At 33.1% G+C, this 63,202-nt stretch overlaps 1 pseudogene; it reads right to left on the bottom strand.

The window, feature by feature from the left end:
- Positions 1-42,765: 42,765 nt before the first annotated feature.
- LOC130674973 (caspase-1-like) lies at positions 42,766-51,216 on the bottom strand (annotated as a pseudogene).
- Positions 51,217-63,202: the final 11,986 nt, after the last annotated feature.

Here is a 63,202-nt window from a genome sequence, read left to right on the forward strand (position 1 = left end):
GTAGAATCTATAATTACGATTCAATTCGGTTAAAAATTGGTTTGGAAGTAGAAATCGATTCCCTCTATCAAAATCAGGCGAAGGATAACATAAGAATTTACAACAAAGCCCTATACAGTCGCTAAAAGGGGTAAAAGTGGGATAAAATAATGTATTTGTCCACTTGATTAATCGTAGAATCTATAATTACGATTCGATTCGGTTGAAAATTGGTTTGGAAGTAGAAATTGATCCCCTTTATCGAAATCAAAGAGAGGATAACATAAGAATCAACAACAAAACCGTATACAGGCGCTAAGAGGGGTAAAAGTGGGTTGAAATGATGATTTTCTCCACCTGATTCGTCGTAGAATCTATAATTATAATTTAATTCGGCTGAAAATTAGTTTGGGAGCAGACATTAATTTCCTCTATCGAAATCAGGCAGAGGATAACGTACGAATTAAAAACAAAACCGTATACAGGCGCTAAAAGGGGTAAATGTAGGTTAAAATGATGACTTTGTCGACTTGATTCGTCGTAGAAACTATAATTACAATTCAATTCGGCTAAAAATTGGTTTGGAAGTAGAAATTGTTCCCTTCTATCGAAATCAGGCAGAGGATAACATAAGAATGAACAATAAAGGCGTATACAGGCGCTCGAAGGGGTAAAAGTGGGATAAAATGATGATTTTGTCCATTTGATTCGTCGTAGAATCTATAATTACGATTCGATTCGGTTGAAAATTGGTTTGGAAGTAGAAATTGTTCCCTTCTATCGAAATCAGGCAGAGGATAACATAAGAATGAACAATAAAGGCGTATACAGGCGCTCGAAGGGGTAAAAGTAGGTTGAAATGATGACTTTGTCAAATTGATTCGTCGTAGTATCTATAATTATAATTCAATTCGGCTGAAAATTGGTTTGGAAGTAGGAATTGATCCCCTCTATCGGAATCAGGCAGAGGATAACGTACGAATTAAAAACAAAACCGTATACAGGCGCTAAAAGGGGTAACAATAGGTTAAAATGATGACTTTGTCAACTTGATTCGTCATAGAAACTATAACTTAGATTCGATTCGGCTGGGAATTGGTTTGGAAGTAGACATTAATCCCCTCTATCGAAATCAGGCAAAGGATAACATAAGAATTAACAACAAAGCCGTATACGAGCGCTAAAAGGGGTAAAAATAGGTTAAAATGATGACTTTGTCCACTTGATTCGTCGTAGAAACTATAATTACGATTCGATTCGGCTGAAAGTTGGTTTGGAAGTAGAAATTGATTCCCTCTATCGAAATCAGGCAAAGGATAACATAAAAATTAACAACAAAGCCGTATACAGGCGCTTTAAGGGGTAAAAGTGGGTTGAAATGATGACTTTGTCAAATTGATTCGTCGTAGGATCTATAATTATAATTCAATTCGGCTGAAAATTAGTTTGGAAGTAGACATTAATCCCCTCTATCGAAATCAGGCAAAGGATAACATAAGAATTAACAACAAAGCCGTATACAGGCGCTAAAAGGGGTAAAAGTGCGTTGAAATGATGATTTTCTCCACCTGATTCGTCGTAGAATCTATAATTATAATTTAATTCGGCTGAAAAGTAGTTTGGAAGTAGAAATTAATCCCCTCTCGAAATCAGGCAGAGGATAACATAAAAATTAACAAAAAAGCCGTATACAGGCGCTAAAAGGGGTAAAAATAGGTTAGAATGATGACTTTGTCCACTTGATTCGTCGTAGAAACTATAATTATGATTCGATTCAGCTGAAAATTGGTTTGGAAGTAGAAATTGATTCCCTTTATCGAAATCAGGCAGAGAATGACGTACGAATTAACAACAAAACCGTATACAGGCGCTAAAAGGGGTAAAAGTAGGTTATAATGATGCCTTTGTCCACTTGATTCGTCGTAGAAACTATAATTATGATTCGATTCAGCTGAAAATTGGTTTGGAAGTAGAAATTGATCCCCTCTATCGTAATCAGGCAGAGGATAACATAAGAATTTACAACAAAGCCCTATACAGGCGCTAAAAGGGGTAAAAGTGGGATAGAATGATGTATTTGTCCACTTGATTAATCGTAGATTCTATAATTACAATTCGAATCGGCTAAAATTGGTTTGGAAGTAGAAATTGATCCCCTTTATCGAAATCAGGCAGAGGATAACATAAGAATCAACAACAAAACCGTATACAGGCGCTTTAAGGGGTAATAGTGGGTTGAAATGATGACTTTGTCAACTTGATTCGTCGTAGGATCTATAATTACAATTCAATTCGGCTAAAAATTGGTTTGGAAGTAGAAATTAATCCCTTCTGTCGAAATCATGCACAGGATAACATAAGAATGAACAATGAAGGCGTATACAGGCGCTAGAAGGGGTAAAAGTGGGATAAAATGATGATTTTGTCCACTTGATTCGTCGTAGAATCTATAATTACGATTCAATTCGGTTGAAAATTGGTTTGGAAGTAGAAATCGATTCCCTCTATCGAAATCAGGCAAAGGATAACGTAAAAATTATCAACAAAGCCGTAGACAGGCGCTTTAAGGGGTAAAAGTGGGTTGAAATGATGACTTTGTCAACTTGATTCGTCGTAGGATCTATAATTACAATTCAATTCGGCTAAAAATTGGTTTGGAAGTAGAAATTGATCCCTTCTATCGAAATCAGGCAGAGGATAACATAAGAATAAACAATAAAGGCGTATACAGGCGCTAGAGGGGTAAACGTGGGATAAAATGATGATTTTGTCCACTTGATTCGTCGTAGAATCTATAATTACGATTCAATTCAGTTGAAATTTCGTATGAAAGTAGAAATCGATTCCCTCTATCGGAATCAGGCGATGGATAACGTAAAAATTATCAACAAAGCCGTAGACAGGCGCTTTAAGGGGTAAAAGTAGGTTGAAATGATGACTTTGTCAAATTGATTCGTCGTAGTATCTATAATTATAATTCAATTCGGCTGAAAATTGGTTTGGAAGTAGGAATTGATCCCCTCTATCGGAATCAGGCAGAGGATAACGTACGAATTAAAAACAAAACCGTTTACAGGCGCTAAAAGGGGTAAAAGTAGGTTAAAATGATGCCTTTGTTCACTTGATTCGTCGTAGAAACTTTAATTATAATTCGATTCGGCTAAAAATTAATTTGGAAGTAGAAATTGATCCCCTCTATCGAAATCAGAAAAAGGATAACATGAGAATTAACAACAAAGCCGTATACAGGCGCGAAAAGGGGTAAAAATAGGTTGAAATGATGACTTTGTCTGCCTGATTCGTCGTAGAAACTGTAATTACAATTTGATTCGGCTGAAAATCTGTTTGGAAGTAGAAATTGATTCTCTCTATCAAAATCAGGAAGAGGATAACATAAGAATTAACAACGAATCCGTATACAGGCGCTAAAAGGGGTAACAATAGGTTGAAATGATGACTTTGTCAACTTGATTCGTCATAGAAACTATAACTTAGATTCGATTCGGCTGGGAATTGGTTTGGAAGTAGACATTAATCCCCTCTATCGAAATCAGGCAAAGGATAACATAAGAATTAACAACAAAGCCGTATACGGGCGCTAAAAGGGGTAAAAATAGGTTAAAATGATGACTTTGTCCACTTGATTCGTCGTAGAAACTATAATTACGATTCGATTCGGCTGAAAGTTGGTTTGGAAGTAGAAATTGATTCCCTCTATCGAAATCAGGCAAAGGATAACATAAAAATTAACAACAAAGCCGTATACAGGCGCTTTAAGGGGTAAAAGTGGGTTGAAATGATGACTTTGTCAAATTGATTCGTCGTAGGATCTATAATTATAATTCAATTCGGCTGAAAATTAGTTTGGAAGTAGACATTAATCCCCTCTATCGAAATCAGGCAAAGGATAACATAAGAATTAACAACGAATCCGTATACAGGCGCGAAAAGGAGTAAAAATAAGTTTAAATGATGACTTTGTCGACTTGATTCGTCGTAGAAACTATAATTACGATTTGATTCGGCTGAAAATTGGTTTGGAAGTAGAAAATGATTCCCTCTATCAAAATCAGGCAGAGAATGACGTACGAATTAACAACGAATCCGTATACAGGCGCTAAAAGGGGTAAAAATAGGTTAGAATGATGACTTTGTCCACTTGATTCGTCGTAGAAACTATAATTATGATTCGATTCAGCTGAAAATTGGTTTGGAAGTAGAAATTGATCCCCTCTATCGTAATCAGGCAGAGGATAACATAAGAATTTACAACAAAGCCCTATACAGGCGCTAAAAGGGGTAAAAGTGGGATAGAATGATGTATTTGTCCACTTGATTAATCGTAGATTCTATAATTACAATTCGAATCGGCTAAAATTGGTTTGGAAGTAGAAATTGATCCCCTTTATCGAAATCAGAAAGAGGATAACATAAGAATCAACAACAAAACCGTATACAGGCGCTTTAAGGGGTAATAGTGGGTTGAAATGATGACTTTGTCGACTTGATTCGTCGTAGGATCTATAATTACAATTCAATTCGGCTAAAAATTGGTTTGGAAGTATAAATTAATCCCTTCTATCGAAATCATGCACAGGATAACATAAGAATGAACAATGAAGGCGTATACAGGCGCTAGAAGGGGTAAAAGTGGGATAAAATGATGATTTTGTCCACTTGATTCGTCGTAGAATCTATAATTACGATTCAATTCGGTTGAAAATTGGTTTGGAAGTAGAAATCGAGTCCCTCTATCGAAATCAGGCAAAGGATAACGTAAAAATTATCAATAAAGCCGTATACAGGCGCTAAAAGGGGTAAAAGTGCGTTGAAATGATGATTTTCTCCACCTCATTCGTCGTAGAATCTATAATTATAATTTAATTCGGCTGAAAAGTAGTTTGGAAGTAGAAATTAATCCCCTCTCGAAATCAGGCAGAGGATAACATAAAAATTAACAAAAAAGCCGTATACAGGCGCTAAAAGGGGTAAAAGTGGGATTAAATGATGACTTTGTCCACTTGGTTCGTCGTAGAATCTATAATTATTATTCGATTCGGCTGGAAATTGGTTTGGGAGCAGACATTAATCCCCTCTATCGAAATCAGGCAGAGGATAACATAAGATTAACAACAAAGCCGTATACAGGCGCTAAAAGGGTTAAAAGTGGGTTGAAATGATGATTTTTTCCACCTGATTCGACGTAGAATCTATAATTATAATTTAATTCGGCTGAAAATGAGTTTAGAAGTAGAAATTGATCCCCTCTATTGAAATCAGGCAGAGGATAACATAAGAATTAACAATAAAGGCGTATACAGGCGCTAAAAGGGGTAAAAATAGGTTAGAATGATGACTTTGTCCACTTGATTCGTCGTAGAAACTATAATTATGATTCGATTCAGCTGAAAATTGGTTTGGAAGTAGAAATTGATCCCCTCTATCCTAATCAGGCAGAGGATAACATAAGAATTAACAACAAAGCCGTATACAGGCGCGAAAATGGGTAAAAATAGGTTAAAATGATGACTTTGTCGACTTGATTCGTCGTAGAAACTATAATTACAATTCAATTCGGCTAAAAATTGGTTTGGAAGTAGAAATTGATCCCTTCTATCGAAATCAGGCAGAGGATAACATAAGAATGAACAATAAAGGCGTATACAGGCGCTAGAAGGGGTAAAAGTGGGATAAAATGATGATTTTGTCCACTTGATTTGTCGTAGAATCTATAATTACGATCCAATTCGGTTGAAAATTGGTTTGGAAGTAGAAATCGATTCCCTCTATCGAAATCAGGCGAAGGATAACATAAGAATTTACAACAAAGCCCTATACAGGCGCTAAAAGGGGTAAAAGTGGCATTAAATAATGTATTTGTCCACTTGATTAATCGTAGAATCTATAATTACGATTCGATTCGGTAGAAAATTGGATTGGAAGTAGAAATTGATCCCCTTTATCGAAATCAGTGAGAGGATAACATAAGAATCAACAACAAAACCGTATACAGGCGCTTTAAGGAATAAAAGTGGGTTGAAATGATGACTTTGACAGCTGGATTCGTCGTAGGATCTATAATTACAATTCAATTCGGCTAAAAATCGGTTTGGAAGTAGAAATTGATCCCTTCTACCGAAATCAGGCAGAGGATAACATAAGAATTGACAAGAAAGCCGTATACAGGCGCTAAAAGGGGTAAAAGTGGGTTGAAATGATGAATTTCTCCACCTGATTCGTCGTAGAATCTATAATTATAATTAAATTCGGCTGAAAATTAGTTTAGAAGTAGAAATTAATCCCCTCTATTGAAATCAGGCAGAGGATAACATAAGAATTAACAATAAAGGCGTATACAGGCGCTAAAAGGGGTAAAAATAGGTTAGAATGATGACTTTGTCCACTTGATTCGTCGTAGAAACTATAATTATGATTCGATTCAGCTGAAAATTGGTTTTGAAGTAGAAATTGATTCCCTTTATCGAAATCAGGCAGAAGATAACGTACGAATTAACAACAAAACCGTATACAGGCGCTAAAAGGGGTAAAAGTAGGTTATAATGATGCCTTTGTCCACTTGATTCGTCGTAGAAACTATAATTATGATTCGATTCAGCTGAAAATTGGTTTGGAAGTAGAAATTGATCCCCTCTATCGTAATCAGGCAAAGGATAACATAAGAATTTACAACAAAACCGTATACAGGCGCGAAAATGGGTAAAAATAGGTTAAAATGATGACTTTGTCGACTTGATTCGTCGTAGAAACTATAATTACAATTCAATTCGGCTAAAAATTGGTTTGGAAGTAGAAATTGATCCCTTCAATCGAAATCAGGCAGAGGATAACATAAGAATGAACAATAAAGGCGTATACAGGCGCTAGAAGGGGTAAAAGTGGGATAAAATGATGATTTTGTCCACTTGATTCGTCGTGAATCTATAATTACGATTCAATTCGGTTGAAAATTGGTTTGGAAGTTGAAATCGATTTCCTCTATCGAAATCAGGCGAAGGATAACATAAGAATTTACAACAAAGCCCTATACAGGCGCTAAAAGGGGTAAAAGTGGGATAAAATAATGTATTTGTCCACTTGATTAATCGTAGAATCTATAATTACGATTCGATTCGGTTGAAAATTGGTTTGGAAGTAGAAATTGATCCCCTTTATCGAAATCAGAGAAAGGATAACATAAGAATCAACTACAAAACCGTATACAGGCGCTTTAAGGGGTAAAAGTGGGTTGAAATGATGACTTTGTCAACTGGATTCGTCGTAGGATCTATAATTATAATTCAATTCAGCTGAGAGTTGGTTTGGAAGTAGAAATTGATCCCTTCTATCGAAATCAGGCAGAGGATAACATAAGAATTTACAACAAAGCCCTATACAGGCGCTAAAAGGGGTAAAAGTGGGATAAAATGATGTATTTGTCCACTTGATTCGTCGTAGAATCTATAATTACGATTCGATTCGGCTGAAAGTTGGTTTGGAAGTAGAAATTGATCCCTTCTATCGAAATCAGGCAAAGGATAACATAAGAATGAACAATAAAGGCGTATCCAGGCGCTAAAAGGGGTAAAAGTGGGATAAAATGATGACTTTGTCCACTTGATTCGTCGTAGAAACTATAATTACGATTCGATTCGGCTGAAAGTTGGTTTGGAAGTAGAAATTGATCCCTTCTATCGAAATCAGGCAAAGGATAACATAAGAATGAACAATAAAGGCGTATACAGGCGCTCGAAGGGGTAAAAGTGGCATAAAATGATGTATTTGTCCACTTGATTAATCGTAGAATCTATAATTATAATTCTAATCGGCTAAAAATTGGTTTGGAAGTAGAAATTGATCCCCTTTATCGAAATCAGAGCGAGGATAACATAAGAATCAACAACAAAACCGTATACAGGCGCTTTAAGGGGTAAAAGTGGGTTGAAATGATGACTTTGTCAACTTGATTCGTCGTAGGATCTATAATTACAATTCAATTCGGCTAAAAATTGGTTTGGAAGTAGAAATTGATCCCTTCTATCGAAATCATGCACAGGATAACATAAGAATGAACAATAAAGGCGTATACAGGCGCTAGAAGGGGTAAAAGTGGGATAAAATGATGATTTTGTCCACTTGATTCGTCGTAGAATCTATAATTACGATTCAATTCGGTTGAAAATTGGTTTGAAAGTAGAAATCGATTCCCTCTATCGAAATCAGGCGAAGGATAACGTAAAAATTATCAACAAAGCCGTAGACAGGCGCTTTAAGGGGTAAAAGTGGGTTGAAATGATGACTTTGTCAAATTGATTCGTCGTAGGATCTATAATTATAATTCAATTCGGCTGAAAATTGGTTTGGAAGCAGACATTAATCCCCTCTATCAAAATCAGGCAGAGGATAACATAAGAATTAACAACAAAGCCGTATACAGGCGCTAAAAAGGGTAAAAGTGCGTTGAAATGATGACTTTGTCAACTTGATTCGTCGTAGGATCTATAATTACAATTTAATTCGGCTAAAAATTGGTTTGGAAGTAGAAATTGATCCCTTCTATCGAAATCAGGCAGAGGATAACATAAGAATAAACAGTAAAGGCGTATACAGGCGCTAGGAGGGGTAAAAGTGGGATAATATGATGATTTTGTCCACTTGATTCGTCGTAGAATCTATAATTACGATTCAATTCGGTTGAAAATTGGTTTGGAAGTAGAAATCGATTCCCTCTATCGAAATCAGGCGAAGGATAACGTAAAAATTATCAACAAAGCCGTAGACAGGCGCTTTAAGGGGTAAAAGTGGGTTGAAATGATGACTTTGTCAAATTGATTCGTCGTAGGATCTATAATTATAATTCAATTCGGCTGAAAATTGGTTTGGAAGCAGACATTAATCCCCTCTATCAAAATCAGGCAGAGGATAACATAAGAATTAACAACAAAGCCGTATACAGGCGCTAAAAAGGGTAAAAGTGCGTTGAAATGATGACTTTGTCGACTCGACTCGTCGTAGAAACTATAATTACAATTCAATTCGGCTAATAATTGGTTTGGAAGTAGAAATTGATCCCTTCTATCGAAATCAGGCAGAGGATAACATAAGAATGAACAATAAAGGCGTATACAGGCGCTCGAAGGGGTAAAAGTGGGATAAAATGATGATTTTGTCCACTTGATTCGTCGTAGAATCTATAATTACGATTCAATTCGGTTGAAAATTGGTTTGGAAGTAGAAATCGATTCCCTCTATCAAAATCAGGCGAAGGATAACATAAGAATTTACAACAAAGCCCTATACAGTCGCTAAAAGGGATAAAAGTGGGATAAAATAATGTATTTGTCCACTTGATTAATCGTAGAATCTATAATTACGATTCGATTCGGTTGAAAATTGGTTTGGAAGTAGAAATTGATCCCCTTTATCGAAATCAGAGAGAAGATAACATAAGAATCAACAACAAAACCGTATACAGGCGCTTTAAGGGGTAAAAGTGGGTTGAAATGATGACTTTGTCAACTTGATTCGTCGTAGGATCTATAATTACAATTCAATTCGGCTAAAAATTGGTTTGGAAGTAGAAATTGATCCCTTCTATCGAAATCAGGCAGAGGATAACATAAGAATGAACAATAAAGGCGTATACAGGCGCTAGAAGGGGTAAAAGTGGGATAAAATAATGTATTTGTCCACTTGATTAATCGTAGAATCTATAATTACGATTCGATTCGGCTAAAAATTGGTTTGAAAGTAGAAATTGATCCCCTCTATCGAAATCAGGCAGAGGATAACGAACGAATTGAAAAAAAAACCGTATACAGGCGCTAAAAGGGGTAAAAGTAGGTTAAAATGATGCCTTTGTCCCCTTGATTCGTCGTAGAAACTATAATTATGATTTGATTCAGCTGAAAATAGGTTGGGAAGTAGAAATTGATCCTCTCTATTGAAATCAGGCAGAGGATAACGTAAGAATCAACAAGAAAGCCTTATACAGGCGCTAAAAGGGGTAAAAGTGGGATAAAATGATGACTTTGTCAACTTGATTCGACGTAGGATCTATAAGTATAATTCAATTCGGCTAAAAATTGGTGTGGAAGTAGAAATATATCCCCTTTATCAAAATCAGAAAGTGGATAACATCAGAATCAACAACAAAACGGTATACAGGCGCTTTAAGGGGTAAAAGTGGGATAAAATGATGATTCTGTCCACTTGATTCGTCGTAGAATCTACAATTACGATCCAATTCGGTTGAAAATTGGTTTGGAAGTAGAAATCGATTCCCTCTATCGAAATCAGGCGAAGGATAACATAAGAATTTACAACAAAGCCCTATACAGGCGCTAAAAGGGGTAAAAGTGGGATAAAATAATGTATTTGTCCACTTGATTAATCGTAGAATCTATAATTACGATTCGATTCGGTTGAAAATTGATTTGGAAGTAGAAATTGATCCCTTTTATCGAAATCAGAGAGAGGATAACATAAGAATCAACAACAAAACCGTATACAGGCGCTTTAAGGGGTACAAGTGGGTTAAAATGATGACTTTGTCAACTTGATTCGTCGTAGGATCTATAATTACAATTTAATTCGGCTAAAAATTGGTTTGGAAGTAGAAATTGATCCCTTCTATCGAAATCAGGCAGAGGATAACATAAGAATAAACAGTAAAGGCGTATACAGGCGCTAGGAGGGGTAAAAGTGGGATAATATGATGATTTTGTCCACTTGATTCGTCGTAGAATCTATAATTACGATTCAATTCGGTTGAAAATTGGTTTGGAAGTAGAAATCGATTCCCTCTATCGAAATCAGGCGAAGGATAACGTAAAAATTATCAACAAAGCCGTAGACAGGCGCTTTAAGGGGTAAAAGTAGGTTAAAATGATGCCTTTGTCCACTTGATTCGTCGTAGAAACTATAATTACAATTTAATTCGGCTAAAAATTGGTTTGGAAGTAGAAATTGATCCCTTCTATCGAAATCAGGCAGAGGATAACATAAGAATAAACAGTAAAGGCGTATACAGGCGCTAGGAGGGGTAAAAGTGGGATAATATGATGATTTTGTCCACTTGATTCGTCGTAGAATCTATAATTACGATTCGATTCGGTTGAAAATTGGTTTGGAAGTAGAAATCGATTCCCTCTATCGAAATCAGGCGAAGGATAACATAAGAATTTTCAACAAAGCCCTATACAGGCGCTAAAAGGGGTAAAAGTGGGATAAAATAATGTATTTGTCCACTTGATTCGTCGTAGAAACTATAATTATGATTCGATTCAGCTGAAAATTGGTTTGGAAGTAGAAATTGATTCCCTTTATCGAAATCAGGCAGAAGATAACGTACGAATTGACAACAAAACCGTATACAGGCGCTAAAAGGGGTAAAAGTAGGTTATAATGATGCCTTTGTCCACTTGATTCGTCGTAGAAACTATAATTATGATTCGATTCAGCTGAAAATTGGTTTGGAAGTAGAAATTGATCCCCTCTATCGTAATCAGGCAGAGGATAACATAAGAATTGACAAGAAAGCCGTATACAGGCGCTAAAAGGGGTAAAAGTGGGTTGAAATGATGATTTTGTCCACTTGATTCGTCGTAGAAACTATAATTATGATTCGATTCAGCTGAAAATTGGTTTGGAAGTAGAAATTGATTCCCTTTATCGAAATCAGGCAGAAGATAACGTACGAATTGACAACAAAACCGTATACAGGCGCTAAAAGGGGTAAAAGTAGGTTATAATGATGCCTTTGTCCACTTGATTCGTCGTAGAAACTATAATTATGATTCGATTCAGCTGAAAATTGGTTTGGAAGTAGAAATTGATCCCCTCTATCGTAATCAGGCAGAGGATAACATAAGAATTGACAAGAAAGCCGTATACAGGCGCTAAAAGGGGTAAAAGTGGGTTGAAATGATGATTTTGTCCACTTGATTCGTCGTAGAAACTATAATTATGATTCGATTCAGCTGAAAATTGGTTTGGAAGTAGAAATTGATTCCCTTTATCGAAATCAGGCAGAAGATAACGTACGAATTGACAACAAAACCGTATACAGGCGCTAAAAGGGGTAAAAGTAGGTTATAATGATGCCTTTGTCCACTTGATTCGTCGTAGAAACTATAATTATGATTCGATTCAGCTGAAAATTGGTTTGGAAGTAGAAATTGATCCCCTCTATCGTAATCAGGCAGAGGATAACATAAGAATTTACAAGAAAGCCGTATACAGGCGCTTTAAGGGGTAAAAGTGGGTTGAAATGATGACTTTGACAACTTGATTCGTCGTAGGATCTATAATTACAATTCAATTCGGCTAAAAATTGGTTTGGAAGTAGAAATTGATCCCTTCTATCGAAATCAGGCAGAGGATAACATAAGAATTGACAAGAAAGCCGTATACAGGCGCTAAAAGGGGTAAAAGTGGGTTGAAATGATGATTTTGTCCACTTGATTCGTCGTAGAAACTATAATTATGATTCGATTCAGCTGAAAATTGGTTTGGAAGTAGAAATTGATTCCCTTTATCGAAATCAGGCAGAAGATAACGTACGAATAGACAACAAAACCGTATACAGGCGCTAAAAGGGGTAAAAGTAGGTTATAATGATGCCTTTGTCCACTTGATTCGTCGTAGAAACTATAATTATGATTCGATTCAGCTGAAAATTGGTTTGGAAGTAGAAATTGATCCCCTCTATCGTAATCAGGCAGAGGATGACATAAGAATTTACAACAAAGCCCTATACAGGCGCTAAAATGGGTAAAAATAGGTTAAAATGATGACTTTGTCGACTTGATTCGTCGTAGAAACTATAATTACAATTCAATTCGGCTAAAAATTGGTTTGGAAGTAGAAATTGATCCCTTCTATCGAAATCAGGCAGAGGATAACATAAGAATGAACAATAAAGGCGTATACAGGTGCTAGAAGGGGTAAAAGTGGGATAAAATGATGATTTTGTCCACTTGATTCGTCGTAGAATCTATAATTCCGATTCAATTCGGTTGAAAATTGGTTTGGAAGTAGAAATCGATTCCCTCTATCGAAATCAGGCGAAGGATAACATAAGAATTTACAACAAAGCCCTATACAGGCGCTGAAAGGGGTAAAAGTGGGATAAAATAATGTATTTGTCCGCTTGATTAATCGTAGAATCTATAATTACGATTCGATTCGGTTGAAAATTGGTTTGGAAGTAGAAATTGATCCCCTTTATCGAAATCAGAGAGAGGATAACATAAGAATCAACTACAAAACCGTATACAGGCGCTTTAAGGGGTAAAAGTGGGTTGAAATGATGACTTTGTCAACTGGATTCGTCGTAGGATCTATAATTACAATTCAATTCGGCTAAAAATTGGTTTGGAAGTAGAAATTGATCCATTCTATCGAAATCAGGCAGAGGATAACATAAGAATGAACAATAAAGGCGTATACAGGCGCTAGAAGGGGTAAAAGTGGGATAAAATGATGACTTTGTCAACTTGATCCGTCGTAGGATCTATAATTACAATTCAATTCGGCTAAAAATTGGTTTGGAAGTAGAAATTGATCCCCTCTATCGAAATCAGGCAGAGGATAACGAACGAATTAAAAACAAAACCGTATACAGGCGCTAAAAGGGGTAAAAGTAGGTTAAAATGATGCCTTTGTCCCCTTGATTCGTCGTAGAAACTATAATTATAATTTAATTCGGCTGAAAATTAGTTTGGGAGCAGACATTAATCCCCTCTATCGAAATCAGGTAGAGGATAACGTACGAATTAAAAACAAAACCGTATACAGGCGCTAAAAGGGGTAAAAGTAGGTTAAAATGATGACTTTGTCCACTTGATTAATCGTGGAATCTATAATTATTATTCGATTCGGCTGAAAATTGGTTTGGGAGCAGACATCAATCCCCTCTATCGAAGTCAGGCAGAGGGTAACATAAGAATTTACAACAAAGCCCTATACAGTCGCTAAAAGGGGTAAAAGTGGGATAAAATAATGTATTTGTCCACTTGATTAATCGTAGAATCTATAATTACGATTCGATTCGGTTGAAAATTGGTTTCGAAGTAGAAATTGATCCCCTTTATCGAAATCAGAGAGAGGATAACATAAGAATCAACAACAAAACCGTGTACAGGCGCTTTAAGGGGTAAAAGTGGGTTGAAATGATGACTTTGTCAAATTGATTCGTCGTAGGATCTATAATTATAATTCAATTCGGCTGAAAATTGGTTTGGAAGCAGACATTTATCCCCTCTATCAAAATCAGGCAGAGGATAACATAAGAATTAACAACAAAGCCGTATACAGGCGCTAAAAAGGGTAAAAGTGCGTTGAAATGATGACTTTGTCGACTTGACTCGTCGTAGAAACTATAATTACAATTCAATTCGGCTAATAATTGGTTTGGAAGTAGAAATTGATCCCTTCTATCGAAATCAGGCAGAGGATAACATAAGAATGAACAATAAAGGCGTATACAGGCGCTCGAAGGGGTAAAAGTGGGATAAAATGATGATTTTGTCCACTTGATTCGTCGTAGAATCTATAATTACGATTCAATTCGGTTGAAAATTGGTTTGGAAGTAGAAATCGATTCCCTCTATCAAAATCAGGCGAAGGATAACATAAGAATTTACAACAAAGCCCTATACAGTCGCTAAAAGGGATAAAAGTGGGATAAAATAATGTATTTGTCCACTTGATTAATCGTAGAATCTATAATTACGATTCGATTCGGTTGAAAATTGGTTTGGAAGTAGAAATTGATTCCCTCTATCGAAATCAGGCGAAGGATAACGTAAAAATTATCAACAAAGCCGTAGACAGGCGCTTTAAGGGGTAAAAGTAGGTTAAAATGATGCCTTTGTCCACTTGATTCGTCGTGGAAACTATAATTACAATTCAATACGGCTAAAAATTGGTTTGGAAGTAGAAATTGATCCCTTCTATCGAAATCAGGCAGAGGATAACGTAAGAATGAACAATAAAGGCGTATACAGGCGCTAGAAGGGGTAAAAGTGGGATAAAATGATGACTTTGTCCACTTGATTAATCGTAGAATCTATAATTACGATTCGATTCGGCTGAAAATTGGTTTGGAAGTAGAAATTGATCCCCTTTATCGAAATCAGAGAGAGGATAACATAAGAATCAACAACAAAACCGTATACAGGCGCTTTAAGGGGTAAAAGTGGGTTGAAATGATGACTTTGTCAACTTGATTCGTCGTAGGATCTATAATTACAATTCAATTCGGCTAAAAATTGGTTTGGAAGTAGAAATTGATCCCTTCTATCGAAATCAGGCAGAGGATAACATAAGAATGAACAATAAAGGCGTATACAGGCGCTAGAAGGGGTAAAAGTGGGATAAAATAATGTATTTGTCCACTTGATTAATCGTAGAATCTATAATTACGATTCGATTCGGCTAAAAATTGGTTTGAAAGTAGAAATTGATCCCCTCTATCGAAATCAGGCAGAGGATAACGAACGAATTGAAAAAAAAACCGTATACAGGCGCTAAAAGGGGTAAAAGTAGGTTAAAATGATGCCTTTGTCCCCTTGATTCGTCGTAGAAACTATAATTATGATTTGATTCAGCTGAAAATAGGTTGGGAAGTAGAAATTGATCCCCTCTATTGAAATCAGGCAGAGGATAACGTAAGAATCAACAAGAAAGCCTTATACAGGCGCTAAAAGGGGTAAAAGTGGGATAAAATGATGACTTTGTCAACTTGATTTGACGTAGGATCTATAAGTATAATTCAATTCGGCTAAAAATTGGTGTGGAAGTAGAAATATATCCCCTTTATCAAAATCAGAAAGTGGATAACATCAGAATCAACAACAAAACGGTATACAGGCGCTTTAAGGGGTAAAAGTGGGATAAAATGATGATTCTGTCCACTTGATTCGTCGTAGAATCTATAATTACGATCCAATTCGGTTGAAAATTGGTTTGGAAGTAGAAATCGATTCCCTCTATCGAAATCAGGCGAAGGATAACATAAGAATTTACAACAAAGCCCTATACAGGCGCTAAAAGGGGTAAAAGTGGGATAAAATAATGTATTTGTCCACTTGATTAATCGTAGAATCTATAATTACGATTCGATTCGGTTGAAAATTGATTTGGAAGTAGAAATTGATCCCTTTTATCGAAATCAGAGAGAGGATAACATAAGAATCAACAACAAAACCGTATACAGGCGCTTTAAGGGGTAAAAGTGGGTTGAAATGATGACTTTGTCAACTTGATTCGTCGTAGGATCTATAATTACAATTTAATTCGGCTAAAAATTGGTTTGGAAGTAGAAATTGATCCCTTCTATCGAAATCAGGCAGAGGATAACATAAGAATAAACAGTAAAGGCGTATACAGGCGCTAGGAGGGGTAAAAGTGGGATAATATGATGATTTTGTCCACTTGATTCGTCGTAGAATCTATAATTACGATTCAATTCGGTTGAAAATTGGTTTGGAAGTAGAAATCGATTCCCTCTATCGAAATCAGGCGAAGGATAACGTAAAAATTATCAACAAAGCCGTAGACAGGCGCTTTAAGGGGTAAAAGTAGGTTAAAATGATGCCTTTGTCCACTTGATTCGTCGTAGAAACTATAATTACAATTCAATACGGCTAAAAATTGGTTTGGAAGTAGAAATTGATCCCTTCTATCGAAATCAGGCAGAGGATAACATAAGAATGAACAATAAAGGCGTATACAGGCGCTAGAAGGGGTAAAAGTGGGATAAAATGATGATTTTGTCCACTTGATTCGTCGTAGAATCTATAATTACGATTCGATTCGGTTGAAAATTGGTTTGGAAGTAGAAATCGATTCCCTCTATCGAAATCAGGCGAAGGATAACATAAGAATTTTCAACAAAGCCCTATACAGGCGCTAAAAGGGGTAAAAGTGGGATAAAATAATGTATTTGTCCACTTGATTAATCGTAGAATCTATAATTACGATTCGATTCGGTTGAAAATTGGTTTGGAAGTAGAAATTGATCCCCTTTATCGAAATCAGAGAGAGGATAACATAAGAATTGACAAGAACGCCGTATACAGGCGCTAAAAGGGGTAAAAGTGGGTTGAAATGATGATTTTGTCCACTTGATTCGTCGTAGAAACTATAATTATGATTCGATTCAGCTGAAAATTGGTTTGGAAGTAGAAATTGATTCCCTTTATCGAAATCAGGCAGAAGATAACGTACGAATTGACAACAAAACCGTATACAGGCGCTAAAAGGGGTAAAAGTAGGTTATAATGATGCCTTTGTCCACTTGATTCGTCGTAGAAACTATAATTATGATTCGATTCAGCTGAAAATTGGTTTGGAAGTAGAAATTGATCCCCTCTATCGTAATCAGGCAGAGGATAACATAAGAATTGACAAGAAAGCCGTATACAGGCGCTAAAAGGGGTAAAAGTGGGTTGAAATGATGATTTTGTCCACTTGATTCGTCGTAGAAACTATAATTATGATTCGATTCAGCTGAAAATTGGTTTGGAAGTAGAAATTGATTCCCTTTATCGAAATCAGGCAGAAGATAACGTACGAATTGACAACAAAACCGTATACAGGCGCTAAAAGGGGTAAAAGTAGGTTATAATGATGCCTTTGTCCACTTGATTCGTCGTAGAAACTATAATTATGATTCGATTCAGCTGAAAATTGGTTTGGAAGTAGAAATTGATCCCCTCTATCGTAATCAGGCAGAGGATAACATAAGAATTTACAAGAAAGCCGTATACAGGCGCTTTAAGGGGTAAAAGTGGGTTGAAATGATGACTTTGACAACTTGATTCGTCGTAGGATCTATAATTACAATTCAATTCGGCTAAAAATTGGTTTGGAAGTAGAAATTGATCCCTTCTATCGAAATCAGGCAGAGGATAACATAAGAATTGACAAGAAAGCCGTATACAGGCGCTAAAAGGGGTAAAAGTGGGTTGAAATGATGATTTTGTCCACTTGATTCGTCGTAGAAACTATAATTATGATTCGATTCAGCTGAAAATATGTTTGGAAGTAGAAATTGATTCCCTTTATCGAAATCAGGCAGAAGATAACGTACGAATAGACAACAAAACCGTATACAGGCGCTAAAAGGGGTAAAAGTAGGTTATAATGATGCCTTTGTCCACTTGATTCGTCGTAGAAACTATAATTATGATTCGATTCAGCTGAAAATTGGTTTGGAAGTAGAAATTGATCCCCTCTATCGTAATCAGGCAGAGGATGACATAAGAATTCACAACAAAGCCCTATACAGGCGCTAAAATGGGTAAAAATAGGTTAAAATGATGACTTTGTCGACTTGATTCGTCGTAGAAACTATAATTACAATTCAATTCGGCTAAAAATTGGTTTGGAAGTAGAAATTGATCCCTTCTATCGAAATCAGGCAGAGGATAACATAAGAATGAACAATAAAGGCGTATACAGGTGCTAGAAGGGGTAAAAGTGGGATAAAATGATGATTTTGTCCACTTGATTCGTCGTAGAATCTATAATTCCGATTCAATTCGGTTGAAAATTGGTTTGGAAGTAGAAATCGATTCCCTCTATCGAAATCAGGCGAAGGATAACATAAGAATTTACAACAAAGCCCTATACAGGCGCTGAAAGGGGTAAAAGTGGGATAAAATAATGTATTTGTCCGCTTGATTAATCGTAGAATCTATAATTACGATTCGATTCGGTTGAAAATTGGTTTGGAAGTAGAAATTGATCCCCTTTATCGAAATCAGAGAGAGGATAACATAAGAATCAACTACAAAACCGTATACAGGCGCTTTAAGGGGTAAAAGTGGGTTGAAATGATGACTTTGTCAACTGGATTCGTCGTAGGATCTATAATTACAATTCAATTCGGCTAAAAATTGGTTTGGAAGTAGAAATTGATCCATTCTATCGAAATCAGGCAGAGGATAACATAAGAATGAACAATAAAGGCGTATACAGGCGCTAGAAGGGGTAAAAGTGGGATAAAATGATGACTTTGTCAACTTGATCCGTCGTAGGATCTATAATTACAATTCAATTCGGCTAAAAATTGGTTTGGAAGTAGAAATTGATCCCCTCTATCGAAATCAGGCAGAGGATAACGAACGAATCAAAAACAAAACCGTATACAGGCGCTAAAAGGGGTAAAAGTAGGTTAAAATGATGCCTTTGTCCCCTTGATTCGTCGTAGAAACTATAATTATGATTTGATTCAGCTGAAAATAGGTTGAGAAGTAGAAATTGATCCCTTCTTTCGAAATCAGGCAGAGGATAACGTAAGAATCAACAAGAAAGCCTTATACAGGCGCTAAAAGGGGTAAAAGTGGGTTGAAATGATGATTTTCTCCACCTGATTCGTCGTAGAATCTATAATTATAATTTAATTCGGCTGAAAATTAGTTTGGGAGCAGACATTAATCCCCTCTATCGAAATCAGGTAGAGGATAACGTACGAATTAAAAACAAAACCGTATACAGGCGCTAAAAGGGGTAAAAGTAGGTTAAAATGATGACTTTGTCCACTTGATTAATCGTGGAATCTATAATTATTATTCGATTCGGCTGAAAATTGGTTTGGGAGCAGACATCAATCCCCTCTATCGAAGTCAGGCAGAGGGTAACATAAGAATTTACAACAAAGCCCTATACAGTCGCTAAAAGGGGTAAAAGTGGGATAAAATAATGTATTTGTCCACTTGATTAATCGTAGAATCTATAATTACGATTCGATTCGGTTGAAAATTGGTTTCGAAGTAGAAATTGATCCCCTTTATCGAAATCAGAGAGAGGATAACATAAGAATCAACAACAAAACCGTGTACAGGCGCTTTAAGGGGTAAAAGTGGGTTGAAATGATGACTTTGTCAACTTGATTCGTCGTAGGATCTATAATTACAATTCAATTCGGCTAAAATTTGGTTTCGAAGTAGAAATCGATTCCCTCTATCGAAATCAGGCAGAGGATAACGTAAGAATCAACAAGAAAGCCGTATACAGGCGCTATAAGGGGTAAAAGTGGGATAGAATGATGATTTTGTCCACTTGATTCGTCGTAGAATCTATAATTACGATTCAATTCGGTTGAAAATTGGTTTGGAAGTAGAAATCGATTCCCTCTATCGAAATCAGGCAGAGGATAACGTAAGAATCAACAAGAAAGCCGTATACAGGCGCTATAAGGGGTAAAAGTGGGTTGAAATGATCATTTTCACCACCTGATTCGTCGTAGAATCTATAATTATAATTTAATTCGGCTGAAAATTAGTTTATGAACAGACATTAATTCCCTCTATCGAAATCAGGCAGAGGATAACGTACGAATTAAAAACAGAACCGTATACAGGCGCTAAAAGGGGTAAAAGTAGGTTAAAATGATGACTTTGTCCACTTGATTAATCGTGGAATCTATAATTATTATTCGATTCGGCTGAAAATTGGTTTGGGAGCAGACATCAATCCCCTCTATCGAACTCAGGCAGAGGATAACATAAGAATTAACAACAAAGCCGTATACAAGCGCTAGAAGGGGTAAAAGTGGGTTGAAATGATGATTTTCTCCACCTGATTCGTCGTAGAATCTATAATTATAATTTAATTCGGTTGAAAATTGGTTTGGAAGTAGAAATTAATCCCCTCTATCTAAATCAGGCAGAGGATAACATAAGAATTGACAAGAAAGGCGTAAACAGGCGCTAAAAGGAGTAAAAGTGGGATAAAATGATGACTTTGTCCTCTTGATTCGTCGTAGAATCTATAATTATTATTCGATTCGGCTGGAAATTTATTTGGAAGTAGAAATTGGTCCTCTTTATCGAAATCAGAAAGAGGATAACATAAGAATCAACAACAAAACCGTATACAAGCGCTAGAAGGGGTAAAAGTGGGATAAAATAATGTATTTGTCCACTTGATTAATCGTAGAATCTATAATTACGATTCAATTCAGTTGAAAATTGGTATGGAAGTAGAAATCGATTCCCTCTATCGAAATCAGGCGATGGATAACGTAAAAATTATCAACAAAGCCGTAGACAGGCGCTTTAAGGGGTAAAAGTAGGTTGAAATGATTACTTTGTCAAATTAATTCGTCGTAGGATCTATAATTATAATTCAATTCGGCTGAAAATTGGTTTGGAAGTAGGAATTGATCCCCTCTATCGAAATCAGGCAGAGGATAACGTACGAACTAAAAACAAAACCGTATACAGGCGCTAAAAGGGGTAAAAGTAGGTTGAAATGATTACTTTGTCAAATTGATTCGTCGTAGGATCTATAATTATGATTCGATTCAGCTGAAAATAGGTTGGGAAGTAGAAATTGATCCCCTCTATCGAAATCAGGCAGAGAATAACGTAAGAATCAACAAGAAAGCCGTATACAAGCGCTAAAAGGGGTAAAAGTAGGTTGAAATGATGATTTTCTCCACCTGATTCGTCTTAGAATCCATAACTTAGATTCGGATCGGCTGGAAATTGGTTTGGAAGTAGACATTAATCCCCTCTATCGAAATCAGGCAAAGGATAACATAAGAATTAACAACAAAGCCGTATACGGGCGCTAAAAGGGGTAAAAATAGGTTAAAATGATGACTTCGTCCACTTGATTCGTCGTAGAAACTATAATTACGATTCGATTCGGCTGAAAGTTGGTTTGGAAGTAGAAATTGATTCCCTCTATCGAAATCAGGCAAAGGATAACATAAAAATTAACAACAAAGCCGTATACAGGCGCGAAAAGGAGTAAAAATAAGTTGAAATGATGACTTTGTCGACTTGATTCGTCGTAGAAACTATATTTACGATTTGATTCGGCTGAAAATTGGTTTGGAAGTAGAAATTGATTCCCTCTATCAAAATCAGGCAGAAGATAACATGAGAATTAACAACAAAGCCGTATACAGGCGCTAAAAGGGGTAAAAGTGGGATAAAATGATGACTTTGTCCACTTGGTTCGTCGTAGAATCTATAATTATTATTCGATTCGGCTGGAAATTGGTTTGGGAGCAGACATTAATCCCCTTTATCGAAATCAGGCAGAGGATAACATAAGATTAACAACAAAGCCGTATACAGGCGCTAAAAGGGTTAAAAGTGGGTTGAAATGATGATTTTCTCCACCTGATTCGTCGTAGAATCAATAATTATAATTTAATTCGGCTGAAAATTAGTTTAGAAGTAGAAATTGATCCCCTCTATTGAAATCAGGCAGAGGATAACATAAGAATTAACAATAAAGGCGTATACAGGCGCTAAAAGGGGTAAAACTAGGTTAGAATGATCACTTTGTCCACTTGATTCGTCGTAGAAACTATAATTACAATTCAATTCGGCTAAAAATTGGTTTGGAAGTAGAAATTGATCCCTTCTATCGAAATCAGGCAGAGGATAACATAAGAATGAACAATAAAGGCGTATACAGGCGCTAGAAGGGGTAAAAGTGGGATAAAATGATGATTTTGTCGATTTGATTCGTCGTAGAATCTATAATTACGATTCAATTCGGTTGAAAATTGGTTTGGAAGTAGAAATCGATTTCTTCTATCGAAATCAGGCGAAGAATAACATAAGAATTTACAACAAAGCCCTATACAGGCGCTAAAAGGGGTAAAAGTGGGATAAAATAATGTATTTGTCCACTTGATTAATCGTAGAATCTATAATTACGATTCGATTCGGTTGAAAATTGGTTTGGAAGTAGAAATTGATCCCTTCTATCGAAATCAGGCAGAGGATAACATAAGAATGAACAATAAAGGCGTATACAGGCGCTAGAAGGGGTAAAAGTGGGATAAAATGATGACTTTGTCAACTTGATCCGTCGTAGGATCTATAATTACAATTCAATTCGGCTAAAAATTGGTTTGGAAGTAGAAATTGATCCCCTCTATCGAAATCAGGCAGAGGATAACGAACGAATTAAAAACAAAACCGTATACAGGCGCTAAAAGGGGTAAAAGTGGGTTGAAATGATGATTTTCTCCACCTGATTCGTCGTAGAATCTATAATTATAATTTAATTCGGTTGAAAATTGGTTTGGAAGTAGAAATTAATCCCCTCTATCTAAATCAGGCAGAGGATAACATAAGAATTGACAATACAGGCGTATACAGGCGCTAAAAGGAGTAAAAGTGGGATAAAATGATGACTTTGTCTACTTGATTCGTCGTAGAATCTATAATTATTATTCGATTCGGCTGGAAATTGGTTTGGAAGTAGGAATTGGTCCCCTTTATCGAAATCAGAAAGAGGATAACATAAGAATCAACAACAAAACGGTATACAGGCGCTTTAAGGGGTAAAAGTGGGTTGAAATGATGACTTTGACAACTTGATTCGTCGTAGAATCTATAATTTAATTTAATTCGGTTGAAAATTGGTTTGGAAGTAGAAATTGATCCCCTCTATCGAAATCAGGCAGAGGATAACATAAGAATTAACAATAAAGGCGTATACAGGCGCTAAAAGGGGTAAAAGTGGGATAAAATGAGGACTTTGTCCACTTGATTCGTCGTAGAAACTATAATTACGATCCGATTCGGCTGAAAGTTGGTTTGGAAGTAGAAATTGATTCCCTCTATCGAAATCAGGCAAAGAATAACATAAGAATTAACAACAAAGCCGTATACAGGCGCGAAAATGGGTAAAAATAGGTTAAAATGATGATTTTGTCCATTTGATTCGTCGTAGAATCTATAATTACGATTCAATTCGGTTGAAAATTGGTTTGGAAGTAGAAATCGATTCCCTCTATCGAAATCAGGCGAAGGATAACATAAGAATTTACAGCAAAGCCCTATACAGGCGCTAGAAGGGGTAAAAGTGGGATAAAATGATGATTTTGTCCACTTGATTCGTCGTAGAATCTATAATTACGATTCAATTCGGTTGAAAATTGGTTTGGAAGTAGAAATCGATTCCCTCTATCGAAATCAGGCAGAGGATAACGTAAGAATCAACAAGAAAGCCGTATACAGGCGCTATAAGGGGTAAAAGTGGGTTGAAATGATGATTTTCTCCAACTGATTCGTCGTAGAATCTATAATTATAATTTAATTCGGCTGAAAATTAGTTTGGGAACAGACATTAATTCCCTCTATCAAAATCAGGCAGAGGATAACGTACGAATTAAAAACAGAACCGTATACAGGCGCTAAAAGGGGTAAAAGTAGGTTAAAATGATGACTTTGTCCACTTGATTAATCGTGGAATCTATAATTATTATTCGATTCGGCTGAAAATTGGTTTGGGAGCAGACATCAATCCCCTCTATCGAAATCAGGCAGAGAATAACATAAGAATTTACAACAAAGCCGTATACAGGCGCTAGAAGGGGTAAAAGTTGGTTGAAATGATGATTTTCTCCACCTGATTCGTCGTAGAATCTATAATTATAATTTAATTCGGTTGAAAATTGGTTTGGAAGTAGAAATTAATCCCCTCTATCGAAATCAGGCAGAGGATAACATAAGAATGAACAATAAAGGCGTATACAGGCGCTAGAAGGGGTAAAAGTGGGATAAAATGATGACTTTGTCAACTTGATCCGTCGTAGGATCTATAATTACAATTCAATTCGGCTAAAAATTGGTTTGGAAGTAGAAATTGATCCCCTCTATCGAAATCAGGCAGAGGATAACGAACGAATTAAAAACAAAACCGTATACAGGCGCTAAAAGGGGTGAAAGTAGGTTAAAATGATGACTTTGTCCACTTGATTAATCGTGGAATCTATAATTATTATTCGATTCGGCTGAAAATTGGTTTGGGAGCAGACATTAATCCCCTCTATCGAAATCAGGCAGAGGATAACATAAGAATTAACAACAAAGCCGTATACAGGCGCTAAAAGGGGTAAAAGTGGGTTGAAATGATGATTTTCTCCACCTGATTCGTCGTAGAATCTATAATTATAATTTAATTCGGTTGAAAATTGGTTTGGAAGTAGAAATTAATCCCCTCTATCTAAATCAGGCAGAGGATAACATAAGAATTGACAATAAAGGCGTATACAGGCGCTAAAAGGAGTAAAAGTGGGATAAAATGATGACTTTGTCCACTTGATTCGTCGTAGAATCTATAATTATTATTCGATTCGGCTGGAAATTGGTTTGGAAGTAGGAATTGGTCCCCTTTATCGAAATCAGAAAGAGGATAACATAAGAATCAACAACAAAACGGTATACAGGCGCTTTAAGGGGTAAAAGTGGGTTGAAATGATGACTTTGTCAACTTGATTCGTCGTAGAATCTATAATTATAATTTAATTCGGTTGGAAATTGGCTTGGAAGTAGAAATTGATCCCCTCTATCAAAATCAGGCAGAGGATAACATAAGAATTAACAATAAAGGCGTATACAGGCGCTAAAAGGGGTAAAAGTGGGATAAAATGAGGACTTTGTCCACTTGATTCGTCGTAGAAACTATAATTACGATTCGATTCGGCTGAAAGTTGGTTTGGAAGTAGAAATTGATTCCCTCTATCGAAATCAGGCAAAGAATAACATAAGAATTAACAACAAAGCCGTATACAGGCGCGAAAATGGGTAAAAATAGGTTAAAATGATGACTTTGTCGACTTGATTCGTCGTAGAAACTATAATTACAATTCAATTCGGCTAAAAATTGGTTTGGAAGTAGAAATTGATCCCTTCTATCGAAATCAGGCAGAGGATAACATAAGAATGAACAATAAAGGCGTATACAGGCGCTCGAAGGGGTAAAAGTGGGATTAAATGATGATTTTGTCCATTTGATTCGTCGTAGAATCTATAATTACGATTCAATTCGGTTGAAAATTGGTTTGGAAGTAGAAATCGATTCCCTCTATCGAAATCAGGCGAAGGATAACATAAGAATTTACAGCAAAGCCCTATACAGGCGCTAAAAGGGGTAAAAGTGGGATAAAATAATGTATTTGTCCACTTGATTAATCGTAGAATCTATAATTACGATACGATTCGGTTGAAAATTGGTTTGGAAGTAGAAATTGATCCCCTTTATCGAAATCAGAGAGAGGATAACATAAGAATCAACAACAAAACCGTATACAGGCGCTTTAAGGGGTAAAAGTGGGTTGAAATGATGACTTTGTCAACTTGATTCGTCGTAGGATCTATAATTACAATTCAATTCGGCTAAAAATTGGTTTGGAAGTAGAAATTGATCCCTTCTATCGAAATCAGGCAGAGGATAACATAAGAATAAACAATAAAGGCGTATACAGGCGCTAGAAGGGGTAAAAGTGGGATAAAATGATGATTTTGTCCACTTGATTCGTCGTAGAATCTATAGTTACGATTCAATTCGGCTGAAAATTGGTTTGGAAGTAGAAATTGATCCCCTCTATCGAAATCAGGCAGAGGATAACGTAAGAATTAACAAGAAATCCGTATACAGGCGCTAAAAGCGGTAAAAGTGGGTTGAAATGATGATTTTCTCCACCTGATTCGTCCTAGAATCTATAATTATTATTCGATTCGGCTGGAAATTGGTTTGGAAGTAGGAATTGGTCCCCTTTATCGAAATCAGAAAGAGGATAACATCAGAATCAACAACAAAACGGTATACAGGCGCTTTAAGGGGTAAAAGTGGGTTGAAATGATGACTTTGTCAACTTGATTCGTCGTAGAATCTATAATTATAATTTAATTCGGTTGGAAATTGGCTTGGAAGTAGAAATTGATCCCCTCTATCAAAATCAGGCAGAGGATAACATAAGAATTAACAATAAAGGCGTATACAGGCGCTAAAAGGGGTAAAAGTGGGATAAAATGAGGACTTTGTCCACTTGATTCGTCGTAGAAACTATAATTACGATTCGATTCGGCTGAAAGTTGGTTTGGAAGTAGAAATTGATTCCCTCTATCGAAATCAGGCAAAGAATAACATAAGAATTAACAACAAAGCCGTATACAGGCGCGAAAATGGGTAAAAATAGGTTAAAATGATGACTTTGTCGACTTGATTCGTCGTAGAAACTATAATTACAATTCAATTCGGCTAAAAATTGGTTTGGAAGTAGAAATTGATCCCTTCTATCGAAATCAGGCAGAGGATAACATAAGAATGAACAATAAAGGCGTATACAGGCGCTCGAAGGGGTAAAAGTGGGATTAAATGATGATTTTGTCCATTTGATTCGTCGTAGAATCTATAATTACGATTCAATTCGGTTGAAAATTGGTTTGGAAGTAGAAATCGATTCCCTCTATCGAAATCAGGCGAAGGATAACATAAGAATTTACAGCAAAGCCCTATACAGGCGCTAAAAGGGGTAAAAGTGGGATAAAATAATGTATTTGTCCACTTGATTAATCGTAGAATCTATAATTACGATACGATTCGGTTGAAAATTGGTTTGGAAGTAGAAATTGATCCCCTTTATCGAAATCAGAGAGAGGATAACATAAGAATCAACAACAAAACCGTATACAGGCGCTTTAAGGGGTAAAAGTGGGTTGAAATGATGACTTTGTCAACTTGATTCGTCGTAGGATCTATAATTACAATTCAATTCGGCTAAAAATTGGTTTGGAAGTAGAAATTGATCCCTTCTATCGAAATCAGGCAGAGGATAACATAAGAATAAACAATAAAGGCGTATACAGGCGCTAGAAGGGGTAAAAGTGGGATAAAATGATGATTTTGTCCACTTGATTCGTCGTAGAATCTATAGTTACGATTCAATTCGGCTGAAAATTGGTTTGGAAGTAGAAATTGATCCCCTCTATCGAAATCAGGCAGAGGATAACGTAAGAATTAACAAGAAATCCGTATACAGGCGCTAAAAGCGGTAAAAGTGGGTTGAAATGATGATTTTCTCCACCTGATTCGTCCTAGAATCTATAATTATTATTCGATTCGGCTGGAAATTGGTTTGGAAGTAGGAATTGGTCCCCTTTATCGAAATCAGAAAGAGGATAACATCAGAATCAACAACAAAACGGTATACAGGCGCTTTAAGGGGTAAAAGTGGGTTGAAATGATGACTTTGTCCACTTGATTCGTCGTAGAATCTATAATTATTATTCGATTCGGCTGGAAATTGGTTTGGAAGTAGGAATTGGTCCCCTTTATCGAAATCAGAAAGAGGATAACATCAGAATCAACAACAAAACCGTATACAGGCGCTTTAAGGGGTAAAAGTGGGTAGAAATGATGACTTTGTCAACTTGATTCGACGTAGGATCTATAATTATAATTTAATTCAGCTGAGAGTTGGTTTGGAAGTAGAAATTGATCCCCTCTATCGAAATCGGGCAGAGGATAACATAAGAATTCACAACAAAGCCCTATTCAGGCGCTAAAAGGGGTAAAAGTGGGATAAAATGATGTATTTGTCCACTTGATTGATGGTAGAATCTATAATTATAATTCGAATCGGCTAAAAATTGGTTTGGAAGTAGAAATTGATTCCCTCTATCGAAATCCGGCAGAGGATAACATACGAATAGACAACAAAACCGTATACAGGCGCTAAAACGGGTAAAAGTAGGTTTAAATGATGCCTTTGTCCACTTGATTCGTCGTAGAAACTATAATTATGATTCGATTCAGCTGAAAATTGGTTTGGAAGTAGAAATTGATCCCCTCTATCGAAATCAGGCAGAGGATAACATAAGAATTAACAATAAAGGCGTATACAGGCGCTAAAAGGGGTAAAAGTGGGATAAAATGATGACTTTGTCCACTTGATCCGTCGTAGAATCTATAATTACGATTCGATTTGGTTGAAAATTGGTTTGGAAGTAGAAATTGATCCTTTCTATCGAAATCAGGCAGAGAATAACATAAGAATTTACAACAAAGCCGTATACAGGCGCTAGAAGGGGTAAAAGTTGGTTGAAATGATGATTTTCTCCACCTGATTCGTCGTAGAATCTATAATTGTAATTTAATTCGGTTGAAAATTGGTTTGGAAGTAGAAATTAATCCCCTCTATCGAAATCAGGCAGAGGATAACATAAGAATGAACAATAAAGGCGTATACAGGCGCTAGAAGGGGTAAAAGTGGGATAAAATGATGACTTTGTCAACTTGATCCGTCGTAGGATCTATAATTACAATTCAATTCGGCTAAAAATTGGTTTGGAAGTAGAAATTGATCCCCTCTATCGAAATCAGGCAGAGGATAACGAACGAATTAAAAACAAAACCGTATACAGGCGCTAAAAGGGGTAAAAGTAGGTTAAAATGATGACTTTGTCCACTTGATTAATCGTGGAATCTATAATTATTATTCGATTCGGCTGAAAATTGGTTTGGGAGCAGACATTAATCCCCTCTATCGAAATCAGGCAGAGGATAACATAAGAATTAACAACAAAGCCGTATACAGGCGCTAAAAGGGGTAAAAGTGGGTTGAAATGATGATTTTCTCCACCTGATTCGTCGTAGAATCTATAATTATAATTTAATTCGGTTGAAAATTGGTTTGGAAGTAGAAATTAATCCCCTCTATCTAAATCAGGCAGAGGATAACATAAGAATTGACAATAAAGGCGTATACAGGCGCTAAAAGGAGTAAAAGTGGGATAAAATGATGACTTTGTCCACTTGATTCGTCGTAGAATCTATAATTATTATTCGATTCGGCTGGAAATTGGTTTGGAAGTAGGAATTGGTCCCCTTTATCGAAATCAGAAAGAGGATAACATAAGAATCAACAACAAAACGGTATACAGGCGCTTTAAGGGGTAAAAGTGGGTTGAAATGATGACTTTGTCAACTTGATTCGTCGTAGAATCTATAATTATAATTTAATTCGGTTGGAAATTGGCTTGGAAGTAGAAATTGATCCCCTCTATCAAAATCAGGCAGAGGATAACATAAGAATTAACAATAAAGGCGTATACAGGCGCTAAAAGGGGTAAAAGTGGGATAAAATGAGGACTTTGTCCACTTGATTCGTCGTAGAAACTATAATTACGATTCGATTCGGCTGAAAGTTGGTTTGGAAGTAGAAATTGATTCCCTCTATCGAAATCAGGCAAAGAATAACATAAGAATTAACAACAAAGCCGTATACAGGCGCGAAAATGGGTAAAAATAGGTTAAAATGATGACTTTGTCGACTTGATTCGTCGTAGAAACTATAATTACAATTCAATTCGGCTAAAAATTGGTTTGGAAGTAGAAATTGATCCCTTCTATCGAAATCAGGCAGAGGATAACATAAGAATGAACAATAAAGGCGTATACAGGCGCTCGAAGGGGTAAAAGTGGGATTAAATGATGATTTTGTCCATTTGATTCGTCGTAGAATCTATAATTACGATTCAATTCGGTTGAAAATTGGTTTGGAAGTAGAAATCGATTCCCTCTATCGAAATCAGGCGAAGGATAACATAAGAATTTACAGCAAAGCCCTATACAGGCGCTAAAAGGGGTAAAAGTGGGATAAAATAATGTATTTGTCCACTTGATTAATCGTAGAATCTATAATTACGATACGATTCGGTTGAAAATTGGTTTGGAAGTAGAAATTGATCCCCTTTATCGAAATCAGAGAGAGGATAACATAAGAATCAACAACAAAACCGTATACAGGCGCTTTAAGGGGTAAAAGTGGGTTGAAATGATGACTTTGTCAACTTGATTCGTCGTAGGATCTATAATTACAATTCAATTCGGCTAAAAATTGGTTTGGAAGTAGAAATTGATCCCTTCTATCGAAATCAGGCAGAGGATAACATAAGAATAAACAATAAAGGCGTATACAGGCGCTAGAAGGGGTAAAAGTGGGATAAAATGATGATTTTGTCCACTTGATTCGTCGTAGAATCTATAGTTACGATTCAATTCGGCTGAAAATTGGTTTGGAAGTAGAAATTGATCCCCTCTATCGAAATCAGGCAGAGGATAACGTAAGAATTAACAAGAAATCCGTATACAGGCGCTAAAAGCGGTAAAAGTGGGTTGAAATGATGATTTTCTCCACCTGATTCGTCCTAGAATCTATAATTATTATTCGATTCGGCTGGAAATTGGTTTGGAAGTAGGAATTGGTCCCCTTTATCGAAATCAGAAAGAGGATAACATCAGAATCAACAACAAAACGGTATACAGGCGCTTTAAGGGGTAAAAGTAGGTTGAAATGATGACTTTGTCCACTTGATTCGTCGTAGAATCTATAATTATTATTCGATTCGGCTGGAAATTGGTTTGGAAGTAGGAATTGGTCCCCTTTATCGAAATCAGAAAGAGGATAACATCAGAATCAACAACAAAACCGTATACAGGCGCTTTAAGGGGTAAAAGTGGGTAGAAATGATGACTTTGTCAACTTGATTCGACGTAGGATCTATAATTATAATTTAATTCAGCTGAGAGTTGGTTTGGAAGTAGAAATTGATCCCCTCTATCGAAATCGGGCAGAGGATAACATAAGAATTCACAACAAAGCCCTATTCAGGCGCTAAAAGGGGTAAAAGTGGGATAAAATGATGTATTTGTCCACTTGATTGATGGTAGAATCTATAATTATAATTCGAATCGGCTAAAAATTGGTTTGGAAGTAGAAATTGATTCCCTCTATCGAAATCCGGCAGAGGATAACATACGAATAGACAACAAAACCGTATACAGGCGCTAAAACGGGTAAAAGTAGGTTTAAATGATGCCTTTGTCCACTTGATTCGTCGTAGAAACTATAATTATGATTCGATTCAGCTGAAAATTGGTTTGGAAGTAGAAATTGATCCCCTCTATCGAAATCAGGCAGAGGATAACATAAGAATTAACAATAAAGGCGTATACAGGCGCTAAAAGGGGTAAAAGTGGGATAAAATGATGACTTTGTCCACTTGATCCGTCGTAGAATCTATAATTACGATTCGATTTGGTTGAAAATTGGTTTGGAAGTAGAAATTGATCCTTTCTATCGAAATCAGGCAGAGAATAACGTAAGAATTAACAACAAAGCCGTATACAGGCGCTAAAAGGGGTAAAAGTGGGTTGAAATGATGATTTTCTCCACCTGACTCGTCGGAGAATCTATAATTATAATTTAATTCGGCTGAAAATTAGTTTAGAAGTAGAAATTGATCCCCTCTATTGAAATCAGGCAGAGGATAACATAAGAATTAACAATAAAGGCGTATACAGGCGCTAAAAGGGGTAAAAATAGGTTAAAATGATGACTTTGTCCACTTGATTCGTCGTAGAATCTATAATTACCATTCGATTCGGTCAAAAATTGGTTTGGAAGTAGAAATTGATCCTTTCTATCAAAATCAGGCAGAGAATAACGTAAGAATTAACAACAAAGCCGTATACAGGCGCTAAAAGGGGTAAAAGTGGGTTGAAATGATGATTTTCTCCACCTGACTCGTCGGAGAATCTATAATTATAATTTAATTCGGCTGAAAATTAGTTTAGAAGTAGAAATTGATCCCCTCTATTGAAATCAGGCAGAGGATAACATAAGAATTGACAATAAAGGCGTATACAGGCGCTTGAAGGGGTAAAAGTGGGTTGAAATGATGACTTTGTCAACTTGATTCGACGTAGGATCTATAATTATAATTCAATTCGGCTAAAAATTGGTTTGGAAGTGGAAATTGATCCCCTCTATCGAAATCAGGCAAAGGATTACATAAGAGTTAACATCAAAGCCGTATACAGGCACTAAAAGGGATGAAAATAGGTTAAAATGATGACTTTAGCCACTTGATTCGTCGTAGAAACTATAATTACGATTCGATTCGTCTGAAAATTGGTTTGGAAGTAGAAATCGATTTCCTCTATCTAAATGAGGCAAAGGATAACATAAGAATTAACAACAAAGCCGTATATAGGTGCTTCAAGGGCCGAACGTGAGATAAAATGATGACAATTTCCACTTGATTAATCGTAGAATCTATAATTATAATCCGATTCGGCTCAAAATTGGTTTGAAAGTAGAAATTGATCCTTTCTATCGAAATCAGGCAGAGGATAACGTAAGAATTAACAACAAAGCCGTATACAGGCGCTTTAACGGGTAAAAGTGGGATAAAATGATGTATTCGTCCACTTGATTAATCGTAGAATCTATAATTATAGTTCTAATCGGCTAAAAATTGGTTTGGAAGTAGAAATTGATCCCCTCTGTCAAAATCAGGCTGAGGATAACGTACGAATTAACAACAAAACCGTATACAGGCGCTAAACGGGGTAAAAGTAGGATAAAATGATGACTTTGTCCACTTGATTCGTCGTAGAAACTATAATTATAATCCGATTCGGCTAAAAATTGGTTTGGAAGTAGAAATTGATCCCCTCTATCGAAATCAGAAAAAGGATAACATGAGAATTAACAACAAAGCCGTATACAGGCGCTAAAAGGGGTAAAAGTGGGATAAAATGATGACTTTGTCCACTTGATTCGTCGTAGAATCTATAATTACGATTCGATTCGGTTGAAAATTGGTTTGGAAGTTGGAATTAGTCCCCTCTATCGAAATCAGAGAGGGGATAACATAAGAATCAACAACAAAACCGTATACAGGCGCTTGAAGGGGTAAAAGTGGGTTGAAATGATGACTTTGTCAACTTGATTCGTCGTAGGATCTATAATTATAATCCGATTCCGCTGAAAATTGGTTTGGAAGTAGAAATCGATTCCCTCTATCGAAACCAGGCAGAGGATAACATAAGAATTGACAACAAAGCCGTATACAGGCGCGAAAAGGGGTAAAAGTAGGTTAAAATGATGACTTTGTCCACTTGATTCGTCGTAGAAACTATAATTATGATTCGATTCATCTGAAAATTGGTTGGGAAGTAGAAATTGATCCCCTCTATCGAAATCAGGCAGAGGATAACGGAAGAATTAGCAAGGAAGCCGTATACAGGCGCTAAAAGGGGTAGAAGTAGGTTAAAATGATGACTCTGTCTACTTGATTAATCGTGGAATCAATAATTATTATTCGATTCAGATGAAAATTGGTTTGGAAGCAGTTATTAATTCCTTCTATCGAAATCAGGCAGAGGATAACATAGGAATTAACAACAAAGCCGTATACAGGCGCTAAAAGGGGTAAAAGTAGGTTCAAATGATGCCTTTGTCCACTTGATTCGTCGTAGAAACTATAATTATGATTCGATTCAGCTGAAAATTGGTTTGGAAGTAGAAATTGATCCCCTCTATCGAAATCAGGCAGAGGATAACGTAAGAATCAACAAGAAAGCCGTATACAGGCGCTAAAAGGGGTAAAAGTGGGTTGAAATGATGATTTTCTCCACCTGATTCGTCGTAGAATCTATCATTATAATTTAATTCGGCTGAAAATTAGTTTGGAAGTAGAAATTGATCCTCTCTATCAAAATCAGGCAGAGGATAACGTACGAATTAACAACAAAACCGTATACAGGCGCTAAAAGGGGTAAAAGTAGGTTGAAATGATGATTTTCTCCACCTGATTCGTCGTAGAATCTATAATTATATTTTAATTCGGTTAAAAATTGGTTTGGAAGTAGGAAATGGTCCTCTTTATCGAAATCAGGCAGAGGATAACATAAGAATTAACAACAAAGCCGTATACAGGCACTAAAAGGGATGAAAATAGGTTAAAATGATGACTTTAGCCACTTGATTGGTCGTAGAAACTATAATTACGATTCGATTCGGCTGAAAATTGGTTTGGAAGTAGGAATTGCTTCCCTCTATCGAAATCAGGGAAAGAATTACATAAGAATTCACAACAAAGCCGTATATAGGCGCTTCAAGGGGTGAACGTGAGTTAAAATGATGTTAATGTCCACTTGATTAATCGTAGAATCTATAATTATAATCCGATTCGGCTCAAAATTGTTTTGGAAGTAGAAATTGATCCCTTCTATCGAAATCAGGCAGAGGATAACGTACGAATTAACAACAAAGCCGTATACAGGCGCTTTAAGGGGAAAAAGTGCGATAAAATGATGACTTTGTCCACTTGATTAATCGTAGAATCTATAATTATAATTCGATTCGGCTGAAAATTGGTTCTAAAGTCAACTTGATTGTCATCCAAGTCATCATTTCAACTTACTTTTACCCCTTTTAGCGCTTGTATATGGCTTTGTTGTGAATTCTTATAACATCCTCTGCCTGATTTCGATAGAGGGGATCAATTTCTACTTCCACACAAATTATCAGCCGAATCGAATTTTATTATCGTTTCTACGACGAATCAAGTGGGCAAAGTCATCATTTCAACCCACTTTTACCCCTTTTAGCGCCTGTATACGGCTTTGTTGTTAATTCTAATCTTATCCTCTGCCTGATTTTGATAGAGGGGATCAATTTCTGCTTCCAAACCAATTTTCAGCCGAATCGAATCATAATTATTAATTATACGACGAATCAATTGGACAAAGTCATCATTTTAACCTACTTTTACCCCTTTTAGCGCCTGCATATGGCTTTGTTGTGAATTCTTATAACATCCTCTGCGTGATTTCGATAGAGGGGATCAATTTCGACTTCCAAACAAATTTTCAGCCGAATCGAATTTTATTATTGATTATACGACGAATTAAGTGGACAAAGTCATCATTCTAACCTACTTTTACCCCTTTTAGCGCCTTCATATGGCTTCGTTGTGAATTCCTATAAGTATATAGATTATTGTATTAATTTGTTACATATAATTCTATATATGGAATCATGCATAACTCTTAATGTTCTCGGTCACATGTCTTTTGTTATCCTTTTTCGCTTTTCTATAAACATTCACACATTCACAGTAACTTATTCCGAATGCTCATTTAGTTCCTTATAATTCAAATTCTCGAAAAATTTTATGGGGACTGTTTGTATTTTCTCACAACTACTTTATTTTTTTACAATTATTTTATTGAGATTTTTCTTGAATATCTCTACTAGGAAAATCAATCCACGGGCAAAAGAGCTTTTTTTGTGGATATTCCTGGTCTACAAAAGGAAGAATGTAATCTCGGCTTTTCCGATCAACTACCGAAAAAGACCAAGTGGATTTCATCGATCACCATGTCTTTCATGAAGCATTTGAGAAAAGAACTACCGATCGACCCGAAACGGCATGAACTTGATGCAGTTTTGCCGAATGAAAAGGTGGAGTTCCTTGTGGCGTGTATCAGGCGCCGCTACAATAAACAAAATGTCTTCTCAACGATTGACTATCTCCATCAGTTCACCAGTTTGCGGTCGACCCCACATATACCAGGTAGCTCAAGAAAACTGATTTCTCCAGTTCCACCAAGAAGACATCAGCCAGCTCAATCCGCACCTTCAGCGAGCTTTCTTTAAGTTCCAGCTCCTAATGTTGATGCTGCTCCAGGACCGTCAAATGCAGTTTCAAATGATTCTTTAGCCGAGTTGAGAGACTTCATGGTCACTCAATTTGCCCAACTTAATGTTAAAATCGACCAAAACACTGCTGAGATACAAAAGTTAAGAATTTACTTAAAGCAGCATTGTAGGGAGCAGCGCCAACCGATGGCTCTTACGCCACCTAGGGCATTACCTCCACGTGAAGATTCACCAGCCCGTCCAGCTCCAGTCATACAGCCTGAAGACAATCGGCGATCAGAATCAGCTCGAGGCTCAGCTAGCACGGATCAGTCGTTCAATTCACCTCGAACTTCATCACAGGATGATGATGATATTCCTGATGTGACATTTTCTTCGTCTTCAGTCTCACCACAAATTGATAATCGTGATTCTGATGACTCGTCTAGTTCCGATCCAGCTGTACCAGTGCCAAGTGACTCGTCGGAATCCCCCGACAATCCTCAGCAACGTAAATACTGCCTCCGATCACGCGAAGACGTAAGGGATAGTATCATCTATCACTTTCCTAAATGCGCCAAATGGGGACGAAAACCCAATAAATTACCGTCAAGTGATGAAGACGACAACGTCGCAACAAGACCAAGACATATGCTCAGTGATTTGATGTTAGATGATCCCCAACGAGCAAGGATACGCATCAACTCAAATTTATCCTTTGCTGTCAGCGACCCAGTTATGTATGCGAATACTGATTTCTCGCAGTACATCAATTGGGTCGGCACTCCGAAAGTACCGTATGAGTGCCTACATTGCCATCATCAGTTCGCGAGAACGGCGATACCTGCTCATGTCTGGTCGACAGTATTAAATGGATTTTTTAAATGCGATGTAGAAGGGTGCAACACCGTGTGTAAAGGCGTCATTGCAATGAGAAAACACAAAAAAGAACATGATAGGTTAGTTACTACATGAATATAACACATTTAATATATAATTTTATTCTTTCATATGATATAAAAATTAATTACACTTTAAAAAAAAAAAAAAGAAAAAATATTTCCAAGATCGTACAATTCTCATATTTTTCTAACCGACTATATGAATATATTCATATTCACACAGAGAAAAAAATTTTCTCCTGACAACTGAATTAAACATTAATATCATAATGTAATACAGGATACCTCTACATTACTATCAAAAATATTCAGCGGATAACCCATCCCATGAATGCTTCAAGCTAGCGAATATAAAAACTCTGAAATAAGTATCTTACCAGGGACACCACAAATGGTGGGCGCGATCTAGTGGCGAGCACCGAACTACTCCCGCTACTGTTGCCTAACACCGTAACTTTAGAATCAATAATCATTAGGTTCAAATATATATTTATTAACCTCGAACAAATATATATATTTATTCTAAATGAATATATTTTTTTGTGTCTAAGTAATATTTATTAGAGTTAATATAATAATATTTTGCTTTAATATTTGGCTTTGTTGGCACTACAAAATAGTTTAGTTGTCCATTAAATAAATATTTTCTTAACTGTTTCAAACGATTTTATTATATCTTAGAAAGAGAAATATTAATGTCAACCAAATAGAGTCTATTAAATCATTTGTTAAAAATAACAAAATAGATTATAGTGACGTAATAAAATTTAGTTGTCCCAAATAAATTTTATTTTAACAGGATTTAACAAAACCAATTTAATTGTCCAAAGAGAAATTTTCTCTTAGTGCATGTACACTTATCCAAAAAATTAAAGGAACAAAAAAATTTTATAAATTTTTTAGTGATTTTTGGAAGGCTGTATTTTCGTGAAAAATAATCGTATCGAAAAAATTAAAAAAGCAAATTGAAGCTTGAAATCTCTAGTTCAAAGATCTTCCAGGAAAATATTTTTTTGAGACACGGTTTTTGCGGAATCATAAGAAAAAGGTTGAGACAAAATTTTTCTAAATTTTTTGGTTTTGTTTTTTAGGTCTACGGGGCCGGGAAAAATTTTTTCAAAAAAACGAATTTATGGCTCGTTTAGGAAATTTATTCAGCTACAATTTGCTTTTTTTGTTTCTCTGTACGACAATTTTCTGCTAAGAAAATTTTTTTCCGAAAAACGAAAAAAAAAACAATCCCCCGAATAAAGCGTAAAAAAATTCTTGTTTGGTCTCGTTTTTTGGAAAATTTTTTTTTTTCCTCTTTACCTTACATTTACTGGATAACTAACGCAAAAATGGAAGGAAATAAAAAAAAAATTAATTTTTTCATTTTGATAATGGTTACACAAATTAAGGAACAAAACTTGTTCCTTTAATTGTTTTGTAAAACTTTGAGCAATCGGCCCGAACAAACGATTCAATGGATCAATCTGAAAATTTCCAGGGTTTTTTGGGGTACATTAAGCTGTAAAATCGCCTGGCAACATTATTTTTTTTATCAATATTTGCAGAGTAGCGATGAGTTGACTAAAAAACCCGAAAATGGCCATTTTTTGTGGGTTTTTCAAAAATTTTTTTTTTTTGAAAAAATCGAAAATGGAGCTTGTAGTGAATTTATTCAAGTTTATTAAACTGCCCTTTAAATTACTGTGTGACCATTACTTGCTGAGATATCAATAATCAAAGACAAAAAGATTCTTTTTCATTTGAAGGCTGATATCTCAGCAGCAAATTGTCGTACGGAGAAACAAAAAAAAGTAAATTGTAGCTGAATAAATTTCCTAAACGAACCATGAATTTGTTTTTTTTGGAAAAATTTTTCCTGGCCCCGTAGACCTAACAAACAAAACCAAAAAATTTAGAAAAATTTTGTCTCGACCTTTTTCTTATGATTCCGCAAAAACCGTGCCTCAAAGAAATATTTTGCTGAAAGATCTTCAAACCAGAGATTTCAAGCTTCAATTTGCTTTTTTAATTTTTTTGATGCGATCATTTTTCACAAAAATACAGCCTTCCAAAAATCACAAAAAAATTTATAAAATTTTCTTGTTCCTTTAATTTCTTTGATAAGTGTATTAAAGAAACTTTTAAGATACGTTTAATCGAAGTAAAAAAATAAAAATTTATTTTGACACAGTCTAATATATATATATATATATATATATATATATATATATATATATATACATATTATAATTTTCATTCATAGAAGAAAACGAGTACGAACGAAAATCTAGTCGTCATCGATATGCCGGGTCTCGAAAGACCAGAAGTGGAGACGTCCCGACCAAGTGGCTCTCCATCGGCTGCTGCGAATAAATAAGACAGTATCGGGATTTGAACAGTTAGTAAATCGACCGTGGCGACTGACGCCATTAAACCCACTGTGGAGAGTGATCGGTGAAGCGCGACCGAAAAATTCAATCAATTTTTTGCTAGCGCGCGTAAACCTTACGAAGACGGTAACATCAGGTCAACATTCGACTTCCTCTGGGGTTTCTCAGAGAGAAGAGTAAGCCACAGTGGAGTTGGGTCACCAAGGACTACATCGCCCGAAGGCTCAAGAACGTCAAACACCGCATCGGGTAACTGTTTAACAGTGCCTGGTGTGGCTGTAAGTCCAGCTGTTGAAGATGAATCAGCACAAGTAAACAGACTCCGAGAAGAGTTAAATGAGGCTCGCAGGGAAAACTACCGTTTAAGAAGACGGGAAGTTACCCTTAAAAACTACATCGCTGAAGTAGAAAAAGAAAGGGATGCTCTACGTGATTGGAAAAACAATCACCGCACTGAATATACTTGCTGGGCTCATCAGTAAAGTTGATGCAAGTATATTCTACTTTAGGCCGTATAAATGATTTTAAATTTGAAAAATAAAATTGAAAATTAAAAAAAAAAAGGAAAAATTTGGAAAAAAAAGGAATGAAATTGAAAAAAAATTATGATGAATTTTTCATATGATGATGTTCGAGCAAAGATTCCAATTTTGCTATCACATTTTAGAAAAATTTTACATGATTTATAGCCTTATGAATTGTATATAATTGAATAATATTTATTATAATTGTACATATATTGTTTATATTATATTATATTTTTAATTTTTTTTTTTATGATTACACTGAGAAACAAATTTCCTCCTGACAACTAAATTTTAGTTATATACATCATTATCAAAAATATTCAGAGGATAACCCATCTCATGAATGCTTCAAGCTGGCGAATATAACAACTCTGAAATAAGTATCTAACCAGGGACACCCCAAATGGTGGGCGCGATCTAGTGGCGAGCACCGAACTACTCTCGCTACTGCTGCCTAACACTATAACTTTTAAATCAATCATCATTAGGTTCAAATATATATTTATCAACCTCGAACAAATATATATATTTATTCTAAATGAATATATTTTTTTGTGCCCAAGTAATATTTATTAGAGTTAATATAATAATATTTTGCTTTAAATATTTGGATTTGTTGGCACTACAGAATAGTTTAGTTGTCCATAAAATAAATATTTTCTTAACTGTATCAAACGACTTTATTATATCTTAGAGAGAGAAATATTAATGTCAACCAAATAGAGTCTATTAAATAATTTGTTAAAAATGACAATATAGATTATATCGACGTAATAAAATTTAGTTGTCCCAAATACATTTTAGTTTAACAGGATTTAACAAAACCAATTTAATTGTCCAAAGAGAAATTTTTTCTCAGTGTATAAATGATGTTGAATTTGAAAAATAAAATTGAATATTAAAAAAACAAGGAAAAAATTTGGAAAAAAATGGAATGAAATTGAAAAAAAATTATGATGAATTTTTCATATGATGATATGTTCGAGCGAAGATTCCAAATTTGCTATCATATTTTAGAAAAATTCTACATGATTTATAGCCTCATATTATTTTATTTCATGTGATTTTCCTGAAACGACCAGTGTTTTTATTTTTTGTTAAAGGAATCAAGGCTTTCCTGGTCTTGGTTATTGACTTTATAGATTTATTCATCGTATTAATAAATACATGTGGACTAATATTGTCATATAATCTATGATATAAAAACTTTTTAAAAAAATTACTGTATACGTTACGTAAAAAAAAAAAAAATAAAAAAAGTTATCACGTTTATTGGCATACTGGTAAAGTACTCGGCATTATTCATAACTTGCACTTACATTTTTATATGACACTAAAATTAGCTGACGTCTAATAAATTTTGGATTTTTTTAAAAACGATAAATTATGAAAAAAAATTTCCATGTTCATATCTTTAATTATTTTATTTTGCAGTTGATGTTGTAAAAAAAAAACCGAAAATTATTAATTGTCTACTAACTTCAGTCATATTTTTATCGCAATCATCAGTGAAAGACATCATTTTTTTTTAAATTAATTTATGTTAAAAATTTTGGATAAATTTTTCATAAAATTTTTTTTTTATTCTGAAACAAAAGTTAAAATTAAAATATTTAATAATCAAATTTATGTCATATTTTTAACAATAATAATAATAAATAAAAAAAAATTAAACAGAGGAAAATAAAATAATTAATAATAATGAGGTAATTAAAAATTATCAATAGAACAAATTACACAGTGATAAATTTTTATTAAACTTGTAAAAGATACAAATAATTGATCATTACACATCATTACTATTATTTATAATAATAAGCTAGATGAAAAATACCTGACACATATTTTTAAAAATTAACTACACATTAATTCTAAACATTTTGATATAAATTTCCATATAACTTATAATTCATATCATTTATTTGAACTTTCAAAAAGATATCTGTGCAAGTATAAATAATTATTTTTATCTTATTATCTATGATATAAAAACTTTTTAAAAAATTACTGTATACTTTACGTTAAAAAAAAAAAAAAAAATAAAAAAAGTTATCACGTTTATTGGCATACTGGTAAAGTACTCGGCATTATTCATAACTTGCACATACATTTTTATATGACACTAAAGTTAGCTGACGTCTAATAAATTTTGGATTTTTTTAATAACGATAAATTATGAAAAAAAATTTCCACGTTCATATTTTTAATTATTTTTTTTTGCAGTTGATTTGTTGAAAAAAAATCCGAAAATTGTTAATTGTCTACTAACTTCAGTCATATTTTTATCACATCTGTGAAAGACATCATTTTTTTTAAGGCTTTAAACATTTCGCTTCTCCCTCATTTGAGCAAAAAAAAAAAATAATAATTAATTAATAAACCAATAAAAAAAATTAATTCTTAAATTAATTAAAGTAAAAAAGTACAAAAATTTTAAATTGCATTAAAAAAAAATAATAAAGTTCGTATTTTGATCATTAATTAGCTTCTATTAATTATCGAAGCCTCAAATTATAAATTTCCATTGAAAAATTATAAATTTAATTATAAAAATTAAAGTAATTGCGTTAATGTCAACTTACAATTTATGACATTCTTATCTATTACGTACTAAAGACAATTAATTAATATTATAATTATTAATATTAATTAATCATAGACTAGGACTAAATTATTACTGATCACGATAACTAATAACTGAGCAAGCTGATGAAATTAAAAAAAAAAACTAGATGTCAATTAAATATTTGAATTTAAATTTGAATTTCCAGGTCCTAGTTATGATTAATTAATTAATGAGTAATCACTTAAATAAATGCAGTATTAAATGCAGCAGTTTCGTATATTAGGCACCGGTTGTTCGTATTAATTGTCATTGTCATAATTATTTTAATTAAACGGACTGAGATTATGAGCTACCAGTGGGATTTGAATCTGCGTTTTTCGCGGGAGTAAATTTTAGGAGACGCGTCAACATTGAAGTGATGCAAGGAATTTGTTTTTGCTGATGCATTGTCATGTTGTCTGGAGTGTTTGACTCAAAGTCCAGGGCAACGCGCTGAGATACGAAAGTCAGCAGAGTTAGAATGTCATATCGGGTTCCATTTTCGCGCAATTCGATACAGAGAGCTTGCATGAACCACGAGCCGCGTGTTGTGTTGCGCTATGAATAGAAACCTGGAAAAGAACATGAGTATCAAGTAACTGATATTGATAAATAGGGACGTGATTTTTGCCTTAATTTTTAAATGAATTATTCAAATGTTTGATATTGCCGCGAAAATATTTGTGTTACCATAAAAGTTTTCAAACAAAAGTTGTAGGAAATTGAATTTTCTAAGATAAATCTCTCGTATGCTTTTTTTAAACGACCAATATTTTCACCGTAATTTCAAAATTAAGTTTTATAATGAGAGATTTAAATTTTTGATTATTACGAAAATCTTAATTTTGAAATTACGGCTTTTTTTTTAGTCCTCAGAAAAAATTAGAAGAGAAATTTTTTTTATAAAATTAAATTTCCTACAACTTTTGTTCGAAAAATTTTTTTATACGACCAATATTTTCACCGTAATTCCAAAATTAAGTTTTATAATGAGTAATTAAAATTTTTGATAATTGGGAAAATCTTAATTTTGAAATTACGGCTTTTTTATCAGTCCTAAGAAAAAATTATAAGAGAAATTTTTTTTTATAAAATTAAATTTCCTACAACTTTTGTTCGAAAAATTTTTTTATACGACCAATATTTTCACCGTAATTTCAAAATTAAGTTTTATAATGAGTGATTCAAATTTTAGATAATTACGAAAATCTTTATTTTGAAATTACGGCTTTTTTATCAGTCCTAAGAAAAAATTATAAGAGAAATTTTTTTTTATAAAATTAAATTTCCTACAACTTTTGTTCGAAAAATTTTTTTATACGACCAATATTTTCACCGTAATTTCAAAATTAAGTTTTATAATGAGTGATTCAAATTTTAGATAATTACGAAAATCTTTATTTTGAAATTACGGCTTTTTTATCAGTCCTGAGAAAAAATTATAAGAGAAATTTTTCTTATAAAATTTAATTTCCTACAACTTTTATTCAAAAAATTTTTTTAAACGACCAATATTTTCACCGTAATTTCAAAATTAAGTTTTATAATAAGTGATTAAAATTTTTGATAATTACGAAAATCTTTATTTCGAAATTACGGCTTTTTTATTAGTCCTAAGAAAAAATAATAGGAAACTTTTTTTTTATAAAATTAAATTTCCTACAACTTTTGTTCAAAAAATTTTTTTATACGACCAATATTTTCACCGTAATTCCAAAATTAAGTTTTATAATGAGTGATTCAAATTTTTGATAATTACGAAAATCTTAATTTTGAAATTACGGCTTTTTTCTTAGTCCTAAGAAAAAATTATAAGAGACATTTTTTTTATAAAATTAAATTTCCTACAACTTTTGTTGAAAAAATTTTTTTATACGACCAATATTTTTGCGATAATATCAAAAATTTCACACCATTAATTATTGATTATTATTTTTAAAATAAATTAAAGCAAAAATCCTGGCCCTAGTGATAAATTATAAATAAATATAGAGAATTACCTGGTATAGTTGAGTAAGCGATCAGGAAATCAGCATGAGTGGGAATACGAAAAGTAGCAGTGGGCTGACCGTCAGTTTCAGTTCTCTCTTTAACAGCAACTCCGCCGTCGAGTTTGTCACCCTGGCAGGCTTGGATGAAAAATAGTTTTGGTTTCCCTGACAAAGTTGGACACTTGTCGGATGTGAAGTACGACTCTTTCGATTGCCGCTTTAACCACCCAAATCGATTCATTAGTAAAAAAGTTATAGACCGGTCACACACACACACACCCACACACACACACACACACACACACACACACACACACATATACATACATACATACATACATACATACATACATACATACATACATACATACATACATACATACATACATACATACATACATACATACATACATACATACATACATATATACATACATACATACATACATACATACATACATACATACATATATACATACATACATACATACATACATACATACATACATACATACATACATACATACATACATACATACATACATACATACATACATACATACATACATATATACATACATACATACATACATACATACATACATACATACATACATACATACATACATACATACATACATACATACATACATACATACATACATACATACATACATACATACATACATACATACATACATACATACATATATACATATATACATACATACATACATACATACATACATACATACATACATACATACATACATACATACATACATACATACATACACGGAAAGAATTTTCGTATGAATATTGCCATGTTATTTATTCTAAAAATTACTCTAAATCGAGTAATCTTGGGCCATTACGACTTTTTACTTTCGAATTACGAAATTTTACTCTTTCAGTGAGTAAAAATCAATCAGATTAATTTTTACTCACAATTGCGAGTAAAAATTACCCCTAGCGGATGTCTAAATAAATTCTCTATAATTCAATTTTTACTAGTAGGTTATGATAAAAAGTTGATTATTCAATTTATAAAATTTATATTGAATTACAATAAAAATTACAATTAATAGGCTGAAATTTCTATAAAAAATCTAAAAACCATCTAATTGCCTTAGAATATGACTTAAAATAAATATTTTGAAAAAGAATAAAAAAAAAATATTACTCTTATTGTGTTGAAAAAGAAAAAATACAAATTTTTTTTTTTTTTTAAATAAATATTAAGTTATAGAGAGATACAGAGATCGTCTTTTTTCCAGCCCTACGTTTGTGTGCGTATGTAAGTTGTCGCGAGCAAAATAAAAGACATTTAATTGAAGCCGATATTAACCGAAGATTAACGGAGACTACTGAAATATTACTCTGCAGTTTAGAGTAAAAATTACTCCCATAGATAAGAAAATTTATTCGAGTTATAAGCAGTTTTTTATCAAACAGTTAATGGGTTGAAAGAATGGAACATTGGGGAGTAAAAATTAATCGCATGGAGTAAAAATTAATAGATTAAGATGAGATATTCACAATAATCGATTACATATAAGACTTTTAAAAAATTATTCAGTAATAGAGTAAAACATAGTCTAGCAACGTTAATATTTAAACAAAAAATATTAAATTTAAAACAAAAAATACCAATTTTTTGCAACGGCCCAGGATTACTCGAAATTACAGAGTAATTTTTATCGAAAAATTCTTTCCGTGTACATACATACATACATACATACATACATACATACATACATACATACATACATATATACATACATACATACATACATACATACATACATACATACATACATACATACATATATACATACATACATACATACATACATACATACATACATATATACATACATACATATATACATACATACATACATACATACATACATACATACATACATACATACATACATACATATATACATACATACATACATACATACATACATACATACATACATACATACATACATACATACATACATACATACATACATACAGACAATCGGACATCATTCTGAAAATATTCAGAATATAGCTTTCTAGGACCTCAAAACGTCGACATCTAGTGAAATTTCGATTTTCGCAAATTGGGGTGAAAACAATAACTTCCCAATGTTTCGAAAATCGTCGATTTTCTTAGCGGGAAGTTAAAAATAATTAAAAATAAGAACATGTGGAAATTTTTTTTCATAATTTATCGTTTCTAAAAAAATCCAAAAATTATTAGACGTCAGCTAACTTTAGTGTCATATAAAAATGTATGTGCGAGTTATGAATATTTCCGAGTACTTTACCAGTATGCCAATAAACGTGATAACTTTTTTTATGTTTTTTTTTTTTTTTTTACGTAAAGTATACAGTAATTTTTTAAAAAGTTTTTATATCATAGATAATAAGATAAAAATAATTATTTATACTTGCACAGATATCTTTTTAAAAGTTCAAATAAATGATATGAATTATAAGTTATATGGAAATTTATATCAAAATGTTTGAAAGTAATGTGTAGTTAATTTTTAAAAATATGTGTCAGGTATTTTTCATCTAGCTTATTATTATAAATAATTATAATGATATGTAATGATCCATTATTTGTATCTTTTACAAGTTTAATAAAAATTTATAACTGTGTAATTGACTCTATTAATGATTTTTATTTTTTTTATTATTATTTCACTCTAATACCAACTGTGTTACAAGTGTATTATTTTAACACATATTAAATGTGTTCTATGTTTAAGGCCATAAGTGAAACTATATTTTTTTGTAGTCATTTAAAACACGTTTCACGGTGTATTAAATATCTATATATTGCTTATGGCGTTTCAATGTTATTTGGGAAGTGTGTTAATTTTGACTACACACTTGGTTTTAGAGTGTTATTATTGTATTTTACTCTGTTTAATTTTTTTTTATTTATTATTATTATTATTAAAAATATAACATAAATTGAATTATTAAATATTTTAATTTTAATTTTTGTTTAAAAATAGAAAAAAAATTTTCGAAAAAAATCGCAAAAATGATATTGCAGATGAATTATTCTCTCGTAGATTCGTTAATTCATTACTCGAGGCAACATCTTTCGAGGTAATTTTATTTAAATTAAATAATTACTACAATTAATCAATTAATTGTTTTATTACTTTCAGAAAAATTTCAATTTGTTGACATCAAGTCTAACAGTCGAATTAACGACGACAGATTTAATAAAATTAAAAAATTTTGCCATCGGGAAATCTACCATACGTGAAATAGATTCAATTATTGGTCATTTTTATATAAAACTAGAAAAAATTTATGCACAAGATACTTATTTATTGATTAAAGAATTTACATATTTTTCGATAATACACGTAAGTATTTTATATGATCCTGAAGTAAAACAGTAAAGTCATGATTCTGAAATTAGCATGAGTGTGAATGTAGCAGACATCAGACAAATTAAAAATAATAAATGAATAGAGTAATGAATTAATGAAATTGAATTTTTAAAAAATGCGCACTTAAAAAATTTTGAAGTTGATAAGTGCATTTTTTATAAATATTATTATTTTTATTATGAACTCTATTTATTGATAATTTCAAATTTGTCTGATGTATGCTACATTCACAAAAGATCCTGAAGTTAGCAGTTAAGTTGATAAACCGATATCAGAATCTGGTGATAATTAAAATTAATTTTAAAGTTTTAATTAAGTTGTAAAAATTTTAGACTTAAATAGATAAGGACTGATGATTGTTAATAATTTTATATTAAAATTAATACTACTGTTATCATTGCTAATAAATTAATTTTTTGTTAATTTAATTAAAAATTAGTGACCATTTATTATTTCCGAAAAGCGTATGTATTATTAATTATAATTAATAACCGGCACACCGGCACACAAAAAAAAAAAAGTTCTCTGTACTTTTGACGAGACCAATATATTCCCATGTATTTTGACCCACTGAATCCGAATCCGAGGTCCGTTTAACCCCTACACCCTCAGATTTTTAGAAAACTTTAAAAAACCTCAAAAATACACAAAAATCGACCGTTATTTAAATTTATAAATTTTTTTAACCCTAACTAAGCATCGTTTTTAAGTATTTCGGTCCTCCACATACTAACCTGAAGTTTATTTAAAACATTAGCCATTTAAAGTCTGAGTAAATTCCAAAAAACCCCAAAAAATTGCAAAAAAGCAAAGAAATTCTTAGTATTGTGATGAAAAAAATTTGATAGGGCTAAATAAATAATTATTTTCATGTATGTTTATCTGTCACATATAATTCTCGAACATCCATGGCTCAGACATCTCTAAAATTTTAAATAAATGGCAAAAATTCCCAAAAAATCGAAAAAAATAAAATTTGGTATAACAAAAATCAATTTTTAAATCGAAATAAATAAAAGAAATCATATTGTTCGATCTGTGATATATATATAAAAAATATTTTGGCCTAAAATATAAAAAAATTTTAATATGCTTCAAAAAATCTTTATCTAAACGTTATTTCAATATTAATTCGTTCTCCTCTTACATCTAACCCTTTTGCCCTTAAATGTCCTACATAAAGGGTTTCTCTTTCGTTTCCTCATTTCTTCAGGTAGATCTCTCTGTAGTGTCCAACAGTGATCTGCCATCATATTGACATCCCACGTACCTTGATAACGTTTTTCTATTACACTGATGTCCTGATGGAATCTTTCACCTTGCTCTTCACTATAGTCACCAAGATTTTCAGGAAAGTGTGAAAGGTGAGAATGTAAATAGTGCAATTTGGAATTCATTAAGCAACCCAAAGTATCATAGTTGTATATCAACTCTTCAACTAAAGGTAAGTGGGATGTCAATATGATGGCAGATCACTGTTGGACACTACAGAGAGATCTACCTGAAGAAATGAGGAAACGGAAGAGAAACCCTTTATGTAGGACATTTGAGGACAAAAGGGTTAGATATAAGCGGAGAACGAATTAATATTGAAATAACGTTTAGATAAAGATTTTTTGAAGCATATTAAAATTTTTTTATATTTTAGGCCAAAATATTTTTTATATATATATCACAGATCGAACAATATGATTTCTTTTATTTATTTCGATTTAAAAATTGATTTTTGTTATACCAAATTTTATTTTTTTCGATTTTTTGGGAATTTTTGCCATTTATTTAAAATTTTAGAGATGTCTGAGCCATGGATGTTCGAGAATTATATGTGACAGATAAACATACATGAAAATAATTATTTATTTACGCCTATCAAATTTTTTTCATCACAATACTAAGAATTTCTTTGCTTTTTTGCAATTTTTTGGGGTTTTTTGGAATTTACTCAGACTTTAAATGGCTAATGTTTTAAATAAACTTCAGGTTAGTATGTAGAGGACCGAAATACATAAAAACGATGCTTAGTTAGGGTTAAAAAAATTTATAAATTTAAAAAACGGTCGATTTTTGTGTATTTTTGAGGTTTTTTAAAGTTTTCTAAAAATCTGAGGGTGTAGGGGTTAAACGGACTTCGGATTCGGATTCAGCGTGTCAAAATACATGGGAATATATCGGTCCCGTCAAAAGTACAGAGAACTTTTTTTTTTTTGTGTGCCGGTAGTAATTACTAACAATAATTTAAGAGATTATCGAAATTATTAACAGTTTACAATTTTATTACTCAACAGGGAATTAGTGTAAATTGAAATAAGATTACATTTTTTTGTTTGATTACAACAAATTTTCTCGGAGTAAGTACTATTTTTTAAACGCAAAAATTTTTGCATGCTCCAACCAAGAAAAAAAAGCGTAAACTAAGAGAAAAATAACTTTTGAGTAAAGATATATATGTGTATATGTAGGAAAGGGAAGTCACCGGTGCTATAAACAGCAGTGGAAGGAGTTCGATGCTCGCCACTAGATCGCGCCCACCATTTGTGGTGTCCCTGGTGAGATACTTATTTCAGAGTTGTTATATTCCGGTTTGAAAACGTATTTAATCATAGTACGAAATATAATACGTCTGAAGGAAATAAATTATTCTTCTAAATATGCATTTACTTAACTCTTAAATAAATATTCTATACCTCAATAATACGGGATATTTTTTGTATTCTCATGATCTTGAAATTTTTAAATATTATATGTTCACGCCCGTAATTTACGCATTCGGTCGTACTAGTTCTGTAACTTCGTACTTTTTTCCTTTGAGATATCATTCCTATTTTTTAATTATCTTTTCTGGATGATATTTTAAAAGTAATAAATCTTCTGGTGATATGTGTAATAACACACGATATCGTACACCGATTTCCTCTTCTCTTTCAGTAATTAATGAATAGTGAATGTCACTTTCTTCTTTTTTCAACGTATCTTTAAGTTTTTCTATGTCTCCTTGATCTAGAGTACAAATTCTTTAGAATATTCCAATGCAATAGCATTACTTGCACCGAGTATCTTAGAATTGCCTTGTAATATAAAAGGTAGGTAATGCTGACGATACTGAAGTTCACGTTTCGGTGGTACTGATTTATTTATGTCTTTAGACAGCAGCTTCATGTTTTTTCTTGTTTTCTGGATCCATATTTTCAGACCAAAATTCAGCTTCTTTCAACAGTTTATCAATACTGAGTGTATCTGCAAGGTAGAAATTTACAGTCAAATTTACTATGGGCGCATATTATCTGTGAACTATAATAATATTTTGTAGAAGTTTACGGTGAAAATACACTTAAATCGTATTGTACTAGTGAGTATTTGTAATGACACATTTTCCCACACATTTTCCCCACACATTCAGCTACAGATTCATGCGTATACGGAGAGAAAAATATTGCCAGAATGACTATCTAATGTATCCTCAAATGACGTATCGTCAGAATAACGATTCGTATACCTAATTTAAGAATACTCTCATATTAATTTAATAATCTATAGTATCGTTAAAATAAAGATACGTATTTGGGCTAGGTTAAGTATTCGTTTTTTTAATGATATCGCTTAACGTAGCCCCTTGATTTGCCCCAAGTTCGTCTGAACTCAAAAATTGGTGAATGTTCGTAATTTCATGCAGTCAACCATTTCCAATAATTTTTTTTTCAAATGGGGCATAGAAAGTGATGGTTTCGTATGGGTTTTAGGGTGCGTACTATTGCGTGTAAGCATGATATCGCTTAGCGAGGCTTCTGATTTGCCCCAAGTTCGTCTAAACTCAGGAATCGGTTATTTTTCGTGATTTCATGCAGTTAAAAAACTATTAGTGCAATTTCTTAAAATAATTTTTTTTTTTTATTTATCGGTTTAAAAAAAATCTATAAATCATTAGACGCCTGCTAACTTCAGTATCATGAATTTTATTATAATTAATTACTGCAATCAAATTATTAATCATTACAATTTATATATCTGTTTTTTAACAGAAAGAAAGAACGTTAATAACAATAGTTGTCCTGTGGATTGCATGGATAATATTGACAACAAAATGGAATATGTTAAAAATAACTCTTATTATCTTATTGACAGTATTCGCAGCGAGTTTTAGGGCTTTGGGGCTTTGGGCTTTTTTCTGTTTTTCCATTACGCGGACGTACAGAGTCACGTAATGGTAATTTACCGAGTACGGAAAGACAAGCTATTCAACCCATATATAATTTCAACGTACTTACATTAATTATCAATTATTTTACTCATGCAATTCAAAATAAATAATCGTAATTAACAGCTGATTGATTAATTGATTAATTATTTTCAGTTACACGGAGTGGGTCAAATCCATCAAGTCGCCATTAAAAATACAATCGAGGACAACTTGACATCAGTTGATTCCAAAGCTGATAAATCTGATTCGCTTGAAAGAAGTATACAGGCGTTAAAAAATAATGGGCATGATGTTGAAATTAATTTAATAAAACCGAGTACTTTAGATAATGCAAAAATTATTAGACGTCAGCTAACTTTAGTGTCATATAAAATATGTGCGAGTTATGAATAATGCTGAGTATTTTACCAGTATGCCAATAAACGTTATAACTTTTTTTTTTTTTTTTAACGTAAAGTATACAGTAATTTTTTAAAACATTTTTATATCATAATATCATAAATAATAAGATAAAAATAATTATTTATATTTGCACAGATATCTTTTTGAAAGTTCAAATAATATATGAATAATATAATTTCCATAGGGGAAGGTGGCCTAAAGCGGGTATGTTAACGTTAAGAGCCGAAAAAATCTAGTATTTGTATGATAACAATAATGATTTATTTTTTTTTTTGATAGAGGACTTATCGAACTTTAAAATCTATAAGCAATATTGTATAAATTTGAATTAATTTATGATGTATTATTAAAATTAAAAAACACTCCCAAAAACCGCTTTGCCCTAGGAGGGGGCCTAAAGCGGGTAATCCGTTCGGGCAAAGCGGGTTGGCACTACAATTAAGGGAAATATGTTTATTTTAGATATTTAAATAATAATTTTAGTTTCATTTACTCAGTCTTTAACAACTTAAACGACTAACTTATTAAATATAGCAATACTTCAATATAAATGACTATTCAATCGGTAACTTGTAATTAAATTTTTTTTGTTAATTATAAAAATAATAATATTCGACTAATTATTCAGTCTTTTTGCAGATATTGGTGTATTACTGTACAGTACGCACCAGGTATCGGTAAAAAATAATTTTAGACCTTTATAATTAGTCTTTAGCAGTTTTTGCCCTACCCGCTTTGCCCGAGAACACGTTTTTTATCCAAGTGATGCTAAACTCAAATAATTCAAAACAAAACGCTAACATTTTTCCCTCAATTTTAACTTAAATAGGCTCAAAATAATAGAAAATTATCAACGATATAATAAGTGTATTCGTTTTTGAATAATCAGAAAATATATACCTTTAATTTTTTTAAGAAATAATTAATTTTTTTTTAATTGCGTGTAATTAAGCCATACCGCTTCATTAATGCTCTTTTGGGACTGAGCGAAACTCGGCAGTACTCGGGTAACCTCGACATATGCATACCTTGTCCCTTGCGTTTCATGCGTAGGCGTACAAGCGCCTACCCGCTTTGGGCCACCTTCCCCTATAAGTTATATGGAAATTTATATCAAAATGTTTAGAAATAATGTGTAGTTAATTTTTAAAAATATGTGTCAGGTATTTTTCATCTAGCTTATTATTATAAATAATTATAATGATGTGTAATGATCAATTATTTGTATCTTTTACAAGTTTAATAAAAATTTATTACTGTGTAATTTACCCTATTAATAATTTTTAATTATTTCATTATTATTTATTATTTTATTTGAATCTAATTAAATATTTTTTTATTTATTATTATTATTATTAAAAATATAACATAAATTTAATTATTAAATGTTTTAATTTTAATTTTTGTTTAAAAATAGAAAACAAATTTTTTATAGAAAATTTGATATCAATTTTTTTTAAGTTCCGATTGTTTAGAACTAGAAGTATATACATATATGTTATTTATCAACCCAAGTAGCACAGAGACAACTTTAAGATGTCTTTTAAAAGGACAAGACAAATTTTTTTTTGTTCTAAAGTCATCTTTTTTGGTATAAATCCGACATTCAAATGTTGGTTCCGAAGACAGAGAAAAATTGTGTTGTTTTTCCTGTCTCATTTTAATTAAAAAATCGTTTAGATGACTTATTTTACCACTATTTGTAATTTACTTTTTATCGTCACTTGTGTTAAGTTCTTTAAGACCATACTAAGACAATGCCTCCCATTTTTAAAAAATTTTCAATGACTTTCAATTGTCATAAGCAAGGCCAAGAATTTTTTATTTTTAAAAGGGAGGGATAAAAGATGGGAGGAGTTGAATTGCTGATTGGTTGAATTTTTATAGATTTGTTTTTGCTTATTTGAATGGAGTGAAAAGAGCGATGAAACAAAAATAAGTTTAATCAATGCAAAACAAATATACTAGTCACAGAACCATGTATATTTGTAATCTTGATGTGGAACTTCATTGGTTGAAACTCTAAAATACGCACCCAACTATATTTTGAATGAATTTAAACTAAGGGTATTATTTTGCAAATATTTTAGATGATATTACTTTAGCCGACGGATTAAAAAATTTTTCTTTAATTGGAACATGATTTGCATGCTGGACGGCTTCTATTCATTCAAAATGTAGTTGACTGCATATTTTAGAGTTTCAACCAACGAAGTTCCACCTCAAGATTACAAATATACATGGTTATGTGACTAGTATATTTGTTTTGCATTGATTAAACTTATTTTTGTTTCATCGTTCTTTTCACTCCATTCAAATAAACAAATACAAATCTATAAAAATTCAACCAATCAGAAATTCAGCTCCTCCCATCTTTTATCTCTCCCTTTTAAAAAAACTAAATTCTTGGCCTTAGTCATAAGTGTATCAAAATTTAATTAATTAATTAAAAAAAATTTGAAACTTTAATTGAAAAAAGGGCAACGTAGAAGTAATTTTCGACGAGATATAAAATTAAAAAAAAACTAATTACAGTTGATATCAATTGTAAGTTAAACGTAATTTGTTGAATAAATTTTAGCCTAAAAAATTCAAAAATTCGAATTATAAAATTGAAATGAAGATTTTACTGAAACTTATTTAACAAATTTTGATTAACTTCCAGTTGATGTCAACTGTAAATAATTTTTTTTAAATTCTATACCTAGATGAAATTACTTCCACGTTGTCCTTTTTTCAATTAAAGTTTTAATTTTTTTTTAATTAATTAATTAAATTTTAATACGGTTATGACAGTTGAAAGTCATTACATATTTGTAAAAAGTTGGGGTTATTGTCTGATGAGAATACCCTTAAGGGGATACGCTACCGGACCTCTTTCTCACACTCAGAAAAATAAACGGGACTATCTTTGTTGCACTCGTTAAGTAAATGAGAATTTTAAAACAATTTTTCTCGGAGACAAATTATAATTTTTGAAAATTCGAAATTTCTAGCCCTCTGTTAAGGATTTAAAAAACGCTAAAGACTCTCTATTTTAGGGTTCTAGTGTTTGTCCGTAAACTAAATTGAATTGAAAATCGGTTACCGTTACCCCTTAAGCAGACATTTTTTCGGTGACATAAATTTTTGATCGTATTGTCAACATATTGCTGCCTTTTCGATATGTCAAAAAGTTTCCTAAAAACTGACATCTTATAGATGTCACAAAGGCAAGTGTGCTCCTTGGGAAATAATAAAAGTCATATAACTTTAAATACTAGAATTTTAAATTTCAGAATAATTAAATAATTGTATGGAAAATTTTTTACACATATATTCGACAGACATACACAGAAAATAAAGTTATCTTGAGTCAAGAAAATATTTTGGAAAACGAACGTTTTCGGGAACCAAGTCAAGATTTTCTTGAGCCAAGATAATTTGTCTTGGTCGGAGATTTCTACTTTATCTGAGAAAATTTAAGTTTCCAAAAAAGTTTTCTTGAATCAAGAATATTTACCTTCAGTCGAGAACTTTTATTTTCTGTGTACGCTCAGTACAGTGACATTTGAAAAACATAAAAGCGCGGGAAATTTTTTAAATTCATTTGAATTTAAAAATTTAAAAAATGTATTTTTCTAAGGAACAAACCCGGGTCAAAAATAAAACTTGATTCAGGCTCGCTTCGCCTTATTTTCTTTTGAAGTGATCGATTTGCCGACGATTTTTCGATAAGATCTCGACTTTTTCGACTTAAATTTAATTTATTTCAACTTTTTGAACTTTTTTCATCTTAGTTTCAACTTATTTCAACTTATTCATGTTTTTTAATCTTAGTTTGAACTTATTCGCCTTTGCTTCGAGCACGATAACCATTCACCTTACTTTTGACTTGCTAAACCAAGTCGAAAAAAAGTTATTTATTCGCCTTACTTCCGCCTTTATATATACAAATTATTTCACCTTAGTTTTGACCATTTCGACTTATAATTCAAGTCGAATAAGTCTACATTAAGTCAGTTTCGACTTGATTTAGACTTTATCGCCTTATATTTTAAGTCGAATAAGTCTAAACCAAGTCAATTTCGACTTGATCTTGACTTTTTCGTCTTAAATTTTAAGTCGAATAAGTCTAAACCAAGTCAATTTCGACTTGATTTAAACTTTTTCGTCTTAAATCGTGACTAAGTAAGCCAGTTAAGTCTAAACCAAGGCGAAAAGTTAATATATTTCATACCTCCGTAAAAAAAGTCGAGTTTGTCTTGTGAAAAACGGCTCCAAATTTCGACTTGGTAAACCAAGTCTAAATCAAGTTTTATTTTTGACCCGGGAATTTATGTTCTTATTTAAGTTGTAAACATTTTAGACTTAAATAGATAAGGACTGATGATTGTTAATGATTTTATACCTAAATTAATACTACTGTAATTATTGCTAATAAATAAATTTTTTGTTTATTTAATTAAAAATTAGTGACCATTTATTTATTCCCGGAAAGCGTATATATTGAAGTATTAAACGTACGAAAATGGAGCAGTGGCTAGAAATGGTACTTCTACCCCAAATCAAGTAAATTTATTTAATAAAATACTCACAAATAAGATTACACTAGTGGCTTATACATTTATACAAAACTTTAATCAAATCCATTCTTTAAATTTAGTAGATGGAGTAGAAAATATTTATTTAGAGTAGGTAGTTATTCTTATTTGAAATCAAATGTTAACATGAAAGTCACTCAGGACTCAAGTTCATATGAAGGATGGAACCGCACTTCTGCTACTGAAAAGTGTGATTTAAAGATTGACGGAAATCGATTACGACATTCCAACCTAGATATCACGGTGGATGCCTATGTTGAAGATTTTTCTTCCACCTTAGCATTCATCTTAAACACCATTAGAGATGAAAATGTCAAGGGTCCGCTAGAGTTAACACCAGTTATTTATGCGTTCGACAGAACTGGATCTGGTAAATTCTTGGCTGGCGAAAGTTGTTTTTCTGTCGTTAATTCTACAGAGAACAAGAATGGTCATTTCGATTATCTACACAAAACCGTTTCCGGGATATTGGGAGCTTCCCAGACACCTTCGTTATGGGTGAATTCGTTCATTCCGTGACAGGAATTGACGTGAAAGAACTTCAGCAATCTCAAGGAGACAATGAATAAGCGACTCATCGAGCCGAATGCAGTCAACGACAATTCATTATGAATGTACTCCAATCCCATCAAGTTTTTTTTCTTGATATTCCTGGTCTAAAAGGGAAAGAATGTAATAGCGGACCTTCCAATCAACTACCTGGAAAGACCAAGTGGATTTCATCGATCACCATGTCTTTCATGAAGTACACTCATCCAAAAAATTAAAGGAACAAAAAAATTTTATAAATTTTTTAGTGATTTTTGGAAGGCTATATTTTCGTGAAAAATAATCGTATTGAAAAAACAAAAAAAGCAAATTAAAGCTAGAAATCTCTAGTTTAAAGATCTTCCAGCAAAATATTTTTTTGAGACACGGTTTTTGCGGAATCATAAGAAAAAGGTTGAAACAAAATTTTCTAAATTTTTTGGTTTTGTTTTTTAGGTCTACGGGGCCGGAAAAAATTTTTTCAAAAAAACGAATTCATGGCGTGCTTAGGAAATTTATTCAGCTACAATTTGCTTTTTTTTGTTTTTCTGTAAGTCAATTTGCTGCTGAGATATCGGCCTTCAAAAGAAAAAGGATCCTTTTGTCTTTGATTATTGATATCTCAGCAAATAATGACCGCACAGTAATTCAAAGGGCAGCTTAAGAAACTTGAATAAATTCCCTACAAGCTTTATTTTCGATTTTTTTGAAAAAAAAATTTTTTTCATTCTTGTTAACCATTTGGAAAACCCTTAAAAAATGGCCATTTTCTGGTTTTTTAGTCGACTCATCGCTACTCTGCAAATATTGATAAAAAAATTAATGTTGCCAGGTAATTTTACAGCTTAATGTACCCTCAAAAACCCTGGAAATTTTCAAATTGATCCATTGAACCGTTTGTCCGGGCTGATTGCTCAAAGTTTTACAAAACAATTAAAGGAACAAGTTTTGTTCCTTAATTTGTGTAATCATTACCAAAATGAAAAAATCAATTTTTTTCGGATTTTCTTTCATTTTTGCGTTAGTTATTCAGTAAATATGAGGTAAAGAGAAAAAAAATAAATTCCGAAAAACGAAAAAAAAAAAAACTGAATAAAACGTAAAAAAAAAAAGTAAAAAAATTCTTGTTTTATCTCGTTTTTCGGAAAAATTTTTTTTATATTCTCTTTACCTCACTTATTTACTGAATAACTGACGCAAAAATGAAAGAAAATCCGAAGAAAATTGATTTTTTCATTTCGGTAATGATTACGCAAATTAAGGAACAAAACTTGTTCTTTTAATTGTTTTGTAAAACTTTGAGCAATTGACCCGAACATACGGTTCAATGGATCAATCTGGAAATTTTCAGGGTTTTTGGGGGTACATTAAGCTGTACAATTATCTGGCAACATTATTTTTTTTATTAATATTTGCAGAGTAGCGATGAGTCGACTAAAAAAACAGAAAATGGCCATTTTTTAAGGGTTTTTCAAATGGTTAACAAGGATGAAAAAAAATTTTTTTTTGAAAAAATCGAAAATAAAGCTTGTAGGGAATTTATTCAAGTTTCTTAAGCTGCCCTTTGAATTACTGTGCGGCCATTATTTGCTGAGATATCAATAATCAAAGACAAAAGGATTCTTTTTCTTTTGAAGGCCGATATCTTAGCAGCAAATTGACGTACAGAGAAACAAAAAAAAGCAAATTGTAGCTGAATAAATTTCCTAAGCACGCCATGAATTCGTTTTTCGAAAAAATTTTTTCCGGCCCCGTAGACCTTAAAAACAAAACCAAAAAATTTAAAAAAATTTTGTCTCGACATTTTTCTTATGATTCCGCAAAAACCGTGGCTTGAAAAAATATCTTGCTGGAATATCTTTAAACTATAGATTTCAAGCTTTAATTTGCTTTTTTTGTTTTTCCAATACGATTATTTTTCACGAAAATATAGCCTTCCAAAAATCACCAAAGAATGTATAAAATTTTTTTGTTCCTTTAATTTTTTGGATAAGTGTATTTAAGAAAAGAACCACCGATCGATTCAAAATGGCATGAACTTGATGCAGTTTTGCCAAATGAAAAGGTTGAATTCCTTTTGGTATGTTTCAAGCGCCCTTATAATAGACAAAATGGCTATCAAGAAATTTTACTTGGAAATATACACTTTTTTCTCTCAGTGCAGGGACACCACAAATGGTGGACACGATCTAGTGGCGAGCACCGAATTATACTCCCGCTACTGCTGCCTAGCACCATAACTTTTAATTCAATAATCATTGGGTTCAAATATATATTAATTAACATCGAACAAATATATATATTTATTCTAAATGAATATATTTTTTTGTGTTCAAGTTATATTTATTAAAGTTCATATAATAATATTTTGCTTTAATATTTGGATTTGTTGGCACTACAAAATAGTTTAGTTGTCCTTTAAATAAATATTTTCTTAACTTTACTAAATGATTTTATTATCTTAGAGAGAGAAATATTAATGTCAACCAAATCGAATCTATTGAATCATTTGTTAAAAATGACAAAATAGATTATATTGACGTAATAAAATTTAGTTGTCCCAAATAAATTTTAGTTTAACAGAATTTAACAGAACCAATTTAATTGTCCAAAGAGAAATTTTTTCTCAGTGTATGGCAAAATTTTTTTATTTTATTAAATCTGTCGTCGTTAATTCGACTGTTAGACTTGATGTCAACAAATTGCCATTTTTCTGAAAATAATTAAACAATTAATTGATTAATTGTAGTAATTATTTAATTTAAATAAAATTACTTCGAAAGAAGTTGCCTTGAGTAACAAATTAATGAATCTACGAGAGAATAATTCATCTGGAAACTCATTTTTGCGATTTATGTTGACATTACACGCATTGAATGACTGCTCTGTTGCTCTGAAATATATAAAATATGTGAAAATAAATCGAACAACTGTTTTATTCTACATTACATCAGTTGGTTGTTTTAAATGACTGCTTACATATCAATAAGACAATAAATATTTTTAAATTGTTATTAATTTCAAACATTTTTTTTAATTTTTTGACAGATAAAAATATAAGCACGTGCTTATACTTGTTTTTATACGTCATGTATTTTTATGTTATGAGTGATTATTATTTGATACATATGTTTTTCTTGAATATCTCTACCAGGAAAATCAATCCACGGGCAAAAAAGCTTTACTTGTGGATATTCCTGGTCTACAAAGGGAAGAATGTAATCTCGGACCTTCCGATCAACTACCGGAAAAAACCAAATGGATTTCATCAATCACCATGTCATTCATGAAGTATTTGAGGAAAGAACCACCAATCGACCCAAAATGGCATGAACTTGATGCAGTTTTGCCAAATGAAAAGGTAGAATTCCTTCTGGCATGTATCAAGCGCCCCTATAATAGACCAAATGTCTTCTCAACGATTGACTATCTCCATCAGTTCACCAGTTTGCGGTCAACCCCACATATACTAGGTAGCTCAAGAAAACCGATTTCTCCAGTTCCACCAAGAAGACATCAGCCAGCTCAATCCGCACCTTCAGCGAGCTTTCTTTAAGTTCCAGCTCCTAATGTTGATGCTGCTCCAGGACCGTCATCTGCAGTTTCAAATGATTCTTTAGCCGAGTTGAGAGACTTCATGGTCACTCAATTTGCCCAACTTAATGTTAAAATCGACCAAAACACTGCTGAGATACAAAAGTTAAGGATTTACTTAAAGCAGCATTGTAGGGAGCAGCGCCAACCGATGGCTCTTACGCCACCTAGGGCATTACCTCCACGTGAAGATTCACCAGCCCGTCGAGCTCCAGTCATACAGCCTGAAGACAATCGGCGATCAGAATCAGCTCGAGGCTCAGCTAGCACGGATCAGTCATTCAATTCACCTCGAACTTCATCACAGGATGATGATGATCGCCCTGATGTGGCATTTTCTTCGTCTTCAGTCTCACCACAAATTGATAATCGTGATTCCGATGACTCGTCTAGTTCCGATCCAGCTGTACCAGTGCTGAGTGACTCGTCGGAATCCCCAGACAATCCTCAGCGTCGTAAATACTGCCTCCGATCACGCGAAAACGTACGGGATAGTATCATCAATCACTTTCCTAAATGCGCCAAATGGGGACGAAAACCCAATAAATTACCTTCAAGTGATGAAGACGGCAACGTCACAGCAAGAACAAGACAGGTGCTCAGTGATTTGATGTTAGATGATCCCCAACGAGCAAGGATATGCATCAATTCAAATTTATCCTTTGCTGTCAGCAACTCAGTTTTGTATGCGAACACCGATTTCTCGCAGTACATCAATTGGGTCGGCACTCCGAAAGTACCGTATGAGTGCCTACATTGCCATAATCAGTTCGCAAGAACGGCAATACCTGCTTATGTCTGGTCGACAGTATTAAATGGATTTTTTAAATGCGAAGTAGAAGGGTGCAATGCCGTGTGTAAAGGCGTCATTGCAATGAGAAAACACCAAAAAGAACATGATAGGTTAGTTACTACATGAATATAACACATTTAATATATAATTTTATTCTTTTATATGACATAAAAATTAATAACACTTTTAAAACAAAAAAAAGAAAAAATTTTTCCAAGATCGTACAGTTCTCATATTTTTCTAACCGACTATATGAATATATTCATATTCACACTGAGAAAAAAATTTTCTCCTGAGAACTAAATTAAACATTAATGTCATAATGTAATACAGGATACCTCTACATTACTATCAAAAATATTCAGCGGATAATCCGTCCCATGAATGCTTCAAGCTGGCGAATATAAAAACTCTGAAATAAGTATCTTACCAGAGACACCACAAATGGTGGGCGCGATCTAGTGGCGAGCACCGAACTACTCCCGCTACTGCTGCCTAACACTGTAACTTTTAAATCAATAATTATTAGGTTCAAATATGTATTTATTAACCTCGAACAAATATATAAATTTATTCTAAATGAATATATTTTTTTGTGTCTAAGTAATATTTATTAGAGTTAATATAATAATATTTTGCTTTAATATTTGGCTTTGTTGGCACTACAAAATAGTTTAGTTGTCCATTAAATAAATATTTTCTTAACTGTTTCAAACGATTTTATTATATCTTAGAAAGAGAAATATTAATGTCAACCAAATAGAGTCTATTAAATCATTTGTTAAAAATAACAAAATAGATTACAGTGACGTAATAAAATTTAGTTGTCCCAAATAAATTTTATTTTAACAGGATTTAACAAAACCAATTTAATTGTCCAAAGAGAAATTTTCTCTCAGTGCATGTACATTTATCCAAAAAATTAAAGGAACAAGAAAATTTTATAAATTTTTTAGTGATTTTTGGAAGGCTGTATTTTCGTGAAAAATAATCGTATCGAAAAAATTAAAAAAGCAAATTGAAGCTTGAAATCTCTAGTTCAAAGAT

Source organism: Microplitis mediator, chromosome 9 (genome assembly GCF_029852145.1).
Source record: "Microplitis mediator isolate UGA2020A chromosome 9, iyMicMedi2.1, whole genome shotgun sequence".
In the NCBI taxonomy this organism is placed as follows: domain Eukaryota; kingdom Metazoa; phylum Arthropoda; class Insecta; order Hymenoptera; family Braconidae; genus Microplitis; species Microplitis mediator.